The sequence below is a fragment of the Miscanthus floridulus genome, chromosome 4 (genome assembly GCF_019320115.1).
Source record: "Miscanthus floridulus cultivar M001 chromosome 4, ASM1932011v1, whole genome shotgun sequence".
In the NCBI taxonomy this organism is placed as follows: Eukaryota; Viridiplantae; Streptophyta; class Magnoliopsida; order Poales; family Poaceae; genus Miscanthus; species Miscanthus floridulus.
Genome location: NC_089583.1, coordinates 83773371 through 83845026, shown reverse-complemented (window position 1 = coordinate 83845026; position 71656 = coordinate 83773371). Strand labels below are relative to the sequence as shown.

The 71656-nt window shown below is 47.5% G+C and overlaps 2 protein-coding genes, 1 long non-coding RNA gene and 1 pseudogene across 3 annotated transcripts; 2 read left to right on the top strand and 2 right to left on the bottom strand.

The window, feature by feature from the left end:
• The first annotated feature begins 22359 nt into the window (after positions 1-22359).
• LOC136551897 (uncharacterized) lies at positions 22360-24416 on the top strand. The gene is made up of 3 exons (XM_066543429.1): positions 22360-23359; positions 23464-23692; positions 23794-24416. The coding sequence occupies exons 1-3, from the start codon at positions 22530-22532 to the stop codon at positions 23956-23958; spliced, it is 1224 nt and encodes a 407-aa protein (XP_066399526.1). The 5' UTR covers positions 22360-22529; the 3' UTR covers positions 23959-24416.
• Positions 24417-28020: 3604 nt separating this feature from the next.
• Positions 28021-30166, bottom strand: LOC136551896 (protein IQ-domain 26-like; annotated as a pseudogene).
• A 306-nt stretch (positions 30167-30472) lies between these two features.
• LOC136551895 (uncharacterized) lies at positions 30473-31810 on the top strand. The gene is made up of 4 exons (XR_010782688.1): positions 30473-30967; positions 31097-31129; positions 31252-31462; positions 31534-31810. It is a non-coding gene; the product is annotated as an uncharacterized lncRNA (long non-coding RNA).
• Positions 31811-45853: 14043 nt separating this feature from the next.
• On the bottom strand, positions 45854-50502 carry LOC136551894 (uncharacterized). The gene is made up of 2 exons (XM_066543428.1): positions 50187-50502; positions 45854-47233 (listed from the first exon to the last, which is right to left on the bottom strand). The coding sequence occupies exons 1-2, from the start codon at positions 50355-50357 to the stop codon at positions 46082-46084; spliced, it is 1323 nt and encodes a 440-aa protein (XP_066399525.1). The 5' UTR covers positions 50358-50502; the 3' UTR covers positions 45854-46081.
• Between the last annotated feature and the right edge of the window lie 21154 nt (positions 50503-71656).

The window sequence follows — 71656 nt, the reverse complement described above, 5'->3', positions numbered from 1 at the left end:
GATATGGTCAATGATGTGAAAGTAATATTTGGAAAGGGACCTAGCAGCCAACCTATTTCAAAGGACGCCAACGGTCACACACCCATGTGGAAGAAGAAGTCCATATTTTGGGAGCTACCCTATTGGCAAGTCCTAGAGGTTTGCAGCGCGATCGACGTGATGCACCTGACGAAGAATCTTTGTGTGAACCTGCTAGGCTTCATGGGCATGTATGGGAAACCTAAGGACACAATTGAAGCACGACAGGACCTGCGGTGTTTGAAAGAACGAGACAACCTGCATCCTGAGAAGACAGATGATGGACGCCAGTTCTTAAGTCCTGCCAGCTACACTCTTAGCAAAGAAGAGAATGACAGCTTGTTTGAATGCCTAGATAGCATTAAGGTACCGTCTAGATTCTCCTCAAATATAAAGGGTATAATAAATGTGCCAGAGAAGAAATTTGGACACTTAAAGTCCCATGACTGCCACATGCTCATGACTCAATTACTTCCAGTTGCATTAAGAGGAATTCTATCGCCAAATGTACATCTAGCCACCGTGAAGCTATGTGCATTCCTCAATGCAATTTCTCAGAAGGCAATCGATCCAACGGATCTAGCAAAACTACAGAATGATGTGGTTCAATGTCTTGTCAGCTTTGAGTTAGTGTTCCCTCCTTCCTTCTTTGATATTATGACACACCTCCTAGTTCATCTGGTCGAGGAGATTACTATTCTTGGTCCTGTGTTCCTACACAACATGTTCCCCTTTGAGAGGTTTATGGGAATCCTGAAGAAATATGTTCACAACCATGCTTGTCCAGAAGGAGGCATCGCTAAGGGCTATGGAACAGAGGAGGTCATTGAGTTCTATGTTGACTTCATTCCCGATATTAACCTGATTGGTGTTCCTGAATTGCAACACGAGGGGAGACTAAGTGGAAAGGGGACACTAGGGAAGAAAACATATATTGGTAAGGGTGATGATTATTTCAATAAAGCACACTACACAGTTCTACAGAACTCCTCCTTGGTAGATCCGTATATCGAGACACACAAGAACCTCGTCTGATCTGAGTTCTCAGGGAAGTCTGAAGCATGGATTATGCGTCAGCACATGGAAACTTTCAGCAACTGGTTGCGAAAAGAATGTCAGGGTGATGAGAGTATTGATGAGGAGCTATATTTGTTGGCTAGGCAGCCATCGTGGCATATCCTCATATACAAAGGGTACGAGATAAATGGGAATACATTTTACATAATAGCACAAGATAAAAGGAGCACCAACCAGAATAGTGGTGTCCGCATAGATGCCACCGACCCTAGTGGGAACAAGCAAACATACTATGGCCGCATAGAGGAGATATGGGAACTAGACTATGCATCTCATTTTAAGGTACCTTTGTTCAAGTGCCAGTGGGTAAAGATGACTGGAGGCGGCGTAGCAGTCGACAACCAGTATGGAATGACAACAGTGGACCTCAACAATATTGGGTACAAAGGCAAACCGTTTGTCCTTGCGAAGGATGTGACTCAGGTGTTCTATGTCAAGGACATGTCTACAAAACCGAAGAGAGGGAAAAACGACAACCACCCAATCAATGATGAGCCAAAGCGCCACATAGTTATTTTAGGAAAAAGAAACATCGTCAAAATCGAAGACAAGTCAGACATGTCAAAAGATTATGAAAAGGATGACCGAATTTCACCCTTTACAGTGAACAAAGACCCTAGCATCCAGCTAAACAATGAGGACACTCTATGATTACGGCGCGATCATAACCAAGGGACATACGTCAAAAAGAAGTTCATTACTATGCCCGCTTGATATATATATTGATGTTCAATAGTGTGTATTAGAGATATTATGTAATAATTGTGAATTTATGTTTGATGTTGAATTATGTCACGTTGAAAAGATGTGAAAACAAATTTATGTTTGATGTTGGGATTATGTCACATTGAAATGATGTGAAAAAAATTTATGTTTGATGGTGGGATTATGTCACGTTCAAATGATGTGAAAACAAATTTCCAGTCGAAACACAAGAGTTTTTCTAAATTTAATTAAACACTATATTTTTGCATTATCAAAATAGTAATTTAAACACTATATTGTGTTTTAAAACTTGTTAAAAAAATTAAAACTTTAGGTCACATAATTTTCTTGTGTGCAATAAAGCAAAATAGAATCTATATTTTTTAAAAAATATTTTTATGTCTTTTATTTAATTTTCTGTGCAGTTAACTATCCTTTTATCATTTGTGTAAAAAGAAATATATTAAAATCCTAATGAATTAGCGGGCAGCAAAACTGCAGTTTGGCTGCCCGCCAAAAACCTTTAGTCCCGGGCGCCACCACCAGCCGGGACTAAAGGTGTGACCTTTAGTCCCGGGCGATAATAGGGCCCGGGACTAAAGGGCCTTTAGTCTCGGCTGGTGGTGGCGCCCAGGACTAATGGTACTCTCCCTTATATAGCCTCTGTGCCTGCCCCGGCCCCTCTTCTTCCTCCTTCCCACTACCGAGCCAAGCCCTAACAGACCCGCCGCCGCTTGTCTGATCCGTCGCCGACGCCGCACCTTGCGAGCGCCCGCATGCACACCGGCGCCCCACCGCCCCGACGTCGCACGCCCCGATGCGCCGTGCCCCCGACCACCCCGGCCTGATGCCCCAGTGGGTAAAGACGACTAGAGGTGGCAACAGGTGAGACCGGAGATTCGACCTCTTCGTCCCGCCTGTGATGCGTGTCTCCCCACGACAGTTTGCTCCCTCCCGAGGCTTGTCCCGTCACGCGCCCGGTCCATGTGGATTCGACCTCTTCGTCCCACAACCCGCCCGCCGTGCCCCTATCCCGTGCGCTGCCTCTCCCATCTCTCTCTGTCTCGCGTCCGCTGACAGTAGAGCGTCTTCTCAGCCTCTTTCTCAACCCCAACGCCGTTAGGATGCCTCACCGTCGCCGCCACCCCTGCTGATGGCCTCTAGACGCACGTGTTGGGCACCTTGGATCATCCCAGGCTGAGCCTAGAGCACCACGAGCATGGCCAGATGTTGGTGGCAGGGTTTACAATACCGGTAAGAAAAAAATTCAATCCCCGACGATCGTTTCACTTGAAAATTTGAGTCAAATTTTGGAAATTTCAGAAATATTGAGTTAAATTTAGTTTTTAGAAAAATTGGCATCATTTTAGTGTGGTTTGGTATAATTTTGGAGTGAAAGATGAATTTAACCAAAAAATTTGATCGATATAAAAAAATTTCGGTCCTCAGCAAAAAAGGCGATATTTTGCCGAAATTGTAAACACTGCCTGATGGTGGTCGCGCGCCGCCGTTCGCCGCTGGCTCCCAACCCGACGGCTGGAATCGATCGGCCCAGACCTCCCCACCCTTATTTTGAAAATGCATATTTTATGTGTTTTTTCAGGGGTCTTGCGATTGTTTTATATGGATGTTGCAAAAGTAGAATGCACATGTTGCATATGTTGTATGCGGAGCAACGCCGTCGTTGTGTTGTATGCGGAGCAACGTCGCCTCGTTGTGTTGTATGCGGAGCAACGCCGCCTCGTTGTGTTGTATGCGGAGCAACGCCACCTCGTTGTGTTGTATGCGGAGCAACGTCACCCCGTTGTTGTATATGCAGAGCAACACCGCCCCGTTGTTGTATACCCTAGCGAGAACGACGATTCGCCCTAGCGAGAACGACGAATTCGCCCTAGCGAGAACGACAAATTCGCCCTGTCGTTCTTGCTAGGGCGAATTCATCGTTCTCGCTAGGGCGAATTCGTCGTTTATATGACTTGTTTACATATATGACTTGTTTATATATATGACTTATTTATATGACTTGTTTACATATATTACTTGTTTACATATATGACTTGTTTATATATGTGACTTAGATTTATTTTGTATATGACTTATTGTACATATATGACTTGTTTACATATATGAATTGTTTATATATATGACTTGTTTATATGACTTGTTTATATATGTGACTTAGATTTATTTTGTTTATGACTTATTGTACATATATGACTTGTTTACATATATGACTTATTTATATATATGTGACTTATATAAATTTGTATATGACTTATTGTATATATATGACTTGTTTATATATGTGACTTAAATTTTATTAAATTTGTTAGATATGGCTACCCCGGGAGACAACATGGAGGAAGAAATGATGAATATTATTGCTAATGCTGGTGACCAGGATGTCGATGACGGAAGTCAACACCTAGCTCCTGAAAATGAGCAAGAAAATGTTTTACAAGAAAATACAGGTGAGGTATATATACTAAATATATTTTATATGTGAATATTGTATATATTTCTATGTACAAAAGATATTTATTTATTATTGTTTTTATATGTAGCCCTCTAGATCGGCGACCACAACGGCGAAGAGCAAAAATGTTCGAGGACCGAGGAAACCACTGGAGGGCCGGTACATAATATCGGAATTCAACATCAAGACAGGCGAACCACTTAGTCCACATAAAAGGAAATTCATGGAACACTATGGGTACCTGGTAAGGGACAAAATTCCGATCAGTATCCGTAAATAGAAGAAAAAGATCAACGAGCCTAATGTTAGTTTTGTCTCTGATGTTGACAAGAATTTGCTCTGGAATGATATCCTTGCCCATTTCATATTGCAAGCGAATGATTATGATGACATCAACGATGATGAATTGAAGGAGCTAGTTCGATCGTGGGCTATGAAGAAGATGGCCACACAATTTTAGACTTGGAAGAAACACCTATACAACACATACATCAAGAAGAATGAAATGTCGAATTTCAATACTACTACGGGCCTGATCTCGAAACAGAGGCCCTATTGGAATGATTTCGTAGAGTACAAGACATCAGCAGAGGGTGAGGCACGGGTGAGAAGGAACCAAGAGAATGCCTAAAAAAAGGTATACCACCATGACATGAGATCAGGTGGCTACGATACTGCCATTCCAAAGTGGCAAAAAATGAAAGCGGACATTATTGCCAAGGGGATCGAACCAGAATCAGCCAAGTGGCCCCCATGCTCGAATAATTGGTTTTTCAGTCATAGGGGAAGACTCGACCCACAGACCGGTCTAGCAGTGTATGGGCAAAAAATCGAAACAGCAGCACGCCGATTGGCTTTTGCTATAGAAGCTAAAGAGATTGGTGTGTTCAAGCCCAATAGAGAGAAGGATGAGCTGACGTATGCCATCGGGACTGCTGAACACACTGGCTGAACTAGAGGCTTAGGACGCAACACTCCATGGGTTCATGGTTTCCCTAATGATAGGGAAACCTACCGAAGCCGCTAGAGAAGCAAGGAGGAGCAAGCAGCGCAGGTGATAATGTTGGAGGAAATGGTGCTTGAAGCAAAGGAATAAGAAAAAGCAATGGAAGCAAGAATGTAGGAAGAAATCAGAAAGCAAGTACAGATAGCAATGAGTGCCCAGAGGCAGGCATCACAGCTAGGAATGAATGTTAATATTAGCCCCCTGGTCAGTTGAAAAGCAGCTGCGCTTCCACTGAGCTGCCAAAGCAAGATGACGCAGCGCTACGCTTCCCCGTGAATGATGTCACTACTCCAATGACATCAATTGAGCTACATGTTCTAAGGGGGAATGACACAATCAAGGTCGCTGTCGGTGTTTTTACTCCTCTAGACCCTACCAAGACACCAAGAATCCATGGGGCACCAATACAACCTAGATATGCTAGGGTCGCAGTGGATAAAGTGAGCAAAGGTTATGAGGATCTATCTCTTGACATTTCTAGAGGTGATGGAGAGAAGACTCTAGGAGAAGCAGAGAAGGCATATATACTATGGTGCAAGCGCTACATCATTATCCCTAGGGCGTCTGCTGCACCGCCAGTAGACATTAGGTGCGGACAAAAGTTAACAAAACAATTTTTTGATAATTTTCTATGGGCATGACTCATAATAAGCATTTACTTATATCTCATTATTTTTTGTACTCACAAAGCAGGGCCTCCACCAACCAAAGTCCAGTTGTTGCTTCTCCCGACCATCATAGTGCTCAGGGCAATGATGACGCCTTTGAAGGCACTGCTGCATTCCCACCATCTCCAACTCCTTCGCCGCCTCCAAGGAAGTCCACAACTCCTCCGCCGAGGTCTCCAACGCCTCTGCTGCCTCCAAAGTCTGCACTGCCTCCAAGGCGGTCTCCAACACCTCCACCGCCTCCAAGGAAGTCCACAACTCCTCCACCAAGGTCTCCAACGCCTCTACGGCCTCCAAAGTCTGCACTGCCTCCAAGGCGGTCTCCAACGCCTCCCCCGCCTCTAAAGAAGCTAGCCCCTAAGAGGTCCACCCCACAAATGAAGCCGTTGCCCTGCCCACCGGCAAAGAAGCAGAAAGCAAATACTCATCCAGTTATTCCCCAAAAACTATCTTATAAGAAAAGTGAACAGGAATTAAAGGATGCAGTACAAAAAGAAGTGACATATTTCTTTGAAGGTGCAAAACAGGCACGGTGAGCGAGGGAGAACCCGGAGCCATCATACTTCTTCCTACCTCCAGATCAGCTAAGAAAGAAGTTGGAACAAAAAAATGGGATTCTCTTAAGAGCGCCGCGAAACAACCAATATCGGACTATGACCGCTCTCTCACCAAGTCATATGAGGCGGCACAAAAAAAGAAGAGAGTAAGGAAAGGTGTTGCACAACTCGGACAACAATCGCAACAATCAATCCCCCCCCCCTTGTCGTTCCTAATGAATATGGTTCAAACTTAAACTTAGTGGAGGAGGTAGGCGGCTATGAGTCGTTTCTTCGGTTTTATGAGGACACTGGTTTGAACCTTGCCAAAGTGCTCGCTGAAGGACCATCTGCTCCGGAAGTGGATCCTTACAAAAAATTTGTACCAGGCCAGAGTCTATACAACCTAGAGAAATTAGGTGAACTGGGTACGCAAATATACCTGCTAAATGGGTGGTTCATGTCGACGTCTGATGCGGGACAAATCTATTTTTCTGTTAGAATTAGAAACCACCATTACTTCCGTGGCAATGACATTATCTATGTCGAGCTTCCAAAATTACACCAACTATGCCACCTGGACTCTCTCGACAAAAGTCTCATTAGCTGCTATTGTCTGTAAGTGTGATTATTTTCTACTATATTCACAATTTCTTTATTATATATTCACAATATATATTCACAATTTTCATATATGCAGATATGAGATGATAGAACTTAGAAAGAGAAAGGATAATGATGTTGGGTTCGTTGATCCGTATGTCGTATACAAACACCCTAACCCCTCGAAGGATTATAAGCCTTAACCTGAGAGAAATCTCATGAATTTCTTAGTGAACCAACGCGACAAGAAGGAGATACTCTTCCCCTACAACTTCAAGTGAGTGTTATTATAAGTAATTAATATCGATCATATATATGGGACATCAATATTTCCTTACTAGCTAGTTACCTCTCTCTCTCTCTCTCTCTCACACACACACACACACACACACACACATATATATATATATATATATATATATATATATATATATATATATATATATATATATATATATATATATGCAGCAATCACTGGATATTGATGGTCATCGATATGGCCAATAGTAAATTGAAAATCTTAGACTCGTTGAGAAAACCGCAAACGGAGTATCAAGACATGATAGATATTATACAAGGGTAATTAATTTAGTTTCTCTATAACAACATATATATATATAATGGCGCCGATCTCTCAACAATTATTAAAGGTTAAATTCTTTTTTTATTTTATTAGGAGCAGGGTTTGGAAAAGGTTCATTGAGGAACAAAAAATAAAACATTGCAAAGTGTCACTGGGTGTAATCGCACACAAAGTAAGTACTATAACTACACATTTATATTCAATTAACACCATATGATGATTTTAATTCACCCTAATTGATTTTTTTGTCGTAAAAGTGGGTTCTAAGGCAGGAGCAGGGTAACAACTACTGCAGATACTATGTTTGCGAGTTCATCATGGCATACTCAAAGAGAACTCCTAAAGAGCAACTCAAAGTATGTATATAAATACTTTTTCCTTTATATTATTTCGATCGTATATTTACAATTTCTTTATTGCTCTCATTTGTATAAGTAATTACATGAGCAATACACATACATATATATATATATATTAATACTTTTTCCTTTAACTTTTATTGAAGACTGAATGGTTGAGGGAAAGAGTCATACGACTTGACCGACTTAAAGCAATTTGAGAGACTATAGCAGGATTTCTAAATGACCAGGTCACCAACCCCAACGGCGAGTTCTACAATGACCCGAACAAAACGTGGATGCCAAATCTGGAGGAGTGAATTGCTAAGGACATAAACAATTTATATATCAAACCTTTGTAATATATATATATGCACATATTATGTGTACATAAAATAACATGTGTATATATATGATCATCATATATATATATGCATGTACGCGTATATTCGTTTGTTATTTATGTACAAAGTTCGAACGAACACTTACGTGTGTGAAGTACACATATATTACTATTAGCAGCGTATTCGAAAATGTATTTTAATATCAAAACTAATCATTAAATGAAAAAAGAAACCAAAAATAGAAACCAGAAAAAAGAAAAAAAAGAGGGACATTTAGTCCCGGTTGGTAACACCAACCGGGACTAAAGGTTCTGCCCCGTGGCGGTCCCTAGCCAGGCCTAGAGGCCCCCTTTACTCCCGGTTGGTGTTTCCAACCGGATTTAGTCCCAAGCGTCAAGCCAGGACTAAAGGAGGATACCTTTAGTCCCGGATTGGTGCTCCTGGTTGGGAAACCGGGACTAAAGGGGTTTTGTAACAGAACCGATCAATTATACGGAAATTAAGTAAGAAAATCATCCGTCAGAGCAAGACGATTTTTCGCAACTTAAGCCCGTATAATCCGGTCGGGTCCGTGAAATCACGAAGGATTTTTAAACCATCTTCCATTCCAGCCAAGACTGTAATAAGTTTAGCGGTCACCATCACATATTACATAAAAGTTCACAGCCTCAGATACATCAGAGTTTCAACATAGTTATTACAAACCAGTTCGAATAAAAGTAGCGGAAGTCATTTGTTCAAACCACACACACACTCACGCGGAGTTTAAATATAGTGCCAGCGAATGATCATCTCCAACAAAAGCATCAGATGAGATGGAAGGAATGACCATGCCCATGGTCCTAAGCATCACCCATCGTGGGATACAGGCAATTGATACAGTATCCGTAATACATCTGCCCATCCTGCAACAAGTGGGAATAAAACCCTGAGTACGAGAAGGTACTCAGCTAGACTACCCGACATAACCGAAAATAAATGACACCAAGGATTATGAAGGGCTTTATAGTAGGGTAGCTGACTCATTTGCGCAAGAAGCATTTTTAACATTGCAAGAACCTTTCTAAAGCATTATTGCCAGTTAATTATTATTAACCTGTCAACTAGATTTGCACCCTATACTAGAGTAAATATGTGATTAAGCAGATAATGATAACCAATGATCATAAAACAACTTCCATACTGTCATATTCATTATAACTGTCCAAGTGTTCCATAACAATTACTACGATGAAGTAACTCAAGTCAAGTGCCTCACTATCCAGGAGCGATGGCGATTCGAATCGATTCCTAACCAGCTGGTGATTTATTCCTTACACAAACCTCACTCACCCGCCTAAAGTGAGATATTGATCACCGAGTCAACTTTCCAGGAATCTCGAGTTTGCCAGGAACCACATGTACCCGGGGGCCGACCGACTGCACTTTGGTCTTATCATCCCGCCCCCGTGTCCTACCACACCTGCTTCGGCACAGTGCGTTGCGGGCAATCTACTCGGCCCGAAAATCTCCCAGCTTCGCGGTCGGAAGGTACTTTATCCGGCCAGCTAAATGTAAGGCATGCGTTCAACATGACTCGAGGCCCAACAACGGTCGGTCCTTAATCGACACAGACGGAAACACTACAGTCCAAAACTCTGCAAGTCTCCGTCCGGTCTCAACTTCATTTAACACTTAGTTATACCATGACTTCATAGTCATCCAAGCAGATCCAGGTAACCATCTATAGCTCGCAGGTGACAGGAATCAACCCGACTTCTACCGGTCTAAGCCATCTAACCAATGACTCGACTGCGGATACCAGGGTAACAAGGATATAGTATAACAAAGGTAAACAATGTATAATGCAGGCAAACGGTTGCAAACAACTCCTGAATGTAATGCATCAATTAAAGTAAAGCATTTAATTAAATGATTGCAAACTGGGAGAAAATGCTCCGGGGCTTGCCTCTCTCGAAGGAGCTCGAACGGTGATCGGGGCACTCCGAAAGTTCCTCAACGTCCTCCTCGTCGGCTTTCTGGCACTTCCTGCGGTTGCACCTCGAACTGCTCCTCGGGCTCCTCGGGTATGATGACTGGGTTCTCGGTTTGCGATCCTGTATGATGCAATGCGCGTAAGTGATTATGCAAACGGTGCATCGAAGGAGTGATGCAATGGATATGTTTAAATGCAAGGTAGTCAACATCATCCAAGAAACTACTACAGCACATGTCATCTACTGCATTCTCTTCTACTACTAATATGTTAAGCCAACATATCTTATGAAATGCCTCAAAGATACACCAAGCTATTATTATTAACTAACCTTGTATTAAAGAGGATTGTTTTATTTCCTTTTAATTAGGGCTACAACAGCAATCTATATTTCTGGTGCTTATAAAAATCTGAGAAAATTACAGTAGCATGGTACTACTCTAATTAGCCTACCATCAGATTTTCATGGTGTTTGAATGAGTGAATTAGTCTACACAAAAATCACAAACTATGGCATGATTTTGATACATAAAAATACTTGAACTGTGAAAAGTGTCAAACAACAGAATTAATATTTTTCCTAGGTTCTTCATAGCATACAATGACTGTACAAAAATTATCACATGCATGTTTTTATACAAAATTTGTTCTCTAGCAAAAATAACAAAAATCAGCCATTAAAGGTATTTGAACTACAACCTAAACTTTTCCCATAGTACATGCATGAAAACATATTTTTCCTAGGAAGTAAATGACATAAGAAGATTAACAAACTTGAAATCATATTTTTCTGAAGCTATAGATTTTTCTACACATTTTTCAAGTTATCAGCAATATACATGATTAAATAAAATCCTACAGAAAAGTATCCCAAAAATGACATGCAATAATTTTCCCAAGTAGATCTGATGATAAGGAACCTAGCAAAATTTGTTTCAACAAATTTGGATCAAATTTGAGCACCCAAACATTTTTCAAACCATTTCAGATTTCAAATAATAAAGAATGAATGAAAACAATTCTTTTTAAACAATGCTGGGCCGGCCCGTGGGAAACAGCTGGCCCATGGCCCACTTCTGGCCCACGTGGTCCAAGCGAAAGGGGAGCGCGGCGGGCCTGGCAGGGCTTCGGCCCACGGCAGCTTTGCCGGATGGCCTGGCTGGCTGGCGGAGGCAGAGAGCCTCGTCGGTGTGCGCGCTGGCGCGGCGGCTCGGCTCGGCCAGCGGCCGCGGCATTGGTCGGTCGAGCCAGGGCAAGCGAGCGAGCGCAGGAGGTTAACGAGGCGTGGCAAATGCGAGCAGGCAGCTAAGCAGGGCGAGAAGGGGAGGAAGGGGATGTTCCAGGCGGACGAGCATGGTGGCGCCATGGCCGACGGCGGCGAAGGCTGGGAACAAGCGCTCCCTTGGCTCAAACGATGGGCACAACCACGAGCACCAGGTGTCGATGAGCGAGGCGGAGCTGCGGCGGAGAGGAATCAGGAATGGCGCGGTGGTGCGGGAGCTCGACGCTGGCGGAGCTGCGGGCGCGGCGGAGGGCAGAGCTCGGGGATTCTCGGCTCTAGAGGAGAAAGAAGGCAAGCTCGGGCGGGAGTGAGCGAGCGCACGGGCACCAGCAGTTGAAGGCGGGCACGTGGGCGCGGGCACAGGCCAGCTGCGATGTGCGGCGACGTCGACGGCGCATGGCCGCCATGCGGTGGGCGAGTTCTGCCGTGGTCGGGCGTGCGGCGCGGCGCGACAGCGAGCAGGCGCGCGAGTGTGGGCGAGCGGGAGGCGCGGCGTGGGCCTGGGCCGGCGAAGCGGCAGCTGGGCCAGGCGAAGCGCTGCGGGAGCAATGGCGCGGCGCAGAAGGCAGGCCGGGCCACCTGTGTAGCTGGGCCGAAAGCGAGGCGGCGGCCCGCGGAATGAGAAAAACCCCCTTTTCCATTTATATTTTCAAGAAATTTTTAAATGCCAGCTTTCAAATATTATTTTGAGCAAGAAAATGACATCTTTTGAAAATGTACCAAAAATGAAAGTTGTTTAGAATTTAATTCTCTACAACTTTGCTTTTATGACCAAGCCAAATTCTTTCTAGATTTTGAATTGTAACACCAAAGTCCACGTTTAGCTCAAAACCCTAATTTTTTGGAATTTATTTTTGAAGCCAAATTTTGAATTAATTTGAATACAAACATTGCTCCAAAAATTGAACTAAACATTGCTAGATGATTTACAATAGTAGCCAAACATGTTTTACTAACCTAGCAAGAAAAATTCAGGGCAAAACAATTCTTAACAGGTGTATGCAACATTCAGGTTTCACGCATGTCTCAGATGTTTCAAAACAATGTTTCAATTGTTATTCACATGATTAGGCATGTATGATTTGGATGCTTGATGATGCATGATATGCGTGATTTGCAGTGCCTAAATGCAGGCATAACACCGAGGTGTTACAGGTTTCCCAACCGGGAGCAAAAAGCCTTGCTGCACCAGTGTTGGGACCTGTCCTGATGTAGACAAGGCCCGATCTTTCGATAGGTATGATAGCATTGATTGGTGGAGACTTGACGTTCATGATCTAGGCTTCAAACCAAGACTATTTCGGACCCTCGCAACTATTACACCACTACTCCATTGGTTATCAACCACACGAACACGATTGACCTCGCCAAGAAGGCTTTCCTGCAAGCGAATCAAGAACACAAACAAGAACAGGATGAACGCAATCTGAAATTGCAAATAAATATGAGGCTTATGATAACGAGAAGAAGTCCAAGTCTTTATTTGAAAGGACTAATCACCACAGGCGAACAAGATCAAGAACCGGGGCTCTGGTTCACAGCAAGCGGCCTTGGCGGCATAGTTGTAGCAAAACGATGTTTGTTTCACGAGAAAATCAAGAACTAAACAAAACCCAAAACCCTAACGACAGTGACGGCAGTATAATATAGAGTCTTGGGCGTCACCCCCTAGACACGCCCCTAATGGACCCAAACATAATACATGGTCCAACGGACCAAAAGACGGTGTCGTAGCATCGTGATAAATTCTGGACACTGACTTCTTTCAATGATTTTCATTGATTTCGAAGGGCTTTTGACGTGAGACCACTTGCATTGGCTTCCTTATCTAATTAGCTTTCCATTCATATGTGGATTGTCGAAAACAGAGTCTGGACGCGCCCGTGTGACCAGTTTTATGATAGACTGGTCCTAGAACCCGAGATGGGCTCCAACTTCAGTTGGACTAGGCCTTCACCATGAGAATGATGAATTGGATGCCCATGCTAGACCTCCTCCTCTCCTTGGCTTGTATGTGATGGAGTGATATCCTCCTCATCCTCCCTTTCTTGAATTGAAGTCATCATCGACTGAAGTAGATTGTCTCCTCCATTGGATGACAACAACGATGGCTTTAAAAGAAGTCATTCATCTTGGCGCCCAATCCTTTGCAAAGGCGGCTACCAAGGTGGCCTCCCTGCTAGGAATTCATCCTTCTTCTTCTGCAAAAGGTTAGTACCAACAAGAAGCATAGAACTAGAAGCAGGACCAAGTGGACATATAGACGATGTACAAGTTAAAGCATAACATGGTTCATCATGATCAGCAAGAGCAGATTTAAGAGAAAATAAAACTTCTTTCATGTTACTTGATGGTTCATTTACTGGTTTGCTAGAGTCTTTATCATGGCCTTTCTTTTTCTTTTCAGCAAGTTCCTTTTCATATTGCACAATTTCAGCAGGAGTTAAAGAAAGTAAAATAATGGTCTTTCCTTTAAACATTAAAGTATATCTATTTTGCCTATCATGATGTACAACATTATTATCATATTGCCAAGGGTGGCCTAACAAAAGTAAACAAGCTTGCATAGGCACAACATCAAAATCAACATAATCATGGTATGGTCCGATAGAAAAATGCGCACGAGCAGATTGTGTTACCTTTGCCTTACCACTATTGTTGAACCACTGAACATGGTATGAATGTGGAAGAGCACGTGTAGATAAACCAAGGGTCTTAACAAGCTCAAAACTTACCAAGTTATTGCTGCTCCCTCCATCAATTATAGCACGAACACAAAAGTTATTGATAATGAGGAACATTTGAAACAAATTATGGCGCTATAGCTTGTCTACTGGCTCAACTTGTGTACTCAGAACACGTTGAACAAGGATTAATTTTTAGTTTGCTATGCATGCCACACTATCAATTACCTCATTAGGATCTTTAGCACTATCCGTAAATTTATCTGCATAAAGATCAGTTGCAAGTGCAAATTCATTCTCTTCATCACTAGCACTAGCACACCCACCATCATCGGTAGCAATATATGCGTGTTTGCTGGGGCATTCTTTAGCAATATGTCCCATGCCCTTGTAGTGGTGGCAAACAACTTTAGAAGAGCTGCTAGAGGAAGGTGTTGCAGATCCACTAAAAGAAGGTGTGATAGGAGAACTCTTCTTTACAGGCGCTGGTGGTGTCTGCACATTAGAAATTTTACTTACCTCAGTTGGACGTGAAGGAGTGGACGAAGTCGTGGAACGCATAGGTTGTCATCCCTGTACTTCCCTTTCAGATTTCAGAGCATAATGATATAATTAAGAAAATCTAGTCCATTCTTTATAGTCAAGAACATCTAGTATTCCACGACACAAACCTCCAAAAAATCTAGAACACTTATCCATTTCATCCTCTTGTATGTTACTACATGCTAGACCAATTAAAAGCTCCTAATAATATTCCTCAATAGTCTTACTACCTTGATTTCAACATTGTAGTTTTAATCGCAGATCACGCTGATAGTATGGAGGAACAAATCTCAATTTCATTCATCGTTTAAGTACAGTCCAAGTTTGAGGTATTTGAGCATTAGCATTAGCATTAGCATTAACATTATTGCAAATATCATTTCACCAGAAAAGAGCAAAACTAGTAAACTCACTAGTAGCAAGTCTAACTCTATATTCTTCAGGTACTTAATGGGAGCTAAATTTTTGATATGCGGACATCTCCCAATCTAAATATGTTTTAGGATCAACAGAACCAGAAAAAAGAGGTATCTTAAACTTAGTTTTAGAAAAATGATCATTATTACCTTGGTTATTACCTCCCATACCACATCGGTTAAAGTTCAACCAATTACGGTTACGTGCATCCTCAGCACGTCGAGCTTCGGCTTCAGCCTCCACATCGCCATCCTCCTCCTCAGCATCCTCGCCTTTGAGATCATCATCATCAGCATCTTCAGGACATGGTTCAGGATGTCATTGTTCAACATCTTCAATCCTCTTGGCCAAGTTGGTGATTCGTTGAAGGATCTCATTAAGCTTGTCATCAAGAACGACACGAAGCTCATTCTTGGAAGCACAATCATTGAAATCTGTAGGTGTGTCCTCGTTTCCTTTGCCGTTGCCTCTGGCTTTTTCTAACATGGTTAGTAGAAAGGAGAAGACAACACAAATAGTATTATCCCTACCAACTACTTAGGTTATGGACAAGGAAAAATAAGGCACTCAACTCTCAAGCGTCTTACCACGGTCTTACAAGTGTTCTCACCAAAGCAACAGATGGTGCAATCAGTCGGTGACTACGATACCGTTGTAGCTTGAGTGTAATAGTTGCAAGGCAAACCTGTACTTGGTTAGAAGAAAGTAGAGCTTGGATAGGCACAATATAGTAGCAAGGAATAGCAATATTCATAACTAAATAGCAAAGCTGAATAAGTATCCCGAGTACTTGTCTTAGTTGCTGGTCTATTCACGTTTCAAGTACCAGATGTATTAAGTGATGTGAATAGTAGGAATATGATTAGAAACACGGCGGAAATCAGCACACGCAAACATAGCTCAAATGGCGCTCTCTATGTGCTCCTCTAGATATTGTTATACTTTTGCCTCTCTCTTTTTTCTCTATTTTTGGGTTGTTGTTTTTTTTTGGATTCTTTGACTTTTTATTTTTATTTTTTTATATTTTTTCTTCACTTAGGAGCACAAAAGAAGTAACCACAAAAAATATGAGCTTAAACAAGTGAAAGGCGTGGTCTATGGAAAATTCAGAAGATGTGCTCAAAATTGATAAAAAGCTGGTGACCACGAAAAGAGGATCTTGTGACCAGGTTTTGGCTAAAATATTTTTTCTAAACCCGATGAAATCCGAGTTCATATGCGAAAACTAGACCAATTTTGAGAACTGACTCCGAATTAGAGGACAAAACGGGAACAATGCGCGTAAAAGTTGTTGCAGCGGCTATGGATAGATGCAGACAGTAAAGATAAGTGTAACAAATTAGATGGCGTGGACTAGGGTTTGATGGATACAAAGGAAACACAACAAGACTTGAAGGTGTTCACGGATTATGATAAAAAACAAAGGAAAAGACACAAACTGGACTAAAAACGATCTAAAACCAGCAACCAGAACTTGCCCAAGAACACAAACTCAACAATGCAAAACAGAAACGAAATTGCACGGTACAACGAGGCTATAGGACAGGGAATATGAGGCGGTGTATATTTTTTTGGCTTTTTATGGACTATAGGTAATACAAAAACAGTAACAATCTAAAAGGGAGAATAAAAGAATACCCAATGGGCGACAAGGTCTCTGATACCACTTGATGTAAACAAGGCCTGATCTTTCGATAGGTATGATAGCGTCGATTGATGTAGACTTGATGTTCATGATCTAGGCTTCGAACCAAGACTTTCGGATCCTCATAACCGTTACACCACTGCTCTATTGGTTATCAACCACGCAAACGCGATTGATCTCGCCAAGAAGGCTTTCCTACAAATGAATCGAGAACACAAGTAAGAACGGGATGAACGCAATTTGAAATTGCAAATAAATATGAGGCTTATGATAACGAGAAGAAGTTTAAGTCTTTATTCGAAAGGACTAATCGCCACAGGTGAACAAGATAAAGAACCGAGGCCCTGGTTCACAGCAAGCGGCCTTGGCGGCACAGTTGTAGCAAAACGACGTCTGTTTCATGAGGAAATCAAGAACTAAACAAAATCCAAAACCCTAACGAGAGTGACGGAGGTATAATATAGAGTCTTGGGCGTCACCCCCCTGGACACGCCCCTAATGGGCCTAAACATGATACACGGTCCAATGGACCAAAAGATGGTGTCGCAGCACCCAGGTAGATTCTGGACGCTGACTTGTTTTGACGATTCCTATTGATTCTGAAGGGATTTTGACGTGAGACCACTTGCATTGGTTTCCTTAACTAATTAGCTTTCCATCCATATGTGGATCGTCGAAAACGGAGCCCGAACGCGCTCGTGTGACCAGTTTTATGACAGACTGGTCCTATAACTCGAGATGGGCTCCAACTTCAGTTGGACTGAGCCTCCACCATGAGAAAGATGAATTGGATGCCCATGCTCGACCTCCTCCTATCCTTGGCTTGTATGTGACAGAGTGATGTCCTCATCATGTCCCTCTCTCGCCCATTTGTAACCCGTACTATAAACTTTTGGTGCTAGTAACACGAGCAGCAGCAATGAACTGGACTTAGGGACATTCTACCTGAACCAGTATAAACCTCGTGTCCTCTTAGCATACCATCCGAGCTAGACATGCATTACTAGGAATTTACTCGTTGGTAGTAACTCGCAACACCAACTCCTTTAGTTAGCGATTATGCGCGAAGGCCCCCGAAAAGACTCATCTTCGCATCGGGGAGGTCCCCGAAGCCCTCACGCTCGCCAGCTCGGCGGTGGGCGGCACGAAGCCACTACGCCGGCCAACTAGGACCCACGTAGACCTAGCTAGGGGGCTGATGCTCACCTACGGACCGACACTGAAAGGTCCTTGTTTGGTTTTGGTAATTGAGTGACAACTTAGGTGGACTAATTGTGTTTATGTGAGATACACAGGTGATTAGTCCACAGGTACATGTGTGTGAGCAACATATGCCATGAAGGTGAAAATGGCTTGGAGATGTTGCAAAGCTCACACATGTGATGATGAAGGAGCTTATTGCACATGAGACATGACATTGAGTCATGTGATCAAGGTGGAGAAGATCAAGACAAGACTTGGCTTGATGGACCGGTTGCAAGCGTGAAGGGCAAGTCGAAGGCTTTGGAGTGATGGACCGCGTGGCGGTGAAGCTTGAGCAAGACTTGGCGCCGATGGACGATGGCAACGGTGAAGAGCAAGTAGAGTCAAGATCGATGAACCAATATGATCATGTGATGATATGAAGTGGATCATATTATTGTTGATCGTGTTGGTGCATGTGTTGCATCGACATTGAAGGAGATGGAATGGAATGCGCAAGGCAAAGGTATAACCTAGGGCATTTCATTTCACCGGTCATAGGTGTGTAGAGAAGTTTATGACCGGGTTTAGGATAGATGGCCGTACTATCAAGAGGGGCAAACTTGTTTGCATATCGGTCATCTAGTGCCACTCGAGTGATCTAACTTTGCATTGTCGCTAGGATCGAGTGGCGTGGCAAGTTGAGTGGCTAACATCCTTTGGGAAATGATTGTGAAATGCTAACACACTTACACATGGTGGTGTACACTTGGTGGTGTTGGCACATTTACAAAGGAGGTGGTGTTTGCAGGGTTGAGATGGGTTTGGGTCCCTCTCTCCCTCCCGCCGAGCTTGTGAGGCGGGATTCGGCGCTTTCGGGAAAATGGAATGTCTATTTTCTATTGCGCCGGATGCAAATTCTTGTGGTTAGCACACTTGAGCAAGGGTGAAGAGAATGGAGAAGATGCTGGCGTCGGTCAACTGACCGGACGCTGGATCTGAATGCACCGGACGCTGGCAGGCTGCGTCCGGTCGCGCTGACATACGGTGACACAGTAGCTGGAGAGTGACCGGACGCTGGCTGCGTCCGATCGCGTTCGACCGGACGCGTCCGGTCATGCTCGGGAGCTTACTAGAAACGACCGGACGCTGGGGGTTCAGCGTCTGGTCAGTTGAAGCTGCTGCGTCCGGTCAGGTCAAGTGACCGTTGGAACCAGGACACGTGGTCGTCTGTGGGCGACCGGACGCTGAGGTCCAGCGTCCGGTCAACACGACCGGAGCGTCCGGTCGGCCCGACCGTTGCCCAGTGAAGGGGTAACGGCTAGTTTTGCCCTTGGGGCTATAAATAGAAGTGGCCTTCGGCCATGGCTGGTGTGGAGCACCTCAAGGGACTTAGTGTCCATGCTTGTGAGTGCTTGGGAGCCCTCCATCACACATATACTTGATAGTGATCATTCGATTGTGTGAGTAAGCGATTCTAGTGCGATTGCATCGTCAGGTTGCATCGAGTGGCACTAGGTGATCGAGTTGCAAGCCGGTGGTGCTTGTTACTCTTGGAGGTTGCCACCTCCTAGACGGCTTGGTGGTGGTCTCCGTCGAAGCGCGCAAGAAGCTTGTGTGGTGCTCCGGAGAAGTGCTTGTGAGGGGCATTGTGCTCGCCCCGCAGGAGCCGCAAAGAGCAACTCTAGTAAAGCGTGTCATTGAGCTACCCTCACTCAAGGGGTAGGTTCTTGCGGCGCCCGACGTGCGGGCTTAGCGGGTGATGCTAATTAGCCGCCGAACCACCAAGTGAGCGGTCGACACAACGGGGACTAGCGTGTTGGCAAACACGTGAACCTCGGGAGAAAAATCATCGTGTCAACCTTGTTCTTCCCGTTTGTTTGCATCCCCGTTACACAAGCTTGCGTTTACATTCATATACATTAAGCTTGTGTTGTTGCTCTTGTAATTAGATAGCTTGTGTAGCTTGCTAATTACCTTCTTGCTTGTGTAGCATAGAAGTAGCTCCCTTGCGTGGCTAATTTGGTTTTAGTAACCTTATTAGTCACATTGCTTAGTTTGTGTAGCTAAGTATTTGCGCTCTCTAATTAGACATTGGTTGCCTTGTTATTGAGCATAGCTAGTGAGCTTAGTTGGCTTTGTGCTTTTGCTTACTAGCATGTGTAGGAGCTCCCTTGTTGCTTAAAGTACTAGTGGCATAGGTTTGTGTAACCTTGCTCCTAGAATTGTTTAGGAGAGCTCTAACTAGCCCGGCACCTTTGTTGCATAATTGTTATCTTTGCAAGGTGCTAGTGAACATATATAGTGGGGTATAGTCTTGGCTAGACCGATAGTTTTAATTCCGCATTTGTATCGATTAGCCGACGCAATTAAGTTTTAGAAAAGACTATTCACCCCCCCTCTAGTCGCCATCTCGACCCTTCAGACACGCAACGCTGGGCAGCGGCTAGAAGACCAGAGACGAAGTAGGACGACTTCTGCACATTAGCGCACAACCATCGATGGTGATGACAACATTCCGGTGAGCCACGGTGCTAAGGAAGTAGTAGAGGTAGCGGGTGAGTATCAGCGACTCACCAAGGACCTGGCCGAGGCGATGGTTCGGCTGGAGACGCCCCGAGCAAGGCTGACCACGTACGCACGGTGAGCTCAGGACGAGTCGTGACGGGCACGACCGCATTAGCAATGTGGGGAGAGCGGTAGGGGTACGACTTAGGTGCACATGGTGAGGAGGGGTTCGAGGCAAGTCTAGCGGTGCAGCCAATCTGGCTCGAGGTGGTCAGATGGGAGCTGCCCTCGGTGATGGGCGGAGTCGTCCTTATCGGCACGGTGGCGGGAAAAAGCTCTAAAATTGAAGCTTGGCCCTGCCCGCTTCAAGGCTGGGTGGGGTCAGACAGCTAGAGGACTTAATGACAAGGCCGTAAATGCATTAAATCTGATTGAGGTGAACTCTCCCTAGCTGATTGCGAGGGCGCGGCTCTGACGGCAGAGGCGGCAGGGAGAGGGGATGGGTCCAGGCTCTGGCCGTCCTCACCTTGGTGGCAAGCGATCGGTCGGACCCGAGGCAGCGTCTGCGCTCTCGCTACATGACAACGCAACCAGACCACGTGCGCGCGCGGAGGCGCGCGGAGGCATGTGGGGGGCGCGGCTTGTGCGGCCGCAGCGCCATTAAGGCGAGGCGACGGTGCAAGACAACCGGGACAATCCACGTGTGTGCGTTGACAAGGCGAGCAGCAGCAGCGCAACACGGCGTCACGGCGACAGCAGCTCCGCACGGCAACGGCCAAGGGCAGCAGTGGCTGCGCCCCGACAGCTCGGCAAGGCAGCAGCGGTGGTGACAGCGACATGATGGCGAGGGGAGCAGCAACACAGCGGCTTGCAGCTCGAGGCCACAGCCAAGCCACGGCCAGGCCGGAAGCAGCCTCGCTGGCCACATGGGGCAGCGCGAGTTTAAGAAAGTCAGCGCGAGTTTAAGAAAGTCAGTTTGTGACGATGGCTAACAGATCTTTCATCTTATTTGTTGTTGTCTCTCTAACCAAGCAAAAAAAAAAATCATTCTCTCTCTTCAACGAAATATAAGACATGAAACCGTTCTCTTCTTAAAACTTGAGATGGAATAATCTTTCCCCCCCATCTTCGTAATCAAACGCACCCTTGGCGAAACACTCCAAATGTAAGCGGAAGCAGGGGAGACCAAACCGAGTTGGCCTCGAGTCCCTCTCGCGGTCTCGCCGCCTCTCTCCCACCGGCGCCACGCCGCGCGTACGTCTTCGGTCGTCTCCCAGCCCAACGCGGCGACCACCAATCCGTGGCCCGCGCCGGTCTGGTCCCGGGCAGCAAAAAAGCGCCCCGCGGCACGTGCCCAAAGCTTGGACGCACTCACGTCACCGCACCACACGACGCCTCCGGCCTCCCTCGCATGCCCAGATCCGAATTCGGTGGGCGCCACCTACACCCACTGACAGCCTCCCCTCCCCTCGTCTTCCCTTCCCGGCCAAGCGCCACCAAAGCCTTCCTCGACCCCGAGAGAAGCCCCCAGGACCCGACCCCTCCGCGCGGCGCGCGCGTCTCCCGCCCAGGCCAACCAAACGAAGAAGTCCGTTAGCCGCGACCGCGAGGCCGCGCCAACATCCCCCTGCCGATAGGGCCCACGCGGCAGCGAGACGAGTCGGGACGGAACGAGACGGGCAGGTCGGCGCTGGTCACCTCACCTCCCTCCCAGGCCCCCCCTTCCCCTTCCCTCCCGCGGTGGTTATAAGAGACCCCTCCGCCCCGTCCTCTCCTCTCTTCTCTCCGCTCCACCCACTCCCGCTCTGCTCCCGTCGATCTGCCTGCCTGCCCCGCTTGCGCGGCGCGTCTGCTCTAGGGATTTGATTGAGACGGAGATCCGCCAGAGATTGAGGAGAGGGACGGAGGCGTCGGGGCCGGGGAGCGGCGGCGGCGAGGGATGGACGGCCACGGCGGCGGGCCGGGGGCCGGCAAGCTGACGCGGACGCCGTCCTCGCTGCTGCGCTCGCCCACGGTGCGCAACTGCTCCTCGTTCCAGGCCGTGGTTGTCGAGGACCCGGAGCCCGACGACAAGAAGGCCCAGGCGCACCCCAAGGCCCGGCCGCACCACTTCCACCCCGGCGGGCCCGCCCACCCGCTGCTCGTCCTCGCGCTCCCGCTCGCCTTCCTGCTCCTGCTCCTCCTCCTCCGCGGCGGCGGCGACGGCCACCACCTCGCCCTCCTCGCGGCGTCCGCGGCCGCCGCGCTCGCCGCCGCCGCGGGGGCTGCGCGCCTGCTCCGGGGACGCCTGCGCCTGCGCCGCTCGCCGGGCTCCGGCTCCGTCCAGTGGTTCATCGGGGACGACGACGACAAGCCGCAGAAGCGGGCGGACAAGGCCGCCGCGCCGCACGGACGCGTCGTGCGGGAGGGCGTCGAGTTCTACAGCAATGGGGACTGCTACGAGGGCGAGTTCCACAAGGGCCGCTGCAACGGCAGCGGCGTCTACAGCTTCTTCGGCAAGGGCAAGTACGAGGGCGACTGGGTCGACGGCAAGTACGATGGCTACGGCATCGAGAGCTGGGCGCGGGGCAGCCGGTACCGCGGCCAGTACCGCCAGGGCCTCCGCCACGGCCACGGCGTCTACCGCTTCTACAGCGGCGACTGCTACGCGGGCGAGTGGGCCGGCGGCCAGAGCCACGGCATCGGCGCGCAGACCTGCTCCGACGGGAGCTCCTACGTCGGCGAATTCAAGTGCGGCGTCAAGCACGGCCTCGGGAGCTACCATTTCAGGTGGGCGCTTAAGCGAAATTCCACGGCAAATCGATTCCTTGGCGATTGCTTGAACTCTGAACACGGGTTGCTAATTTCGACCGTACCGCTCAAATTTGTTTCAGAAATGGCGATCGTTATGCGGGCGAGTACTTTGGGGACAAGATCCACGGGTTTGGTGTCTACAGCTTCGCCAATGGCCATTGCTACGAAGGCTCCTGGCACGAAGGCAAGAAGCAGGGATTTGGGATGTACACATTCCGGAATGGCGACAAGCGATCGGGGGACTGGGATTCTGGGACTCTCAGGATCCCCTTGCCCCCGGCTGATCCTTCTGTTCAGCGCGCCGTACAGGTAAACAACAATTTTCCTGTGCACATCTGTCTGACTAAAAATTTACCTTCTGCAATTGCCAATTCTTATGGTGGTGGTTGCATTCTTGTCCATTCATTCAGGCCGCTCAGCGAGCTGCGGAGAACGCATTTCGCTTGCCTAGAGTCGATGAGCAGGTCCACAAGGCGGTCATGGCCGCCAACAGGGCGGCCACGGCCGCTCGAGTAGCTGCGATCAAGGCAGTCCAGAACAGGATGGATGGGAAATTTTGTGACACCTATGTGTGAATTGTTGTGTGCGAGACCATGTTTTCTTTCTCTCCTCTCCTTCTAACTGTACATTAGGGTAGTGAAGGACAATAACTAATCAGTGAGGTCAGACGACCGGGGCAGCACAACCGCATGCTCCGAGTTAGGGTTCAGCAACGAACGGGAGCTGACGAAGAGCGGAGCTGGCAAAAAACCATTTGCGAGAAACGGCTCTGATTCTGCCATATGGCTATCGGAGGTTCCCTTCCTCCTTCCTTGCAACAAGCTGTAACTGTACATAGATCCAAGTGTATCAATGGAAGAGCGAGTTTTTCCAATGCCCTTTTCAGTCTTCATTCACTGCTTATTATTGCTCCTAAATTATCTGCGTGGATGTGTGCAGGGCACTACACACAGTCACAGGAGTATAGTACATACTCCTATAGTTGCTTTGCATCTGCGTTTCCATTGCTCCAACCACAGGAGTTAATTTTTCTCTCACAACAAAACAACTTTAGCCGGCTTTAATACCAGCAGAACGAACCTTGTTGGACTCCCATGTGCAGTGATTCTCCATTTGCAAATGTACTTGGTGGTGCACATGGGGGACTGTAAATTTCCCTCTTGCTCTTTGTCCAACAACTTGTATCTCTGATGGTGTAGGGCGCACAAGACATAAATAATTTCCAGTGGCCTCTGTTGTCGATCCACTCCACTCCCTGCACCTGAGCCCACTGTGTTTTTGATTTGAAATCTAGGGAGAGCAATTCATTCATTCATAGCTTTGGGGTGCCCTGGGCTCTGGCTGCTCCAGATTTTTGCACCACAGGGGGCATGAATGCTGGAGAAAGGATTCCGGAAATGTGAAGCTGGCACAACGCATTGTTGGTTGCCGGGATCCCCTGTTGCTTCAATTTCTTGCATTAGGACAGCTATGCTATGCCCATCTCTCAATTATCCTTGCACTGCATCATGTGAGATATGTCACTCATTCCATAGTGTCAGAAATGGTGATAATTCTGAACCTTTTGTCCCCCTATACATGTTCTTGTCGATCATTGTTCTTTGTAGCAATATACTACGCTTCGGGAGCAGTGTGGTGATGAAATGGGTTGACCTGTAAAATGTCGAGTTCAGGAGCATGAACATCGGAACATGCAGACATGGCCCGGCTGCTCTAACCTAGAAACTGTATGTATCCTAGACGGCTAGACACATCCAACAGGCTCAACACTCTGATTTGTGACCTCGAGTACAGACCGAACAGGAGATAATCTGGGAGCTTGTGATGATACTTAAATTGCCTCTGTTTTGCTCTGGAGTTTTGACAGAGCGTGCTAATGAACTGGGACTATGTTTTCGATGCGCTGGAGAGTTTTGCAGAACCTATGCTCCGCTGAATCGTTTCATGAAGCTGACTCTGAACAGCAAGTCTGTGAAAACAATACAAGTCTGCGGCTTGTTGCGCAGGCATTGATGACGGACGATCACATGTATATTCATGTGCTCTTGGAGAGATTAATCCTTGTGCTATCTGTTCTCAGCCTGATGTTATCTCACGCCATCATGCAGTCCTAAAGCAAGTGCATCATAATTTTTTCCCCCTTATTAATAAGTTGCACAAGCTGTTCTCCACGCCGCCGGCCACTGTGCTTGGCAAGAGCTTTGAGCCAAAAAAAAAAAAAAAAAAAAAGACGGGCGGCCTGAAGAAACGGCGGATGGTTTTATGTCAGGTCAGGTCAGGAGCAGCTTCTTCTATATGGCTGTATCCCTGTGATTGGAGTGGAAAGCAGCATATGATACAATCCAACTCGTGCTTCTCTTTGCTTGCTACCCTGCTTTTCTTTTCCTTCTTCTGTCTACGGGAGCAACGGGCTCGAGACATCATAATTGGTCACACTCATCACATAGACTAATTGTAATTAAGCTCGGTTGCGGGTCGAACAAAGCATTATAACCTGCTTATTAATTCTAGGTTCAGGTCCCTCAATCATCGCGACATGTTGATTGGATGACAAGATGGGCATCTCGGATTGAATATTTGCCCTGTTTGCTTAAACTTATTCAGAACTATTTTTCCGTAATAGAATAGTGTTTTTCTCTCATAATCGGCCTGTTCGCTGGTTGGTTTCTGGGCTGGTTTGGGCTGGCTGAAACCAACAAACGAACAGGGTGAATATTTCAACATAAGCATCAGCATAAGCCAAATTTCAACATCAGCGAACAGGGTGATTATCATCTCATTTACTCATTTTAATATTCCAATTATTCATTCATATAACTTTCTTCTTTCTGTGTGTGAGTTTCCTGCGTGAAAGAAACGATATAAGACCACCATGTTTCATGATGCTTGCTTGCGTGAGAAGCGAGGTCGCACGCAGACGCAGACACAGTAACCCCCTTCTCCCTTTTCGCGTTTTCTTTTACCCGGCTCTCAAAATCTCTGTGCCGTCCCCGTTCACGGCTCCAAATTCTGCGACGGCGGCGCCGCAAATAAAACGCCCCTTTCATTCAGTCGCCATCAGATGAGGTAGCCATCCTCGCAAAATCTATAGCTTTTCTCGCCATTTTGTATGCGCGTGGTGCGACCGTGCGAGTATGATACATCACTCATGAGTCGTGAGGTAATACGACGACATCGTCGTCGACCAGAAAAACGGGAGCGCCGTAACACCCCCCCCCCCCTCTCTCTAAATATGTGTTGTTTTTATTTTACGAGAAACACTTTTAACTAAATATATATTAAAAAATATTAACATTTATGATATGATAGAAAAGAACTTTTAATGTAGTTTTTAATAAATTTATTTAGAAATACAAATATTTATATGTATTTTTTATAAATTAAATCAAACTTGCGTGAGCTCCCACGTGGGCGCGGGACTCAGGGCAGCCGGCCATGGAAAGCATCGCCTGGCTTGTAGTTTTCGCCTGTGGCAAGCGTCTCTGGATGCAACCACTTCGTAGGACGGTAGCCAGAGCACTTTTGCCGGCTTTCCTCCCAGGAAGGAAGAAAAAACACAGCTTGCGTACAATATATTTTTTTGACATGGAGTTGTTTTATTTCCTCCTCGTGTATGTATCACAGTCACTTTCATACACCGAGAGAAAGAAAGAGAAAACATGAATGAAGGTATGCATGCAGCTACGCCAAGGCATCCAATTTACAAGTACGCGGCCTTGTCTGACGCATCACTCAGACGGGAATTAGTGTCCGGTAGGCTTTCTATCATCAGGCACCGTCGTCTGTTGAGTGCTGAGCCAGCCGGACGCTGCATGCCAAGGCGACGCCGGTGGGGTTGACGAGGGCCCAACATGGCCAACGAACATGCTTATCGGCTTATGGCGCGAGAGATAATGTATTTATTCGCTGTACCGGTCGCTATATGTGTGCGTGTGTGAGAGAAAAACAGGCAAACAGCTTGTGATTGTGAGGTGTGGTGACTGACTGACTGATTGTGATTGTGAGGTGTGAACCTGGAAGGGATAGGCATCGTGAGAGGATATGACCGTATCGTATGGGCGCATACGTTTGGAGTGATTGAATGATTTTTCCATGCCATTGTTTTCTTTCATCAACGGTTTTGGTTGGGCAGGATGGTCACTGCAGGGTGCTGGATAGAGATGTAACAAGTGCAGATGTAGTCGTGCGGAATCATGCGGCGGGGATGCAATGCAACAAGTGACGTTAATTTAACCGAAACTCGTGCCCTTAAAAGGTCTCTCTCACGGCTACGAGTTTCTCCAGGATAGCGCGTGTAGCCTAGAGGAAAAGGTGAAATAAAATGTTTGGTTGCACTAGTTCTTTGCTAGCGCTTGGCTAACTTCTCGATCGATGACAAGTACTCGAAGGAAAGTAGAAGAACAATGTCACTGTTGCAAGGATTTGGTTTGATAAGTTTATTGGCCGCTGTGACTGATGATAGGATTGGTGGTGAAAAAAAGGGTGAAAATATAGCGGCCACATATTGCTCAGTACTGCCTCTGTCCCCATTTCAGAGTCGTCCTAGCTGTGCTTCTAGCTGTCCCCGTTCAAAGCATTATACATACATCTAGGAGAAAATTCCTTCAATGCCATCAAAAGCTATACTAATCCCTTCATTGCCATTCAAATCTATAAGTTCTCTTCATTGCCATTAATTTATAATTTTTGTTCCCTTGTATGCCATTGCCGTTACTTTTTTGTTGATCCATCGTGCATACCGTTAAAACTTTGCCATGGTGGTGTACAGGTGGTGTCTAGCTCAACCAACGGTCGGCCAGTGCCAGCGATGGCAAGACGTGCCAGCTCACCTGGACAAAGGACTCCGTCGTTGCATACGCCAGGTTGGAGTCGGACACCGACGACGCCTCTCGGGAGCCGACGAACTCGCCGTTCCTCGCCCGGCGAAGCACTACACGCTGAAGCTGAACAGCAGCACCACGAACCCTGAGTCAGTGCAGAACTTGTACGGGCAATCCTCCCCGCCGTCGGCCCCGTCCAGCGCCTACGCGGCGCCGAGCGCGCCGAAGTGGAGCCTCGGTGACGATCTCAGCAGGCGGAGCGAGACCCGGGCGTCGGGCCCCGCCGACGCGTTGTACGCGAGGTGGCCGGCCACGGGCGCGGCCAGCGCGTACCGACGCAGCGCGGCGAACGCGGCCGTGGAGTTTCCTACGAAGCGCTCGAAGACGGTGGTGAGGCGGCGCGCGAACGGGGCCGGCACAACGCGCGGCAGGATGGTGAATCCCGTGGCATTGACGCCGTCAGCCCAGAGCGTGTTGCTGCGCACGCGCAGCGCCCAGACCCGGACGCCGCCCACGCCGGAGAGGTTGGCCGGGAGGGGCAGGTCGACGAGCTGGCTCGTGTTGGTGGTGGTGTCGCGGAGCAGCTCGGATGCGCGGGCGCAGACCGCGGCCTCGACGCTCTTGGCAGGCGAGGAGGAGTCGTGGGAGGCGAACCGGGGCGTGCTCTGTGCAGTATTGGAGCCCCGGCCGATGTCGCGCTCGCGGGTGCTCCGCCGTAGTGAGAGCCGCGCGGGCTGCTGCTGCTTGCCGCCGGGAAGCGGCGAGCACGACGGCGTCGGCGCCGCGTGGCGGTGATACTCCGGCAAGTGGTCCGGGTTGTACCTGCTGGTGATCCGCGAGGACCGGGAGCGGAGGTGGCAAGTGTCCGTCTCCACGATCCGCGGGCTGCGCTCGTAGTTGGAGTCCGTGCTGTCAGACAGCATCCGGCGGTGCACCGGCGTCGCCAGCGGCTTCAGCTGCACGTCCCGAGCAAAGATCCTCTCCTGCACGACGAGGGACCATATAAGATCAAAAGCCAGGCTCCGAGGTGCAACTTCATCTACACGTACATCGTTAATCATGCAGCAAGAGTAAAAAAAAAAACATGTAGATTACTTCTTGTTCCATGGATTCCGGTACGAAGCATTTTTTACGGCGATGGAGTCGGCTTGCAGCCGCATGAGCGTCTGCAATCTGTGCAGCGTCATGGCTGCCTGCTTCCTCACCAGGTAGCCCCGTACCAACGCCTGGATCTTGACGAGTGCTCGGGACGATCGATCGTACAAGGTAACCTCTGAATGTTTTCTGGATCACGACCACGGCACGGTGCTCTCGAGCTCTCGCGTCCTCCCTTGGCCTCATGACCTGTCGCGACCATTCCACCGCGGCAGGAGGAGCGACGGCGTCGACACCCGACGACCGCGCGCCGCCGTCAGCTCCGCTCTTCCTCTGCTTTGCGAAGCTCCACCTCTTCTTCTCGTTCTCCGGCCCGTCGCCCCAGTCGGTACCGACATGGTTCGCCTGGAGTCCTCTATGCTCCTCCTTTCTGCCCGTCAGTAGCTGCTTGAGCCATCTCACGATGCGCCTCATGGTGCGGCAATTCTCTGCGCACGAGAATGCAAGGAATGAAGAAATCGGTCAACGAAAGGAATGGGGGGCAAGCTTTACAGCAAAGGAAGATCAACAGGCGAAATTCATCAACAGAACTACAAAGAGTATAGAGCAATAAAAGAAGAACGGAGCGCTGCAGATGGGAATTTTGGTGGGGAAAAAATAAACTGCACTACACTCAGATGAGAAATCTCAGCAAGCGAAGAAAGCGGCAACCTGAAAAGAGAGCGTTTGCGTTTGGTTTGACAACGGCCGACGGACGCGCCTGGAGCAAGAAGCACCGGATACAACCTTTTCGTTCGTGGCGCTGCTGTTCAGCTTAAGTGCGCAGCGCTTCGCCGGGCAAGGAACGGCGAGTTTGTCGGCTCTCGAGAGGCGTCGTCAGTGTCCGACTCCAACCTTGCGTCTGCGACGAAGGAGTCCTTTGTCCAGGTGAGCTGGCACCTCTCGCCATCGCTGGCAACACCACCTGTACACCACCATGGCAAAGTTTTAACGGTGTGCACGATGGATCAACAAAAAAGTAACGGCAATGGCATACAAGGGAACAAAAATTATAAATCAATGGCAATGGAGGAAACTTATAGATTTGAATGGCAATGAAGAGATTAGTATAGCTTTTGATGGCATTGAAGGAATTTTCTCTACATCTAGGGAGCTTCCAACCAAATTCAAGAAATCTTGCATGTACCTGAGTGAAGGCTAAAACGACTCTAAAATAGGGACAGATGGAGTAGGTTACAAAAGTGTACCGACAGCTATCCCGATCCATCACAATCTGCCCCATTTTTTTTATAATTTGGCCATTTTTTAAAGAAAATTTACGTTTGGCCCCCCCTGGAAGACGTAAACACATCTTTGGACCCTGGGGGTCGGCGTCAGGACTCGTAGCGCCGAGGTAACACGTCTCGGCGCCACAGATCTTGGCTCCGAGGTACCTGGCCGAGCACAGCAGGGCAGCCTAGGTGGCGTTGACGTGGCCGGTACCTCGGCGCCACAGATCTTGACGCCGAGCATAAATTCAAAACCCACGGCCAAGTTTCCCTTGCCGAGGCTGCTTTCATTTCTTCCTCCTACCTCTTGGGTTCTTCCTCTCCCTAACCCGCCCAATCTCTTGAATCGACGAATTTGACCTTGGATACTTGGATTTGATCCATACATCTTCGCGAGCAAGGTATCCTCTCTCCCCTTATCATTTTTACGCATTGATTTGGTATTTATTACGTCTATTTGCAACCCTAGATACGTTATTACCTAATATTTGAAGTAATTTTTTTTTATTTTTTGTATTATGTAACGGTAGGATGCCAAGACGTGGTAAAGCTAGCAAGCCAAGGTAATCTTTTATCATCGTGTTATATTATGTTTTCATTTATGTGCAATAAATAGAAAAACCCTAGGTATAGGCTTTAATGTTCATTGCTTTCGATTCTTAGAACAAATTTGGTTCAATTGTAGTTATGGCTGGATGATCGGAAATACCTTCGACCCATTGCCTCTGCCTAGTGGTGTTCCAGTGCCCATGTGCTGGTGCGGTGATCCTTGCAAGGTAGCCAAGTATGATGAAGAGGACACGTATAGGCAGAGGTATTGGATGTGTGCCAATTTTACATTTGAGCCTACACTTCGTCAGCGCCGCATTAACAAGATGGTGAAAAATTGATGTTGGGTAATAATTATTTTGTGTCAAATAAAGTCTTGCATGATTTATTTGTTTTGTAACAATTGCATTTGTTGCAGACCCCTCCACCACTCTGTGATTTTGAGCAGTGGATCGACACTGAGATCAAGCCGGAAGACAAGGAGTGGATGCAGAACTGTTACGGTAGGAGGCAGAGGACAAGGAGATGATGGAGAAGAGACGCAGAGAGGAGGCTCTAGAAAAGGAGCACAAGGAAGAGGAGGAAATGAGGCATGTTGCTTCGTATAGGGAGGAGAGGGAGAGGAAGCTTGAGCGTGCGCTCCAAGCGAAGGCAGCAATGGAGGAGAATCCCGATGCCCAGAGGAAAGAAAAGTGGCCTCGTTGCACTCAGTAGTCTTCATGACTTGCTAGTTCTATGGTTTATTCATAAACAATGTTGTCTAATCTTAGACTTTGCATTGTGTTGTCATGTAATGCACTTTAAGTATGGACGTACCTAGGGCATGTTTTGCGTTATTTAGTTTGTCGTCATGTACTTCAAATGTTGTTAGTTTTGACATATTTGTCCCATTGAGCCTCTGATGAAATTGTGACCAACCGCCTCAAAATTGTCCCTGACCTGTCATGGTGAAGTACCCCCTCAACTACGATGGCATCTTCATTTAAATTGCATTTAAGCTCATCACGAGCCCTACCAAACAACTCAGAAAACAATGGCCGATCATCGAATATCACTGGCACCCTTTGCATTCCAACAAAACTAACATTCCCAAACTCATCTTTCTCCACACTTCCTCCATGATACAGGGTGACTACGTTGTCCATCTAGTTGGTATGCACAACACCAAAGTTATTACGGGTTTAACTAATATGGGTATAACTAAATTACATACATATAAAAGTTTCTGACTCTCTACCTAAATAAATAAGTATCTAATCTAAACCACCTATCTATCTAACTACATCTACTATAAGTACTACCTATATAACTAAAGTACTTAACTATCTAACTATCTATCTAAATTAGCTAAATAAATATCTACCTAAATTACATTACTAAATCACTAAATAACTATAATAGCACAACATCAGTAGAATAGAACTAACAATCTAGGATAGTTCAAATAAGACAACAATACTATTCTCGATGTTGGGCTTATGCTTCCTAACAACCACAAAAGTCTCCATTATATCATCTTCATTCACACTGAAGAAAACATCTTTACAAATTACTAATTGCTTGCGAATTTTACAAATTTACATTCCTACCACATAGCTACCAATGTGCGTTCCTAGTTTGTCACAGCAATGTGTAATGTGCTACCAATGTGCTAGTACAATCCTACGTTCCTAGTTTCCTACCATATGGCTACAAGTGTGCAAGGCTACTGCAAGTGAGATTAGTGAACTACCTCGCTGCTTGCCTACCAGCTTGCTCCTGGGGTTGTCTGCTTTGCCGCCGCTCCTTAGCTCCTGCTCCACTCTAGTGCGGCGGTACGCCAGGTGGCCGCCGCAAGCCGCACCGGCGAGCCAGCCAACTATCGGGTCGCTCCTCCTCCCGTCCGCCCTCCCTGGCTTCCCCTCTGTGGAGGCATCGCGCCCTCCCTGGATGCGTGGCGAGCACCTAGGCGGGAGCCCAAAGTAATTCGTGCAACACACAAAGACCCGTGGATCAACGCAATACACTGGTAGGACCGCCTTGAAAGCCGCCCATGCGCGTAGAAGCTCCTTGTTATCAAGAACTCGGAGGTCGTTCCTAAACCACACGACGGCCACCCCGACACCGCCTCTCCTCAAGCTCGACGATGTGTACCTCTAGAAGGCCTCGTCTGCCACTGCGTTGGTCTCGTCGACGCTGAGGGAAGGCACCGACAACGCCACACCGTGGGGGCAGGGGCAGGGGCGGTGCCGTTGCACTGGCAGGGGAGGCGGGGACGGTGCGTCGGAGGCAGACGTGGCATGCTGGAGGGCTCCTAGGCAACGGGGGCTAGGGCAGGGGCGGTGGCTAGTGCCTTCGGTGCTGGTGGCGGTGCCGCTGCGCTAGAGGGGACGGCGCGTCGAAGGCGGATGCGGCCTGCCGCTGCGTGGCGGGCACCGTTGGTGGTGGAGGAGGAGGAGGAGGAGGAGAGGAGAGGGACGGGGAGGCGACTGGCGTGCGGGGGACGTGAAAGTGCATTTGCCCCCTATGTGGGTTTTGGTGTATTGATGACATCCAAATTAGGGACTAATATGATCTTAATGAGATATGTCGTAGCTATTAGTCCCTTGAAAGATTCAAAGAGTTGATAAAGATGAAATCGTATCGCTCAATTCTTGAAGTTGAAAAGGTAGACGAACTCAAATGCTCTCCAAAGGTTTTATTTCTGTTTTTTAGTTTAGGATCCACCGCACTATAAAGAGGGATGCAAACTTAGTTGGTCTGAGGAAGATAGAGTGCTCAAGCATATAAATAAAAGCAAAAGAGAGACACTCTAGCACTCCACGAGCATGTAGAATATTTTTCTATGACTGTCGGTGTCGGAAGTCCCGATGTAAGCCGGAACTTCCGACCGTCGGAAGTCCCGACGTAAGCCGGAACTTCCGACCATCGGAAGTCATGACTCATGCTGAAAGTTCTGACTCCCAGTCACTTAGCCTGCGTGGAGACTGTGGACGTTGGAAGTCCCGACGTGAGTCAGAACTCCCGACAGTCGGAAGTCCTAACCCAAGCTGGGAGTCCCGACAGCTGTGGTTCTGCTAGCTGGCCATCTACGCTCATCGGAAGTCCCGACGTATGTCGGAACTCCCGACAGTCATAAGTCCCGACCCATGTCGGGAGTCTCGACTCCTGGGGCTATGCTGGTTGTCTAACTGCGCACGTCGGAAGTCCCGACCGTCGGGAGTCCCGAAGTTTGTCGGGAGTTCCAACATTGACTTGCACGCGTGGACTTCTAACCCTATGTGAACAGTGCTTTCTGTTAACGTCGGAAGTTCTGAGATCTACGTCGGAACTTTCAATGTAGATCTGAACGGTTAGATTTTTACTAAGAGAATAAATAGCCCTCTCTTCACTTCTAACCGTTACGGACTCATTCACAGCTAACCCAACTTAGTCCCAACAGCTCCTAAGCAAGAAAGGCACCCCTCTCCTCCCTCCTTTGCTCTAATCTTCGATTCCCTTAGGGTTTTGAGTGAAAGGAGAGTGGATTAAGTGAGAGAATCACTTTGGCAAGCTTGAGCACTTGATTTCTTCGTCAAGCCGGTTGGTTTTGCGTCTATTACTCTTGGGGCTTTGCCCCTAGCCGGCTAGGCATTGCCCAAGAGCTTCCATCTTGTGGAAGAGCCTTGGGAAATTTATATTACCCTTTGATTTCTTAGTGAAAAGCTCAAGTGACCTTTGTGGTTACTTTGAGAGAGGCAAGGAGGTAGAATAGACTCCGACCTTTGTGGTCACCTCAACAACGAGGACGTAGGAGCTCCTTTGTGGGGTTGTCGAACCTCAGAATAAATCCTTGTGTCCCATGTGCTTGTTGTTGTGATTGCTAGAGATTACTTGTATTTGTTTCTCTCTCTCTCTCTCTTGAACTTCATTTTAGGGTTTGGACTCGATCTATGGTTTGGAGACATTACAGCGTCAATGGAGTGACCCAACCTCTTCACCAAACTACAAGGAAGTGGGGTTGTAAGATTATTTATCCATAAAGTTAAATTTGGCACTGCTTTTGTAGTTCACGTAGGTGTCGGAACTGCTAACATTTGTGCCAGAACTTCTGACGACGTCAGGAGTTCCGACCCAAACGTCAGGACTTCCGACATTGACTGACAAATTGGAACTTAGCATTTGTAGATAATTTTTAGATACGCCTATTCACCCTCCCCCTCTAGGCATTGTTAGATCCTTTCAATTGGTATCAGAGCAAGGTCTTCTTTTAGCGCTTCTCCGTGTAAGAAGAAACAATGCCGGAGTCTGACAAGATGCAAGCCATTGCCGCCAAGATGGCCAAGAAAATAGCTGAAGAGTTGATGGCTGCTCAAGTCAAGTTCTTTCAAGATGAAATGAAGAAGATGCAAGATGAGATGAGCAAGATGAAGGAAGAATTAAGCAAGAAGGTTGATGATGCAATAAGTGGCAAGAATAATACAACAAGTGACAAGAATGAAGCAAACAAAGATATCGCTAGAGATATTAGAGCCGGTGAGCATGCTCATGGAAAGGGAATATATTCAAACATGAGCTTTGACTATGGACAACTCATAAAAGGTTCAACACTACATACTCCATCCGTCAACATTGGCAAGCCACCTCACTTTGATGGAACAAGATACACTGGTTGGTCTTACAAGATGAATATGCATCTTATTGCCGCAAGACTTTGGGAAGTTGTGGATGTTGGTGTGATGATTCCTACCGATGAAGATAGAGAGATAACTCTAGAAGAAGTGCACAACCTCCATAAAAATGCACAAGCCATAGCATTGCTTGTGTCAAGCCTAGCTCCGGATGAGTTTAGAAAAGTGAATGGAATGGAAAGTGCAAAACAAATTTGGGATACTTTAAAAGTGTCATTTGAAGGAGATAGAAGTGTGAGAAAAGGCAATATTGAGTTACTTCATGGTGAATTGGAAAGATTTGTGTTCTTGCAAAATAAAACAACTCAATCCATGTTGGATAGGCTCATGGCATTGGTCAACTGCATAAGAGCTCTTGGAAGCACCGAATGGGATGACAACAAGGTTGCTAGAAAGATGTTGAGAACCTATAGAGCCAAGAACAACATGCTAGCATCTATGATCATGGAAAGGCCCGGTTATGATGAGATGACACCCCAAGAAGTTCTTTCAAAACTCAAGCATCTATCGCTGAGGAAAAGATGAAGGTTGAGAAGTTAATCGTAGAATTGTCTTTAGCCAATGACTCAATTGGAAAATTGACTAACGAACATTCATCGGTTGATGATCAAGTAGCTACCCTCAAGAATGAGAAAAGTATAGCTCAAGAAAGCCTCACATGCTTGGAAGAAAAATACCGAAATATTGAGCTAAACTATAGTACTTTTCGAGCTAGCACTTCAACTTCTCTTAAGGCAACCGAAGACTCTAATGTCTCCACTAGCAATGGTTGTGAAAGATGCTATAAAATTGATGTGAATGTATATACAACTAACCTTGTTGAGTTAGGGAAGAAAGACAAGGAGATTCATAGGTTGAAGATGATCTTGAAGAATGGGTGTAAGTGTCAAGAGCAATCCAACAAGACAATATACAAGTCATCAAGGCACCCATCAATCAAGGAAGGCATTGGCTACAATAGGTATAATGAAAAGGCCAATGAAAGGAACATAATCAATGGTGTACCTTGTGTGAAGTTCAACAATGGCGTTGCTCTTGATGAGCTTATATGCAAAGCCAATAACAAGGTCTACATTCCAAAGATCCAACCAACAAGTGACAAGACAATCAAGACGAAGCAATCCGAGGCCCCCAAGCCACAAGCACCACTTCCACGGTGCTATGCTAGTGACTATATGTGTTGTTGGGGCAAGGATGACAAGATTGTGGATTTGTGGTTAAGTATGTTGGTGCCCAAAAGAGAAAGGAAATTATGAGGAGTGTTTGGGTGCCCAAGTTTTATATGACTAACCCTCTAGGACCCAAATCTTTTTGGGTACCTAAAACAAAAGCTTAATTTGTCTTTGTAGGAATATTCCCCGGTGGAACAAGTTGAGTGTTGGATAGTGGATGCACCAATCATATGACTGGAGAGAAGGACATGTTCACGTCATTCTAACCAAGTCATGATCAAAGTGGAAATATTGTGTTGGTGACAATGGAAAAGGAGAAGTCCTCGGTTTGGGTAAAATTGCTATATCAAATGATAATTCTATTTCAAATGCATTACTTGTGAATTCGTGGAGATACAATTTATTGTCTGTCTCACAACTTTGTGAGATGTGTTACAATTGTCTCTTTACGGATAAGGGTGTGGAAGTCTATAGAAGAGAGGATTCCTCTATTACATTTACGGGCCATTTAAAAGGGGAACTCTATCTAGTTGATTTCACATCAAATAGAGTAAATCCCAAGACTTATTGAATGGCAAAATCTAGCATGGGTTGGTTATGGTATCGCCGACTTGCCCATATTAGGATGAGGAACTTGGCCAAACTTTAAAAAGGTGAACACATCCTTGGACTAACAAATGTTTCTTTTGAGAAAGATAGGATTTGTAGCGCATGCCAAGCGGGAAAACAAGTTGGAGCTAAACATCCCATCAAGAATGTTGTGACAACCGAAAGGCCATTGGAGTTGCTTCACATGGACATATTTAGACCCGTCACTTATATAAGCATTGGTGGTAACAAATATGGTTTCGTAATTGTTGATGATTATTCTCGTTTCACTTGGGTGTTCTTTTTGCGTGAAAAGAGTGAAGTCCAAGGTATCTTCAAGAAGTTTGCAAAAAGAGCCCAAAATGAGTTTGATGTCAAAATCAACAGAGTTAGAAGTGACAATGAGACAGAGTTCAAGAACACCAACATTGAAGAGTTTCTTGATAAAGAAGGAATCAAGCATGAGTTTTCGGTTCCATACACTCCACAATAAAATGGTGTTGTGGAAAGGAAGAACCAAACGCTCATAGAAGCCGCAAGAGCAATGTTGGATGAATACAAGACTCCAACCAACTATTGGGCAAAAGCGGTCAACATGGCATGCCATGCCATCAACTGCTTATATCTTCACAAGAAAAGAGAAAAGACCGCCTACGAACTTCTAACCGGTAAAAAGCCTAAGGTGCACTACTTTAGAGTTTTTGGATCCAAGTGTTTCATACTTAATAAGAAATCTAAAAGCTCTAAGTTTGCACCAAAGGTTGATGAAGGTTTCATGCTTGGTTATGGTACTAACAAACATGGATATCGTGTTTTCAATAAAACCACCGGTTTGATTGAAATAGCGGTAGACATGACTTTTGATGAAACCGACGGCTCTCAAAAGGAGCAAGTCAATGTTGAGATTGTACGTAATGAAGAAGCTACACACAAAGCAATCAAGAAGCTTGCCATTGGTGAAGTAAAGCCTGTCAAAGACAAAGATGAAGACCATGTTGTGCATGATGATCTTGATCCAACCATTCATCATGTTTCATCCAATGAACATGATGAAGCTTCCACAACAAGAAATAATTAAGATGGGAGATCAAATGAAGCACAATGCCATTCTCATGAAGATGGTGTCAACAATGAGCAAGCTCAACCTCAACTCAATAATGAAGAAAGAAGTGAAGTCAATCCTCCACAAGCTCATGATTGTGATCCTCTAATCGATCATGACCATGACGATGATGATGATGGCCCCATCCAAAGATCAACTCAAGTGCCACATCCTAGAGTGCATCAATCCATTCAACGGGATCATCCCATTGATAACATATTGGGGAGCATTCGATGAGGGGTAACTACATGTTCCCGTTTAGCAAGTTTTTGTGAACATTACTCATTTGTTTTTCCTTTGGAACCTCGTAGGGTGGAAGAGGCACTTGATGATCCAGATTGGATGATAGCCATGCAAGAGGAGTTGAACAACTTCAGTCAGAATGAAGTCTGGTCCTTGGTGGAAAGGCCCAAGAAAAATGTGATTGGAACCAAGTGGGTCTTCGTAACAAGCAAGATGAGCATGGTGTGGTAACAAGGAACAAGGCAAGGTTGGTAGCTCAAGGATTCACTCAAATTGAAGGCTTGGATTTTAGAGAGACCTATGCACTGGTGGCTAGGCTAGAATCAATTCACATTCTACTTGCCTATGGCGCTCATCATGATTTCAAGCTATATCAAATGGACGTGAAGAGTGCATTGCTCAACGCCCCCCTATCCGAGTTGGTGTATGTAGAGCAACCACCAGGCTTTGAAGACCTCAAGTATCCAAACCACGTCTACAAGCTCGACAAGGCGCTCTATGGGCTCAAACAAGCCCCTAGAGCTTGGTATGATTGTTTGAAGGATTTCCTACTTAAACAAGGTTTTGAGATAGGAAAGGTCGATGCTACTTTGTTTACTCACAAAGTCAATAATGATATCTTTGTTTGCCAAATATATATTGATGACATAATATTTGGTAGTACTAATGTGGCTTTTTGTGAGGAATTTAGTAGGATTATGACAAATAGGTTCGAGATGTCTATGATGGGAGAGTTGAAGTTCTTCCTTGGATTTCAAATCAAGCAACTCAAGGATGGCACGTTCATAAGTCAAACCAAGTACACCAATGACATGTTGAACAAGTTTAACATGGACAAGGCCAAGCCCATCAAGACACCCATGCCAACCAATGGACATCTTGATCTTGATCAAGGAGGAAAGGATGTCGATCAAAAGGTATATCGCTCCATGATTGGATCCCTTCTTTACATTTGTGCATCTAGGCCCGATATTATGCTTAGCGTGTGCATGTGTGCAAGATTTCAAGCTAATCCAAAAGAATGTTATTTGATGGCCATTAAGAGATTTTTTGGTATTTAGTGCACACTCCTAATCTTGGCTTGTGGTATCCTAAGGGCTCCACTTTTGAGTTACTTGGCTATTCCAATTTGGATTATGCCGGTTGTAAAGTAACCCGAAAGAGTACTACCGAGACTTACCAATTTATTGGTCGATCCTTGGTGTCTTAGACCTCTAAGAAGCAAAATTCCGTTGCTTTGTCCACCGCCAAAGCCGAGTATGTGGCGGCCGGTGCATGCTGTGCCCAACTACTTTGGATGAAGCAAACCCTAAAGGATTTTGGATGTGAGTTAACCAAGATTCCACTTTTGTATGACAATGAGAGTGCCATTAAGTTGGCAAACAATCCTGTAAACCACTCTCGAACAAAGCACATAGACATCTGGCTTCATTTTTTGAGAGACCACAAAGCCAAAGGAGATATCGCTATTCATCATGTGAGCACCGAAAAGCAACTAGCCGATATCTTCACAAAGCCCCTAGATGAGTCAAGATTTTGTGCTTTGAGGAGTGAACTAAATATTATTGATTCTCGTAATGTGGTTTGATGTCTCACACACACTTTGTTTGATCTAGTTAGGAGAAAAGAATTAAGAAAATATTGTGTGACACTTTCAAAATCTATTTTATGATTTTCATGAGTGACTATTGCTTTGTGTTGATTGAATGAAAGCTAGTCACTTGTGAAAATGTTAGTGTCCATCATATTTTTGCCCCACATGGTATAGTGAGTTCAAGTTGAGGTGTTTTTTAGTTTCCCTACGTTGGAAGTCCCGACGTAGGTCGAAACTCCCGACGACTGGAAGCCACGGCTCGCACTGGGACTCCTGACTGCCGGAAGTTCCGACCCCAGCACCGAGAGTCCCGACGTAGATCTGGGTTTTTGACCACGCTGTGTCGTTTGACCGCATCATTTATACCTGGCCTGGTCCATTTACTACAGTTATTTTCTTCCCCCCCGAACTCCCATCGCCCTCACCTTTCCTCGCGCCGCCCGCACCCTTCCTCGCGCCGCCCTCGCTCCTCCTCGCGCCGCCGCGTCGTGCCCTGCCCGCCCACCCGCGGCCCCGGCCTGCTCTAGGCAGCCGAGAGTTCCGACCCCATCCCTTCTAGTTGCGCTGCCGGGAGTCTTGTCGGCACTACCACCCTCTTCGCCCCCTTCCACCGCCCGTGCTTCGATCTTCTTCCTCAGATCGGTGGTAGGGATTTCGTTCGTGGTGGTGCTAGTGCTCGTCGATTCGTTCATGGACTGCGGATTTCGTCTTCCTCCATCTCCTCTTTCCTCGATTCAAGGTACTACCATGGCGCCCTAACCCTAATGCAATGTACCTTGCGATTTGCCTATATTCTTTCTCCCTCTCTACTCCTCTATCCTCCTTGTATGAATGTGTGTCGCGATTTGAAGCCCCATGAATGGGATGATCACCATGTGCATCGAAAGTCCCGACGACTGTTGGAGGTTCCGACCGTCGGAACTTCTGACGTCGGCCAGAACTCCCGGCTATTGAAACTCCCAGCAACGGTCAGGACTCCCGACCCAATAGTGAACACTCCATTCATGTTTCTTCACTTCTCGTTGTTCGTTCGCTTCTCGTTGTCTTGTTTCTTAGTTCCCCTTCATGTTTTCCATAATCATGGACGATGGCAGTCCATCGCGTCACAAGGAGAAGGGGTCTAAGAAGAATTAGGACCGTGTCGCTATCCCCAAGGCGTCTGGCCGCACCAAAGCGGCATATCCCCATGCTGCTGGTGGTGGTTCCCATGCTGCCCATCGCCATGACGATCAAGGATCATCTGCTGCCACTCCTCCTGCTCTGGCCTTTGTTGGGGATGTTCCGATTGTTGATGCTGAAGAAGAAGCTCTTGAGCGTGCCGGCCGCACCATTGCTGCTCCACCGGTTCATGGCCCGGGCTTCGTCACTAAGCTTGTTCCCTTCCCGGGCGTTTCACCAGTCATGCGGGAGCCCGCCATGGCTCCTAATCCTACTGGTGGCTGGATTCCTCCTCTACCAGTTGACTACCGTCACCGGGTTAGGGACATCAGGTCCATGAGGGGAAGAAACCTTTATGCTGAGGACGAGAAGGATCTCTGGCTTGAGTATCGCTTCTGGCACCTGTTCCATTATGACTTTTATGATTCCATCATCTATCTAAAGTTTTTGAAGAAGAGGGAGCCACCGGTCCTTTAGATGAAGTGCATTAATGCATACTCTCTTAGTAAGTTCAAGGAGCCTGAGCTAGAGCAGATGGTTCATGATATACTCTCAATGGGGCTGTCCTACTTGCTAGAGTTTAGGAAGCATTGGAACAATGAGCTTATTTGTCAGTTTTATGCTTCCTATCATCATGAACGAGACCCTACCGGTGCTATTGACATTGTTCATTGGACCACTGAAGGCAAGAACAATAAGGTGGACTTCATTACTTTCTCTCGCCTTCTTGGTTTAAGTCAAGCCGACCACACTGCACCTGAATTGACTGAGTATGAGGATGTGGCTTTGGAGGAGTACCAACATATGTATCTTGATGGACATACAACTAATGGACAAACAGTATATCTAAAGCCCTATTACTATGTCCTCAATAACATTCTGAGACAGATCTTGTATCCGAAGCAAGGTGACACCACCTTCCTTCGTGATGATTTTCAGAAGGTGCTTCAGCGATTTGGAGATGATTTTAAGAAATTTTCCATCAATAGATACATTTGGAACAAGATACATGATGCTACTGAGGATCCGGTGAAGCATCTTCCCTATGCCCCATACATTATGCATGTGATTGAGCAAGTGTCCAACATCTGGTTCCCCACAGACACTCACCACAACCTCCTCAAGATCTCCAACAAGACGTTGATCGCTGCTGCAAAAGAACTAAGGGAGAAAGGTGCTGTAGCCAAAGCCAAAGGAAATGGTGTTTTGGGTTCTCGCTCTTGTCGTGGTGCTTCACCACCTGCTGCTGCTGCTCGCTCTTCTAGTGTCGAGCCCCTCTCTTCTTCCTCCTCTGGTAAGAAGCCCAACAAGTTCAAGTTCCTCATGACATACATGTTTCGACAGTGTTGTGCTAGTGCTCAACGTGAGCACGATATGCAAGAGAGGCTCTATCGGTTGGAACAGCATGCAGGCATTGTGTCTTCTCCTCCGCCGCCATTTGTGCCTCCCCGTGATCCGTTGGCTCTATATGATGAGGCTTGTGCGGCATATGAAGCTGATGCGACTTCTCGCCCTCATGGCAAGGGCAAGGCGACTGAAGAGGATGAGGAATACATAGAGGATGATGACGATGAAGACAATGATGGAGGTGATGATGATGGTGACCAAGATGAGGATGATGACTACGAGGATGAGTAGTTGGTTTTTCATGCGGCCTACCCCTTTTGGCACTTGTTGACAAAGGGGGAGTGTTAGGCTTTGATATCTTGTAATAAGTTAGTTGGTTATTTACTTTTGAGACTTTAAAACTTTTAGCTTGTAGGCACTAAGTCATGTGGTGGCTAGCTTGTGATGGACATCTATTTATATGTGTTTGTGATGAATGATTGTAGGATAAGGAAGGGTTTTGTATCTATCTTATTAGCTTGTGCTTATCTCTACTTGTGATGGTGGATGTATTTTGGATGGCTATGTGATGCTTTGAGATTTTACCTTAAAATCTTGGCCATCATATTCTCTTTTACTTGTTGCGTGAAATAACATGTCATATTGCATTCTTTTTTATGGATATATATTTGTTCACACATACTTGTTGCACCCCACGGATTGCAAAATTTAGGGGGAGCTTTTATCTTGATGTATGCAAATCATGTATAGATGATTATAATTGAAATTCAAATTCATGCATACATCAAGGGGGAGCTCTTTATAAATTTTGGGTTTCAAAAGCTTTAAATTCTTTCATTCTTATAAAAGCCTAAGTTGGTTGTCATCAATTACCAAAAAGGGGAAGATTGAAAGTGCATTTGCCCCCTATGTGGGTTTTGGTGTATTGATGACATCCAAATTAAGGACTAATATGATCTTAATGAGATATGTCGTAGCTATTAGTCCCTTGAAAGATTCAAAGAGTTGATAAAGATGAAATGATATCCCTCAATTCTTGAAGTTGAAAAGGTGGACAAACTCAAACGCTCTCCAAAGGTTTTATTTTTGTTTTTGAGTTTAGGATCTGCCGCACTATAAAGAGAGATGCAAACTTAGTTGGTCTAAGGAAGATAGAGTGCTCAAGCATATAAATAAAATCAAAAGAGAGACATTCTAGCACTCCACGAGCACGTAGAATATTTTTCTGTGACTGTCGGTGTCGAAAGTCCCGACGTAAGCCGAAAGTTTTGACTCCCAGTCACTTAGCCTGTGCGGTGACTGTGGACGTCGAAAGTCCCGACGTGAGTCAGAACTACCAACAGTCGGAAGTCCTGACCCAAGCCGGGAGCCCCGACACCTGTGGTTCTGCTGGCTGGCCGTCTGCGCCCGTCGAAAGTCCCGACGTACGTCGGAACTCCCGACAGTCAGAAGTCCCGACCCATGTCGGGAGTCCCGACTCCTGGGGCTATACTGGTTGTCTAACTGCGCACGTCGGAAGTCCCAACATTTGTCGGGAGTTCCGACATTGACTTGCACGCGCGGACTTCTGACCCTGTGTGAACAGTGCTTTCTGTTAATGTTGGAAGTCCCGAGATCTGCGTCGGAACTTCCGACGTAGATCTAAACAGTTAGATTTTTACTAAGAGTATAAATAGCCCTCTCTTCACTTGTAACCGTTACGGACTCATTCACAACTGACCCAACTTCGTCCCAACAACTCCCAAGCAAGAAAGGCACCCCTCTCCTCCATCCTTTGCTCCAATCTTCGATTCCCTTAGGGTTTTGAGTGAAAGGAGAGTGGATTAAGTGAGAGAATCACTTTGGTAAGCTTGAGCACTTGATTTCTTCGTCAAGCCGGTTGGTTTTGTGTCTATTACTCTTAGGGCTTTGCCCTTAGCCGGCTATGCATTGCCCAAGAGCTTCCATCTTGTGGAAGAGCCTTGGGAAGTTTGTATTACCCTTTGATTTCTTAGTGGAAAGCTCAAGTGACCTTTGTGGTCGCTTTGAGAGAGGTAAGGAGGTGGAATAGACTCCGACCTTTGTGGTCACCTCAACAACGAGGACATAGGAGCTTCTTTGTGGGGTTACCGAACCTCGGGATAAATCCTTGTGTCCCGTGTCCTTGTTGTTGCGATTGCTAGAGATTACTTGTATTTGTTTGTCTCTCTCTTGAACTTCATTTTAGGGTTTGGACTCGATCTACGGTTTGGAGGCATTACAGCGTCAAGGGAGTGACACAACCTCTTCACCAAACCACAAGGAAGTGGGTTGTAAGATTATTTATCCGCAAAGTCAAATTTGGCACTGCTTTTGTAGTTCACATAGGCGTCGGGACTGCTGACGTTTGTGTCGAAACTTCTGACGACGTCGGGAGTTCCGACCTAAACGCCGGGATTTCCGACATTGACTGATAAATTTGAACTTAGCATTTGCAGTTATTTTTTAGATACGCCTATTCAATCCCCCTCTAGGCATTGTTAGATCCTTTCAGGACAGCGAGCGGTGAAGCGGGCGACAGCCGGTAGAGGAGGCGTGGGCGACGGCGGGGCTAGCTGGCGGCGACGGTGAGAGGGAGAGACAGAGAGCGTGAGAGGGAGAGATAGAGCGCGAGAGAGAGCTGCGGCAGCCACACGTGGTTATCCGGTACCTCGGCGCCAGAATACATGGTACTGAGGTCGGCGCCAAGATTTGTGGCGCCGACCTCGGCGCCATGTATTCTAGCGCCAAGGTACCGACCACGTCAACGCCACCTAGGCTGCCCTTCTGTGCTCGGCCAGGCACCTCGGAGCCAAGATCTGTGACGCCGAGACGTGTTACCTCGGCGCCATGAGTCCTGGCGCCGACCCCTAGGGTACAAAGATGTGTTTACGTCTCCCAAGAGGCAAAACGTAAATTTTCTTCAAAAAAAAAGAGCCGAATTGTAAAAAATTGGGACAATCTGCTTACGCACAGACAAATAGTAAAGACACTAGGCATGAAGTCACTGACAGGATAACTATTGCTAGAAAAAAGGTAGTACACGCATCCGGGAGCAGTTGAAACCTAGCAGATTATTCAGCAATCACCAAGCCACATGGAATTTTCCCCGCCCTTCATTTCTTCCTGAGCCTCGTCTTCAGCCTCTCAACCGCGCCCCGCAGAGTATCTTCATCCTTGCAGAAGGTAAACCTCACCAGCTTCTTCCCCTCCTCAGGGTTGAGATAAAATACGCTCGGTGGTATAGCGGCCACGCCGACTTCACGAATCAAGTACTCGCAGAACTCTATGTCATTGTTGAAACCGAAGGGGGTGTGGTCGACCATGATGAAGTATGTTCCACTTGATGGGTAAACAATAAACCCTGCGGCTTCTAGTCCTTCTAACAGTATAGCCTTTTTTGCGCTGTAGTCCCTCTTCAGTTCCTCGTAGTAGCTATCTGGTGCTCTCAGAGCTGCTGCTGCTGCTGCTTGCATTGGTGTGCAGGTTGCAAATGTCAGGAATGAGTGTGCTTGCCTAAGACCCCATGTCAGGTGTGGCGGTGCGATTGCCCACCCAATCTTCCATCCTGTAAGAGAGAATGTCTTCCCCAGAGAGTTCATGGTCACAGTCCTCTCATACATGCCAGGGATAGAAGCCATCGATATATGATCAGCCTCAAATGCCAGCTTGTCATAGACCTCATCAGAAAACAGCAAAACATCATTTTCCTTGCAGAGGGTGGCGATAAATTCAAGCTCCTCCCTAGTGAACATTTTCCCAGTTGGATTATGTGGTGTGTTTATCATTATCGCTTTGGTGTTCTTGGAGACTGCCACCTTCAGCTCTTCAAGCGGGACTGCGAAATCTGGAGCACGGAGGGTAATGGCCTTTACATTGGCACCAGCCATCGACAGTGTAGCCTCATATGAATCGTAGAATGGGGCAAACAATATCACCTCATCGCCAGGATTAATCAGACCTAATATTGTTGAAGCTATTGCTTCAGTGCATCCAGATGTAACAGTCACTTCTTTGTCAGGGTCAACTTGCAATCCACTGTCCTTCAGGAACCTTTCAGCAATAGCCAAGTTCAGTTCAGGCACACCAAACCCTCTTGCATACTGATTCTTCCCAGCATTGATAGCTTGAATAGCGGCCTCTTTCACAAAGTCTGGGCCATCAAAATTCGGAAAGCCCTGACCAAGGTTTATTGCTCCATGCTTGATGGCAAGCATGCTCATCTGAGTGAAAATTGTTGTCTTGAACTTTTCCAACCGCTTTGCAACCTGGAATTGGGAAATCGAACATGGGTCAAATTCCAAGCTCAAGGTAGTCTTGCAACCTGGATGGGAGAGAATGGCCAAATTGCAAACTCAAGGTAGTCTACTTTGACAGCAAGTAAACCCACTGCTATAAGGACAGACATAATAAAACAATGTCTAAAACAAGAATTTCGTTTGATCACCCTATTACTAAAACTTTCATAAAATATTCTTTCATGATGTCAGCTGGACTTCAACACAATGTACAATGGGCATGGGAATTGGAAAAGCAAATCGATAATGGACTCTACATGAGACCTCAGGCTGACAAGTCAAACCACTTATCAGTTATCATCTGCCATATCCATATTGAACAAGCGATGGTCAACCAGAATCTGAAACTAAAGTCAACTTATTACTCATGATGTATGAATTGTAAACGAATCCAAATACTATATAGAGCACTTTCATGTCAAGCTGAAATGTTAAATAGATCATTTTTCAAGGTCTGAGACAACAAAAAGAAATCAAAGTAGGCAAACCATGACCTCAGGATGGACCACTGGGTTTTATGTCAAGAAATCTTATACCTATGTAGTATCAAACTATGGATCTGTCGATCTGAAATAGTGCATTAGTATAGGCTTTACCTCAGAGCCCTATGCTAGAGGTATGGACAGAGGATCAGTTCCCGATGAAGTTACTTTGCTTACATGGTGTCTCGCAAAATTGCAAATGTAGCTTTTCATATAGACACCTATACTGACCACACGCTCAAATACAAGTGAGACTGCCCGAGGAACCTCGGAACATGTCTACCGAGCACACACTACTCGTGTGCGCACACTCAGGGGAAAACCCCCGGTGCAACACCCGGTTCATCCCAGACTGGGATTGGAACACGGGTGGGTGCCCTCCATGACAGGAGGAGCAACCACCGTGCTGTGAGCGCGTTTGCGCAAATGTAGCTTTGATCTGAGTATTCTTATGTCAATATGTCTTCCTTCTTTATGCAGGGAGTTATTTCAATCTTTTAAATTCACAAACTTCAGGCATGTCAAAACAAAGGGAAAATTCAGGCTGCATGGTGATACAACAATGTGCCAAACAGCTAAAAGGTTGCAGAAATATAGCATGATTTTATCTAATCACTGCATTCTTGCCGAATAGGGTGGTAATTAGCAGCATATACAGGAGAATCCCATAAGCATCAGACAGTTGGTTTTCAGCCAAGGGCCTGAGAAGAAGAAAAACATCCAGGGTAAAAACTATATGTCTATGGCATGCTGTATTCTGCCAGATTTACACTTCCATACATGCTGATTGTTGGCCACGATGACATAGGAACCTCATATAAATGACATGGCTGCTCGTCATCATGTGTACGCTCTTTTTATTGCTGGGCACTATCCTACTGGAGCAAACAGGCAAAGCAACTCTATAGCAAAGAAATTCTGCCACGAAAGCTCTTAAGAGCAGTGTACCTATTGAATAGATATATAATTCCTCCTACAACATTATTGGATAAATATTCCTTGCAATGAACAATATTGCATGCATAGGGAATCTGTAGCCTGCTTGATAGGGTTACAGATTCAGATGGTTGACTGGTATCAACAATCAGGTCTATTTCAAAATATGAAAATTAATGATTAGCAAGAAGCAAACATCTTTCAGGTGTATAATAAAGTAATAAACACATAAAGGAGTAGCAGATGGAGGAATGGCAATACATTGCACAAAAGGAACATACAAAAAGTATCAACAGCATGAACTATAAAAGTAGTAGCAATGCTCTGTAATATGGGTGCAGCAAGCAAGACAAGAATTCGATACTCTTGTTGAGGGCAATGCCACCACTTTTCATCTAGTAATCAATAACCAGTAATGAAGTATAAATGGGTACAAGGGTATTAAGAGTTTTAGCAGGACGAAAACCTTCTCAGTTTTACTATAAACTATCTAACTATCTAAGAAACATGCTAGCTAGCTAGCTGCCTTTTTCATTAGCAATATCATTCAAATAAATGAAACATATAAACTTTGTTTTCTCAAGTACAATGAAACATATATAATAAATAAATTCATCGACATTAACTGATTGTTTGAATAATGGCATGACTGATAAAATAGTTTGAGAAAATGCTGCTCAAATTTATTCACGACAAATAGCTTCCCTCTTTCCTGGCATATACTGTGTGCTATTTGAGCTATCATGACGCAGATGGTTTTGGATGGATTCAATTTTCCGAACATACGTGGCGCACCCGATGTGGGTCCACATCCGTGGTGCCAATTCACCAAAAGGCCCTCAAATTGACTCGGTAAGCTCTTACAGAGCTATTCCAAAATAACCTCACATCAACCATGTGATAGACTATATTACATGCAGTTACATGCATAGCAGTAGCAAGGGCTACTTTGGTAGAGGTCCTCATGCCTTTTTATTTAACAAAAACCGGCAGGAGAGCTGGTTGTTTATATATTTAAAAAGAAAGAGGCCCAGACTAGCAAGTGTAACAATAGAACAACAAAAAGAACCTGTACAGTTACTTTTCCGGCCACCACCGAAGGTAGAAAAAAAAGACAGATTCAACGACCAATCAAGTCCTGGTTCACTGGGAGAAGTGATTATGTGACCAAGACCTCTTGCTTCTGATTCTCGCCTTATCGGAGACAAATGATTATGTGACCAAAAGTGATTATCTCATAAACTCTTAAGTTCAGTCGGACTAGAATCGCTTCTCTATATATCGTTTGTCTCAAGTAATCGATGAGTGCACTAAACCGAAAATAGTCAAAATACGTTTCAGTTATCAGCAGCTCCCCGTCCCTCCCTCCCCCCACCCTCCATGGCTCCATCCCCAAGTCCTAGCATCCTGAACACCCATACACAGGGCCCGATGTGGAAGCGCCTACCAAATCTCAGCCGCAGGAACTCGGATAGTCAGTGAAGGAAGAGAGCTGGCGCACGGACCTGCACGGGCCGCTGCTCCGTCGTCTTCGCGGCGCCGCTTTCGTTGGCGGCGGCGGCGGGCGCTGAGGTGGGGGCGGCGGCGGAGGCCATGTGCGAGATCCTCCGGAGCGACGCGCAGAGCGAGCGGCGGAGCAGCGAGGACGAGATAGTGGCGAAGGAATTTAATGGCATCTCATGCCAGGGGAGCGTCGCAGGCGTGGCAAGGGTGGTGGAGCTGGAGGGAAAGGCGGCCAGATTCACGAGGGCGGCCCAGGCGAGTCGAGTCGCGTCCGCGCCGCCCGGACTGCGGTGTGCAGGGCCGGGTGCGAGCGTGACAACTGACAACGACAAGGGTTGCGGCTGCTGTAGACTGCGAGGACCGAGGTGCGGATGTGTGAGTGGGGATGACGAGTGGGTCTGCAAGTTTGTTGGGCCCATTTGGCATCGTGCGAGTTCGCTGAGTTAGGAGTGTGTGGTGTATCAGCTTTTTGTTTGGGGCTCGTGGGCTTGTGCCAGATGCCGCCGCTTTCGTGTGACCGTGTGCAAGGACGGGTTATGAATGGGCTTCGCGTCAGCATTGTCGTGTGCGTGTTCCGCTAAATCTGGGCTCTGGCTGGTTTTTGCTGACCGGGAGAAATCTTTCACGAGAAAAAAAATGTAACATGCGTGGAGAAAAGAATAGAATCATTTAAGTCAAGGTTTATAAATAAATTTCTTTATGTTCGATTGAATCTTTTCTCACCACATTTCATATATAGCTCATAATTTTATGATTTTGGTCTATGGTAATAGCTGTTGATGCAAAATAAAAAGGGGTTGACTCATCAATCTGAAATTATCTATGCATTTGACATTCTTAGCATCATCATCCTTCCTTAGTTTGATTTGTCAATAGATTTATGCTACATTCTTAAATCATATAGTTGTCTATGATTTTAGATCTGTCATTAGCCACCTTCTTGCAGATCATACTACTTCAAAGCATGTTTTTGCTTCTATTACATTTTTGGATGTGTTTACTTAAATCGTGATATGAGCTTCAGCATTGGTCCTGTTCGCTTTGCTGAAAAGCCAAGGCTGAAAATACTGTTCGCTGATTTGTTGTGAGAGAAAAATACTGTTCATTTGCTGAAATAGTATGGCTCATAAGACAAGCGAACATGACCATTAACTAGTTAACGGAAAGGCGGGAGAATTCATTTAGTTACTGATTAAAGCTTCTCCATTTAGTTATTGATCAAAGCCACCCTTAATTAGTATCCTGAGAATGCAATTAACCCCCTCCTAATCAACTAGGGGCCAGAGGCTACATTCTGTCTTGTGCGCCTGCCCGCACACTCTGGACTATGATTCTTAGGCCCAAGACGACCCATTTCGAGGAAAGGTGTCACCCTCCGCGAAGTAGGCATGGGAGATGGGGCCACGACCAAATTCCCCGTGCCCTAGGGGCTTGGTGAGGCCCAGGAGATTCCTGACCTTTGAAGGTGGCAACCGACCAAGGGAAGCCGCCGGCATTTTTGCACCGCCAGATTCAACTTCCCACCCCGACCGACGTGAGGAATCTTCTTTCGTAATTTAACAGATGTCCTGAACCTGACACGTGGGCAGAGCAGCAAGGCTCTAGGCCCTACCGACGCTTTGTCTCCTCGCTCACGCGCGAGGTTGTGTTGGCCACTCCTGGCTCAAGGTCACGTCTGAGGCGTGACGCAACACGACAAGGATGAGCGCACCTGGGCCCATGCGCCAGCTTCTTTCTGCATGCGGCCACGTCCTTAGCGTGCAACGGACGCCACGAGGATGATGAGCCCAGGTAAGACACAACGTCAACTCCAACTTCTAACAATTAGCTTCAGTCTCTAACAGAGCCCAATAATCCACTACTCCATCTGTTCCATAAAAGAGTTTCTTTCTCATTTCTTGAGATGTCGGTTTAAATTTTGACTATATATATATTATTAATATTTATTGTGTATAATAAATATTATTAAATTAATCACTGAATATATTTTGTATACTAAACTTATTTGGATATATAAATCAAACGATACTTATTTTCTATGGAGAAAATACGTTTCGTCAATGATTAATTATCATGGCCCAACAGGAGAGCCCAACCAGTCTAGCAGTCCACATCGCATTTGATTCCCAATCCCCTGACCCCCTCCAGCCTACCCTCCGGTAAAAATTAGTGGGCTAGCAGCGTTGTTGATGGTAGTTAACATATATCATAAACCGTCGATATAACTTGTATAAATGGCTAAAATGGATCACCAATGTACACTTAGGGGTTTAAACTGACAAATTCTACGAATTTTGGTGAATCTGTGTTTTCAGCAGGATTAAATCAGAAAACCGCCACGGAGGACCTATTCGTAAAAAGAAATCACGAAATTCCGCCGCGTAATCGACGTGGGAAGACCCTAAAAGACTCTAGAAGACGAATCATCGAAGCGGGACATGTGTCTTTGACATGTGGGGCTGCCCGGCCCCTGTGGGTCTCACCTATCAACCTCATTATTATGTTGGTTCTCCACCACCTTAAGGATTGCATCTCCGCCGTTTATTCAAGCCGGTTTGATCCGAGCGCTTAGAATTGATGCTCCGGCCTATATATACCAACTTGTATCCCCTCTCTAGGGCATGTCTCATTTGACCCTGAGAGCTGAGAAGCCAGAAATCCTAATTCGTATGTCCATCAGGATCAGAGCTAGCAATCAAGAGAAGATTAGTCCTCAATAGGATCTAGTCTTGTATTAGAGATAGTGAGATAGAGTGAGAAGGAAGAGTTTGGACGAGTCCCGACCTGTCGGTGCTCTCTCTATGGCTTGTACCCTGACAGAATCAAGTTCTTCTTGAGCTTGCTTCTGAGATTTCTCTAGTAATCGACTTCTAATTCAAGTAAGCATCTTGTTCATATTGTTCTTCAGGTTTGTGACTCTCTTTTGAGTACTTTAATCTTTGTAGCTCCTGGGTTAAAGTAGTATTCATAGTGTAAGTATGGTGCTTAGACTCGGTTACTCGTGGATGTACCCTATTTTTTGGATTAGTGTTAGCTCGCGAGGGTGACTCTTATAGACTCATTAAATCCTTTGTAGTCCATCCTCCCGTTAGTAGGCCTAGCAGGACTTTGTTGCTATAGAAAACATACTATGTCTGTGTTTTCTCTAGTAATATCTCTAGAATTGAACAATAGAAGATAAAGCTTACCGAAGTTAGAACTAGAAGACCTCTGTGATCTCCTCTACGCTCCTATTATCTAGCCTTGATTGTGAAGTTGGGATAAGTTAGATTTAGTTATATTCACACACGTTTCCTCGAGTTCGATATAAAACTGGGATACTCCCGGTGAAATGCTATATCGGTATAATATATGTGTGCTTGCAGATTATTCTATGTGCATTAATTTATACCTACAAGTATTTCTAGTGCCATTGCTGGAGAAACGATTGCTGAGTTAACTTTGAACCTAGCTTATTGAAAGGATCTAACAATGCTTAGAGGGGGGTGAATAGGCGTATCTAAAAATTAACTACAAATGCTAAGTTCAAATTTGTCAGTCAATGTCAGAAGTCCCGACAGTTTGGGTCGGAACTTCCGACGTCGTCAGAAGCTCCGGCACAAACTGTCAGAAGTCTCGACGCCTACGTGAACTACAAAAGCAGTGCCAAATTTAACTTCGCGGATAAATAGTCTTACACCCCCACTTCCTAGTGGTTTGGTGAAGATGTTGGGTCACTCCCATGACGCCAAAATGCCTCCAAATCAGTAGATCAAGTCCAAACCCTAAAATGAAGTTTAGAAGAGTGTAACACCCTCGGTGTTACCGCTTAACAACTTGCTAAACTATATCATGAGCATCATGTTTTTGTCATAATGCATATGATAAAGTATGTAGATCAATTTTCCGTAACTCAAAATGATCAATAAAATGCTAAACGAAAGTTGATTCGATAGTTCATGCATATCAAGTAGGGTTTGAAACTAATTTTTATCGAACAAAAATACTATAGAACATGTATGTGACACTTAAATAAAGTTTGAAGTGCAAACTTTATAGATGACAATGAAATACTTGCTGTAGAAAAATAATATTACTAGTTAGTATTTCTAATAATCTAGAAACAGAACTTGGAAAGCAAATCCAGCACAAAAACTTAGAAATTTCCAAGTCTATCAACAGCTAGACATTGCTATGTTTAGCAATTTATTGTGAGCGATTGGGTTAAAGGGTGGTGTAGTGTTATAGCTTAATTTGGTAGTCTCATATGCCATCTTGAGCATGGTGAAGATGGTTTAGGTCCAGAAGCAACCAGTTAAGTTTTTATGGTCGCTTTAAAATTTGTGCACAACATGGGTTCGGGCTGGTTGGCCGCGTGGCCACGATCACCATGCTCGGGCGCTCGGCATCGCCTGCGTTGGTCACGCGTGTGTGCAATGAAACTTCGAAAGCAAATCCAGCTCTAAAACTTAGAAATTTCCAAGTCTATCAACAGCTAGACATTGCTATGTCTAGCAATTTATTGTGAGCGATTGGGTTAAAGGGTGGTGTAGTAGTTATAGCTTGATTTGGTAGTCTCATGTGCCATCTTGAGCATGGTGAAGATGGTTTAGGTCCAGAAGCAACCGTTAAGTTTTTATGGTCGCTTTAAAATTCGTGCACAACATGGGTTCGGGCTGGTTGGCCGCGTGGCCACGATCACCACGCTCAGGCGCTCGACGTCACCGCGTTGGTCATGCGTGCGCATGCTGCCACGTGTGGCCGGCCTGTGGCCATGTTTGGCCTAGCTATGGCTCGGCTGCCGCTGGCCCCCCACGCGCGGAGCAGCTACTGCTGCCACCTGCCCTGCCTCATGCCACCGGAGCCGCTGCTGGCGCCATCACCTTGCCATTGCCTCCATCCATTGCTACCTCACGTCGCGACACTGTCGCTGTCGTCGCATCATCGTCATGTCCGTGCCTATCCGCTGCATCTCTGCGCTGTTGCCGGTCCTATGCATGTCGCCTCTGCCGCGCACACGTGGTCGAGCCACCATCGCCATGTCAATTAAGACACTGCAGCCGCATGGGCCACGCTAATCGGGCGTGCGCGCCTGTTGGCTAGCACTGGCGCGTGGGTCTTCTGATCTCGTCGCTCGTGTCTCGCCAAGGTAAGGACGAGCCGAGCCCACCTGTCGTGCCATTTCTCTCTTTCTCCCTTTGCTTTCCGCCACCGTTATGTCGTGGTCATGGTGAGTCAGAGAGCGAGCACCTTTCATCAATTCCTAGTGCCCGCATCTCCGCCTTCACATCCTCTTGCCGACCTCCCCCACCCCGCCTTGATTACGGCCAGGTCATGCTCCATTTTTTGGAGCTCTACTCCCGCTGCCGTGCCATTAAGGCCTAGCCCGCCTCGTCATGGCCTGCTCCAACCTTGCCATCTCATGTCGAATTGATCGCACCACTAGCCTCGCTTAGAACCCTTCTTCATCATGCGCACCCTAGTCGCAGCCCTAGTGCCGCCTCCACGTTGCTGACATGGTCGTGTCACTGTGGTTCGCCGTCGAGCTCGCCCCGTGCACGCGTCTAGACTTGCTCGGGGTGTCTCCAGCCAGGGCACCGCCACAGGTAGGATTGTGGTGTGTCACTGATGCTTACCCATTACCTCTATTATCTGTTGTACACTGTGGCTCACCAGAACACGGTTGCCACCGCTGCAGGTCGCCGCCACTAGGGAGAGCCCGCTCTGCTTCACCCCCGTTCGTGTAACCACCACCCATCGTCGCGCGTCAGCCCATAGGTGAGCATCGATCTCCTAGCTAGGTCTACAAGGGTCCAGTGTGGCTAGCGTACCACTTAGTGCTACCGCTTGTCGCGTCGATGAGCGCGGGGCGTCTTGGGGACCTCTCTGGTGCGAAGGTGAAAAGATACGAGGGCTCCATTGCAAAGTCACTGTCCATAGAAATAGTACGTGTAGTATTCGCACTATTGTCTGATAACGCGAGAGCATTTTTACAAGAATGCCTAACGCGTGCGGGCTCCCCGTCGCGGGCCGCCTCTGCGCGTGGGCCACGTTGGGCCGAAATGGGTTTATCTTTTTCATGGAATATAGAGATAGCTTTTTATTTTAATGCTGAGCTGAACTTTGGTAATTAATATGAAATAATGTAGATCTCCAAAAAATTATGAAATAAATTTTGTTAGGTTCCTAAAATTGTGCTATATCTGTTAGTGTATTTAGTCGATATATGTGCTTATTGATACCAGGAGCTATTAAATCATTTGAGAGTGCTCAATATTATTAAGTTAATTATTGTAGGAATTTTTGTGGTAGTTTGGTAATAGCAAAAACCCTAAAATTTTTATAGTAGCTTCACTGTATTATTATGTGCTCACTGTAATTTTTGTAGCCCTAAAATAGACTATTTAATATGGTAGCTAAATACTTATTAAGGCTAAATGAATAATGGCATGATATTGGTTTATAAAAATTAAGCACATGTAGGGTGAGCTTGGAATCTATTTGGTAGAGATAATGATTAGCTTAGTGCCGGTGTTTTGAGTTACCACTGATTAGTAAATTTCTAGTATTGCGCATCTGGCTCGGATGGTGTGCTTAGAGGATACGAGGTTTATACTGGTTCAGGTAGAAAGTCCCTACGTCTAGTTCATCGCTGCTGCTCATGTTACCAGTACTGAAAGTTTGTAGTAGGGGTTACAAACGAGCGAGAGAGGGATAGGTCCCAAGTCTCTGATGTGCGTGTGCTCCTAAGGCGTGTTAGGGCATGTGTTTTGATGTCTACAGCCATAGTAGAGTGGTGAACCGCTCCCCTCCTAGGATGTCCTGCTTCCTCTTTTATAGACTAAGGGGAAAAGCAGGTTACATAGAGAGAAAGAGGGAGAAGAGGCAAGGAGAGGAAGGCTTCTAGGACCGTCGAGCCTTCCTTTTCCTTTGTGTAGGTCCCACCGACACTACAGATGGTGATAGGGATGGCTCCATGCCAGGTGCCTATTCACCACTAATGCCATGCCCTGGTGTTGTCAGCGGGTCGTAACATCCCATTCTACCCTGGTGGGCGACATGGCTGAACCGGCGTGCTGGTCAAGCGGTCGTACAGATAGTAGGCAGCATAGTGACCACGCGTCCATCACTATTGGTGATGTGAGTTCCATGGAGTGACATGTCGTAGGCATGGGTCATGTTGAGATGTGCCTGCTCCCTACACGATGCTAGAAGTTTGACCTTGGGTTGTGCTTTCTGGCCCATAGTGGTTGGCGGAGGTATGGGCTTCCATCAGGAGCCATGCCTGAGGGTTGGGTGAGACAGAGCCCTTGACCTAGAGGCTAGGTGAGGTCAGAGCCCCTGACCTAGAGGTCAGGCAAGGCGAAACCTACCCCTAGCGGTCGGGCGAGGTGGAGCCCATGGCCTCGGGGTCAAGCGAGGCAGAGCCCGTAGCCTCGAGGTTGGGTGAGATGAAGCTCGCCCCTAAGGGTCAGGCAAGGCAGAGCCTATGGCCTCGTGGTTGGGCGAGGTGGAGCCCACCCCCAAGGGTCGGGCAAGGCAGGAGCCTGCGCTCCTAGGGGTCGGTTGGAGCTATAGTCACACTCTTGACTGCTCGGATAAATCAATGTTGAGGACCTTTAGCTCCTCCTCTTCGGGTACCCTAGTATTGGTCACCGACAATAGCCCCTGAGCCTATGGAGGAGTAGAATACTCCTTCGAAGGCTTTTCTAAATGGGAGGACTCTGAGGGCCTTAGCCTTCTTTTGTCGCCCATGGCATGTCCTGGGGACGGTGATTTCCTTTTGTCATAATCGGACCCCTTGGGGGTATAGCCATGAGATTTGGTGGGTCAAAAAAGGTCTTTCCTGATTTCAACCCCTACGGGGGTCTATCGTTCTATGACCGCATGTTCGATCTCGTTGCGAGTCCAACTTTCCTCGAGCCCCCGCCCATAGCAGGGGTCCGGTCGAGGGTCAGCCCATAGTTGTGATCGTCTTCCCTCATGATTTTCCTCTATGGACGAATCATGGTGCTCGGTGGGTTGTTAACGAGCTAGTCCGAGTGGGGCCCTGGCATCCCATTCATAGGGGTTTGGCTTGGGTTAGCTGGTGACCAACTCTAGATTCTCAGCGATCAATCCATATAGTTCTTGAGTCTGTTCGATTGATCCTAAGGGATCTCTACCTTTCTTCAAGGAAAAGTGATGGATCATATCCGTCCGAGGCTCGAACATGGGCGTGGACGCCCGTGGCACTCGTGCGCCAAGGTACTAGCCTGCTAGCGGGCCCATCCCTTTCCACCCCTCACTCTAAAAGTGCTTGGAGCGGTTGTCGAACCCGTCGGTGGGTGAACCTTTGAACTCCTAGGCTTAGACAGGCCAGTAGGAGCATTTTTAGCTCCGTATCCCTCTTACCTATGATGGGTCATGGCACGTTCAGGGAGGCAAAATGTTCGGTGCATTTTTTGAGGGGACAGGCCATAGGTTGCGGTGCACACCCCATGACAAGACATGGTGATAGGTCATGGCAGGCGTAGAGATCTAGGTAGGCGGTTGGTTTCATCACACCTATTGCCCCTATAAAACCAAAGGGTTGGCCCTTTGGGTTTCATTCGCTTGCCTGCATCCTTGTCTTCATAGCCACGCTGCCGCCGCCAATGCTTAGGTTTCCTACCTCCGCATCTCCACCACCATTGAGCTCGCTTCCATCTGCTCCCACCTCTAATGGATCTATGGTGCCGTTCTGACATCACCTTCTAGTGCATCGAGGGCCTCATCCGTCATGGTCTTCTCCATGCACGGACCTCGGCCGAGGAGTGGTTGCTACCCAGCGACGAGGGTTTGCCATCACTGCTCGATGACTATGTGGTGTCGTTCACCCACTTCCATGAGCGTGGGCTTATAACCCCCACCCACAAATTCCTCCAAGGGCTGCTGCACTTCTACAAGATTGAGCTACAGCATCTCAATCCCAACGGGATCAAGCACATGGCGACGTTCATCGCGCTATTCGAAGGATTCCTGGGGATCAGCCCCCACTTTGACTTGTGGAGGTATTTCTTCAGCGTCAACCTCCATAAGAAGAGGGAGAAGGGCAGTAGGTAGGAGCTGCACATGCCGATGGGGTGCACCAGCATCCAACTTTGGAACAATCGGGTCAGCGAGTATCCGTCCATGTAGATCTCGACATCCAACAAGGGGTGGCACTCGTAGTGGTTCTACCTCAAGAATGCCACCAGTCGTCCCTTTGCTAGAGTTCGCTAGGTGCCTAATCGAAGAGGCTCCAGAGGAGTGGAGGGAGTAGGGCCTCTAGAGAAGGACAAGAAGATCTGAGACCACATTGCCGCCATCCACATCCTAAAGGAGAATGGCCTGAAAGGGTCAAGTGTCATCAGGGCTTACCATGCAAGGAGGGTGGCGCCATTAATGACGTGCATGCTCCTACTATATGCGATGGCGCCCAAGGCGTCATTCGACGGAACGGTGCTCACCGAGGGAATGCTCGCCAACTTTGAGATCGCGCAATGCATCAAGGAGGTGATGGAGCCTTTGTGGGATAACGTGGGTGCCACCCTTAACTTCATCTACCTAGGTGTTGGGGCATCCTCCGATGTGGCCAGAGCCTAGGCTATGTTGTCCTCATAAGTTTCTCTTTCTCTTGCCTCCTCTTCAATTGATTTCCTGACCCCATGAGACTAACTTTGAGAGGGGTGAGACGAGCCGAGGGACCTCATCCTCATGGATCACCTGGCGCCGCTGCTGAGGGATTTGGCTATGAGGGTGGTGAATTGTGCCGATGGCGAGCGGCTGAGGAAGGCAAAGGAGGACAAGAAGAGGAAGAAGCAGTGAAGCTGTAGGCACGGGAATGAGGGGAGGACACTGACGATGATGACGACGATGATGGTGAGGTGATGGAGGAAGAAGAAATGGTAGCTGGTGATATCGAGTGGGACAACCTGGAGAATAAGGATGCGCTGATAGGAGTCGGTTTGTCCTTATAGGCGTCAGGGACCCTTCCTGTTCCATAGGAAGGGAGGGCACATCTAGGGAGCCAATGGAGGTGGGCCATTCTGAGGATGCCCCCTAGGAACCGATGGAGGCGGGTGGCTCTGTTGTCACGCCCGAGGTGCCAGTGGAGGCGGGCAGCTCTGCCGTCATGCTCCAAGAACTAAGGGGAGTGGGGGCGTTCCGCCAATGTGCCCTAGGAGCTACCAGGGGTGAGCCCCTCTATGTTGGAGCATGGGGCGAGCTCGAAATGGCCTCGTTCTGATGAGGTGGAGCAAAGGTCAGGGGGTTCATCCCCCCAAACATATCTGCCGCCCGACGGTGCAAAGGTGAGTTATCAATTCCTCTGTTTTTCCTATTTTAGTCTGATTTTATCTTGACTTATGTTTTCCATCCCTTGCAGCAATGACAGGCAGCAGAATCCTTTGGCACTGGCACCGAAGAAGAGCATCGCCCTCCAATCGAGGCGGCAGTCATCGGCTAGTGTTGCGCCTGTTTCGGGTGGGAGCGGTGCTAGTTTGATCGCGTCGCCGGCTGGTCAGGCATCACCCATGGTGGTGCCAATGCCCTCATCGGGATGGGCAGACACAGGCATTCAAGGGGCACCTTTGGATGTCATGGAGCAGCCAGTGACTAGAGGATCACATAGGGATAACAGTCCATGCTTGAGGCCCTAGACCCTGCCATGGGCGCATTGCACAACATTGTCGTTCCCTCTATTCGACTATTACTTGATCCTGCTTCTTGCCCTTTTCTTCCTTTATATACTTTTTGTATCCTAACCATCATCTTTCTATAGTCCCTTATTGCTCGCAGTCGGGGAAATCTTGGTTCCTTCGTCAATAGAAGGAAGCCCGAGTCCGCCTCATCAAGGAGATGCGGCTACGTGGGGAGGTGATAGCTCAGCTTGTTGCCACCCAGTAGAGGGTGGTTGAGCTAACTCCCCTCATCGAGGAGGCAGTGAATCTTCAGTCATGGGTGGACGAGGCTCACCGAGACACTGACGAGGCCAACAAGGCGTTTGAGGCCCTATTAGTGAGGTCATAGAAGGATGATGAAGAGGCCACTAGGGTTAGGAAGGAGCAGGACAAGATGCTCCAGAAGGACACCAAAACCCACCAGAGAATCCTTGACCTTCTAGGAGAGGTTGAGAAAGAAAGGGATTCGAAGCTAGGAGCCAAGGAGAAGCTCGTGGCCCTAGAGAAAAGGGTGAGCCTGGATGCCATGGCGGTTGCTCAGCCGCACAAAGAGTGGGATGAGCTGATCCAAACCATAGAGAGGCTCTACTCGGAACATGGCTCGGCTTGCGAGGAGCATGACCAAGTTTTCCAAGAGCATGACCAGGCCTACCAAGAGCGCAACAACATGCAGCAGAAGGTCGGCTCCCTCTAGGCCGAGCTTGAAAGGGAGATGACCCAGAAGCTGGAGGCCGAGAGCATTGTTGCTGGGCTGGCTGTGGATCTCATCGAGGAAAGGAGAAATCTTCAGGCAGAGAGTGATAAGCTCGGTATCCTAAGCGCCACCCTCAGAGTGGTCTACGATGACCTTGAGGTGGTGCGATCGGAGGGGACCAGCTCGCTCACGGCTTGTGCCATTGAGATCATGGCTTGGGTGCGCCAGCTCGAGAGGAATGCCCTTCGCACTAGGGTCAATCAGTCCTTCATGATTGCTCGTTGTCATTATGGGGACAACATCGATCTAGAGGCAATGAGCCATGGCTACGCATCTGGTTTTGAAGTCCATGAGCTAGAGGAGATGGAAATGGTGGTGGCTCCCCTTTTGCAGGACCTGGCAAACATGATAGAAGGCATAGTTCTCCCTCGGAGGGGCTAGTTAGATAGGTCGGCCGCTCATTTTTGTAATAAGCAGACATGTTTCGACCCTTCTATCTTGTTCAAACAAGCTTGTTATTTTGTTTCATTTGAATAAATCTGTTCTTTCTCCTTTTTTGTGTAAAAAAGTTTTAATGAGTTTTGACCCTTCCTATTGTTAAGACCGTAGGGTTCGAGGTGTGGGCGACAAACTCTAATCAAGCTGGTGAGCAAAAATGCCATAGCCGCTGGGGCGTAGGTTTCTTGCGGTTTGACCAGTTTTGCTCGGCGTTCGTTTCCACAAACTCTAGGTTTTAATCATGAGAAAGGGTCGGGCATGGCACTATTTAAGAAAGGGTATATATATACCTTATCAGCCCCCCCCCGAGTGAGGCCCGACCCCCTACCATTGCTTGGGGTCGAGTGTCACTAAAGATCGAGGAGAGGATAGCAAAACTAGTCGAAGAAAGTGTCTCTTGTTTTAGAAACGTTATTCTTAGTTTTCACATGAACCCCCTCCCTAGGATCTGAGCCATTGTTCTACGACTATGCATTTGGTCTCCTTGTGAGTCCAACTTTTCTCGAGCCCCCACGCATAGTGGGGGTCCGGTCGAGGGTCAACTCATCTTTGTGATCATCACCTCGTCCACGGTTTCTGCAACTGGAGGGGTTCAGCTAACGTCACTTGCCTCTATGGCTCGAGTGATGCTCTCAGTGAGCTCACTAACGGGAATGTCCAAGTGGAATTTGGGTCCATCATTCATGATGGGGTTAGCATAACCCTCATGTGGCATTCCACTGCTCCTTAACCTGCCTCTTGGTAGATGCCTAAGTCATTCCGGAGTCGACTCAGGTGGCCCGATGGCCTCCCCTCGATGGAGATTCTATGGGCTTGGCTCGAGGTTAGGATCGAACGAGAAGGTTGAGATGACCCTATCTGCTTCTGAGTAGGTTGGGCAAAGGCCGCTGGGGCTCATCTGCGCTTTCTCTCCTGGCTCTATTCGACATGAGGTGGCCTCGAGCCCTTCGTGGGCTAGCCTTCGAACCTTAGTCGGTCAGATTCCCAAGTTAGGGTTGGGCGGCTCAAGCCCCCGAGCCCCATTGGGCTTGATAGGGGTCGACTGAGTTTTATGTGTCACCCATCTATCGTTTCTGTAACCAGAGGGGTTGAGGTAACGACACTTGCCTCGATGGCTCGAGTGTCTTGCTCGATGAGCTCGCTAACGGGCATGTCTGAGTGGAATCCGGGTCCATCGTTCATGATGGGGTTGGCATAGCCCTCATGTGGCATTCCACTGCTCCTTAACCTACCTCCTGGTAGATGCTAAGTCATTTCGAAGACTAACTCAGGTGGCCCATTGGCCTCCCCTCGATGGAGATTCTATGGGCATGGCTCGAGGTGAGGAAAGAACGAGAAGGTCAAGATGACCCTATCCACTTCTAAGTGGGTCAAGCAAAGGCCACTGGGGCTCATCTATGTTTTCTCCCCTGGCTCTATTTGATGTGAGGTGGCCTCAAGCCCTTCGTAGGTTGGCCTTCGAACCTCGGTCGGTCACCGCTCATATCGAATGAGACAACTAGCATTTCATGATGCAACGCGAAGCGTTGTGATACAATAATTGCATATGCAATGCTTGGATGTATGGGATGAATGAATGGATGAATGTATGAATGAATGTATGAAAGCATGCTTGGAAATGGATGAATGAATGCTCATGCACTAGAAAAGTAGAACGGGGGTTGGTAAAGTTACCTCGATGGCTTGAGTGATGGGTTTAGGGAGCTCTTATTGGATATGTCCGAGTGGAATCCGAGTCCATCGTTCGTTGTTGGGGTCAGGTGTCACTAAAGATCAAGGAGTTGGTAGCGAAACTGATAAGAGAAAGTGTGAGTATATTAAGGGTAAAAATGACATAGCTGTTTGATGTTCCAGGCATTGATGAAGACTTCGTCATTGATGGTCTTGATCTTGTAGGTGCCTGGTCGAAGCACCTCCACGATGACATATGGTCACTCCCAAGGCGGAGAGAGCTTGTGGTAGTTCTTGTTGCTCTGGACGTGGTGGAGCACCAGGTCCTTGACGTTAAATGCCCGACCCCGCACTCGATGGTTGTGGTACCGGCGTAACGCTTACTGGTACTTGGCTGAGCAGAGGAGGGCAACATTGCACACTTCATCTAGCTGGTCCATGGCATCCTCGAGGGACACCTTAACTCTATGTTCATCATATGCCCTAACCCTCGATGCTCCATAATTGAGGTCAGTCGGGAGGATAGCCTCGAAACCATAGACCATGAAGAATGGTGTGTAGCTGGTGGCCCGGCTCAGGGTCGTCCTTGGGCTCTAGAGCACTACGACCCATCGTCCACCAAACTTGTTCAACCGATGGAGGATCCTAGGCTTGAGGCCTTGTAGGACCATGCCGTTTGCGCGCTCAACCTACCCATTCATGCGGGGGTGCGCCACAGTGGGCCAATCGACGCGGATGTGGTATTCATCGTAGAATCGGAGGAACTTCTTTCTAGTGAACTGCTTGTCGTTGTCCATGATGATGGAGCTCGGAACCCCAAAGCGATGGACGATGTCGAGAAAGAACAGCACGGCTTGCTTGGACTTGATCGTAGAGATTGTTCGAGCCTCTATCCACTTTATAAACTTGTCTATGGTGACAAGCAAGTGCGTATAGCCCTCGGGCGCCCTCTTGAGAGGTCCAACCAGATCAAGCCCCTAGGCCACGAACGGCCACGTGATGGGGATCATTTGGAGTGCTTGTGTCGGTAGGTGGGTCTGTCGAGCATAGTATTGACACCCTTCGTAGGTGAACATGATATGTTCAGCGTCAGCTACCGCGGTCCACCAGTAGAAGCCTTGCCGAAACGCGTTTCCAACCAAGGTTCTAGGTGCAGCATGGTGACCGTAGACCCCATCGTGGATGTCGCTTAGCAACTGCTTCGCTTGTTCGATGGGGATGTAGTGCTGTAGGATGCTGGTGTGGCTTCGCCTGTAGAGCTCACCCTCAATAAGAACAAAGGACTTGGTGTGATGCGCTAGCTGCTGAGCCCCCATTTTGTTCATCGATAGTGCCTCACAGAGGAGGTAGTTGAGGTAAGGCGTCCTCTAGTTGGCCAGAGGGTTGGTGTTGGTGTTTCGTACGAGCACCGACTAGTAAATTTATAGTAATGCGTGTTAGGCTCGGATGGTGCGCTAAAGGACACAAGATTTATACTGGTTCGGGTCAAATGTCCCTACGTCTAGTTTGCTGCTGCTCGTGTTATCAGCACCGTGAATGGTCTGTAGTAAGGGGTACAAACAATCGAGAGAGGGACTGGTCCCAAGTCTCTGATGGAAGGGTTGAAGGTAGGTCAAGAGGTTCGAAGCAACTTGACTGTGTGTATCTGTGTGTCGTATTGTTCGGTCTCAAGAGTCCATCCCCCAGATGGAGGAAGCACATCCCCTTTTATAGATGAAGGGGCCGGCTTTACAAGGATGAGGGCTCTACCTTATTCTTGTGGCTCACATCTACCCAATCCTCCTTCTTCATTCTGATGAGTGCGAAGGAAGATAAGTGCCTACAATACTATCGATGTCTCTATAGAATGTCTGGTTGATCACAGAACGTTGCCCTGCGCAAGGTATGGGCTGTAGCATAGTGGTTTTGACTTATTAGCCTCCCCTAGCCTTGCTCCGCATGCTTTTTGGTTCTTGTGAGTCTTCATCGGAGGGATGAGGGGTCGGGATCCGACGTAATGCCATGGTCAAGGCCTTCTGACTTGGCGGACCTGAGGGGTCGGGAAGCGGGCGCCACTCCCTTAGGTCCATAGCGTGGTGATAAAAAATTCATCGTTCGTGGAGATAGTAAATTCTTTTCTAGAGCGTAGCGGTTGTCGTATATCTTCGTCGAGTTCTATGTCCCAGGGCTAAAGGCGGTGCCTACAACTCTATAGGGCGAGGAGCACGCACCTGTACAACCTTTCGGGCTCTGCGGCACCCGAAAGGGTCTAAAGCACCTGTCCTGTCATCCCCTGGCAGTACTTTTCCTACTGGGGCGTAGGGTATGGTTGACCCAAACGTCTTGTCTTGCCCCGTACTTATCATCTTGAGGGAATGGGGAGAAGTTATTAGGTAAGATGAATCCAATCTTTAGATATGGAGCAGGGTGAGACTCGTTCCTTGCCGTCGGGCAAAACAAAGACCAATTCCTATCTCTCGAGCGAGACCGACCTCGCCCCTCCGGGGTCGGGCAAGGCGGAATCTATCCCTCAGCCCTCGGGCAAGACCGAGCCTACCCTAATGGCGTCGGGCAAGATGGAGTTTATCGCTCGGCCCTCGGGCGAGACCAAGCCTGTCCCAAAGGCGTCGGGCGAGATGGAGATTAACCCTGAGCCCTCGAGCGAGGTAGAGTTTATCTCACAAAGGCGTCGGGCGAGGCGGAACCAAACTCCTATCACTCGAGCAAGGGATGAAACGGCGCCCTTATGTGTCCAGAATTTTTCACGTTCAGTGGTTATTGGTTCCACCTTCTGGGGTACCCCGGTATTAGGTCCCCGACAGTTGGGCTCTATCGCTGGATCCTCGTCAAGCTCGATGACTTTAGGGTCAAATGGAGCCAATGGCTAGTTAGCCCCCCTACCTAGGAAAGGCAGCCCATCACCAGCTTGTTTCGGCTCCTCGTAGCAGACCAAGGGCATGTACTGATCGCTGGCAAAGATGCTCATCGGCACCAGCTCTTGGCCGGATGCCATTTTCACCAGCGCGTCAGCTGCCTCATTGAGATACCTCAGGATGTGATTGAGCTTGAGACCATTGAACTTGTCCTCTAGCTGGTGGACCTCTTGGCAATATGCAGCCATCTTGGCATTGTGGTAGCTTGATTCCTTCATGACTTAGTCGATGACCAGCTGGGAGTCACCCCAGACATTGAGCCATTGGATATCTAGCTCAACGGCGATGCGTAGGCCGCTCGGCCACATTGTTGGAGGAGGGGAAATGGATGTGAACCATGTACCTCATGCATACCCTAAGGGGCAAACCAAAGATCAACCCCATGTCAGCGCCTTTCTTCATCAGCGATCCATTGAAGTCCATCGTCCAATACTCTTGGTCGACGACCTCGGTCCACTCTACAACAAAATCAACCAGCACTTGGGACTTGATGGCCATTCGAGGGGCATACAAAATGCCTTGACCCATTAGCTCGAGTGCCCACTTCGTGATTCTTCCTGTGGCATCTTAGTTTTGGATGACCTCACAAAGAGGGAAGGATGTCACAACCGTCATCGAATGCGACTCAAAGTGGTGATGTAACTTACTCTTGGCGATGAGGATGACATACATGAGTTTTTGGATTTGGGGGTAGGAAGTCTTAGAATCAAACAAGACCTTGCTAATGAAGTACATGGGACGCTACACTTTGAGGGCATGTCCCTCTTCTCCTTGCTCCACCACCAGGGCGATGCTGACCACTTGTGTGGTGGCCGCAATGTAGAGCAAAAGCGGTTCCCCATCGGTCGGAGGGACCAGGATCAGGGCCTTCATCCAAAGCTGCTTGACCATGTTAAGTGCCTGCTAGGCCTTGGGCGTCCATTTGAAATGGTTGGCCTTCTTCAGAAGCTAGTAGAGGGGGAGACCTCATTCACCGAGGCACGAGGTAAAGCGACTGAGTGCGGTGAGGCACCCTGTAACTCATTGTCCCCCTTTATGTTTATAATCAGGCCCATCGTCATGATTGCCAAGATCTTCTCTGGGTTGGCTTCGATGCCACGCTCAATGATTATAAAACCTAGCAGCATACCCCTTGGGACCCCAAAAACACACTTCTTGGGGTTGAGCTTAATGTTGTTTGCTCAGAGTTTTGTGAAGGTCTGCTCTAGGTTAGCTATGACCTAGTCAGCCCATTTGAACTTGACCACGGTGTCATCCACATAGGCCTCAACGGTTCACCCGATGAGGGCCCTAAAACATTTGAGCATACAACGCTAGTATGTAGCTCCCATGTTTTTTAGACCGAACAACATCGTGACATAGCAAAATGATCCAAATGGGGTGATGAATGATGTCGTGAGCTGGTCATACTCTTTCATCACGATTTGATGGTACTCGGAGTATGCATCCAGGAAGCAAAGGGTTTCGCACCCTGAGGTTGAGTCGACTACTTGGTCTATGCATGGCAAAGGAAATGGATCCTTTGGACACACTTTGTTGAGACCCATGTAGTCGACACACATTCTCTATTTCTCACTCTTTTTTCATACTAGAGCAGGATTGGATAACCACTCTGGGTGGTATACTTCCTTGATGAACCCGACAGCCAAAAGCTTTGCAATCTCCACGTCGATGGCCCTGTGCTTCTCCTCATTGAAGCGACATAGGTGCTGCTTCACTGGCGTGGAGCTTGGCCTAATCTTCAAGGCATGCTCGGCTACTTCTCTTAGAATGCCTAGCATATCTAAGGGTTTCCACGCAAAGATGTCTCTATTGGCGTGGAGGAAGTCAACGAGCGCGCTTTCCTATTCGGAGGAAAGCTTGGTGCCAATGTGCACCACTTTGCCCTTGGAGCTGCTAGGGTCTATGAGGACCTCCTTGGTGCCCTCTATAGGCTCAAAAGATCTGGCCGACCGCTTGGGGTTGGGTGCTTCTTCAGTGACCTCCTTTCTGATGGTCGCAGGCTCCTTGGAGGCGATGATTGTCGTGGTGTGTTCGTAGCACTTGACCTCGCACTCGTAGGCATGCTAGAAGGAGGTGCCAATGGTGATGACCCCACATGGTCCTAGCATCTTTAGCTTTAGATAGGTGTAGTTGGGGATGACCATGAACTTCGCGTAGCATGGACGTCCTAGGATGGCGTGGTAGGTTCCATAGAACCTAACCACCTTGAACGTAATGGTCTCCATCCTATAATTGGTTGGATCCCCAAAGGTGATGGGCAGATGGATCTACCCAAGTGGCATGGCCTACTTTCTAGGCATAAGGCCATGGAAAGGCGCTCCGGTTAGTCAGATGCACGATCGGTTGATGCCCATGGCATCCAGCGTTTCGGCGTACATGATGTTGAGGCCGCTACCTCCATCCATCAGTACCTTGGTGAGCCGCTTCATGATGATGATTGGGTTGACCACGAGTGAATATCTCCTTGGTTCTGGGACGCTCTCTAGGTAGTTGATCCAATCAAAGGTTATGGCGGACTCCAACCATCAAAGGAAGGTTGGCACGGCCAGCTCGACCTTATAGACCTCACGACATGTGAGCTTATGGTGGCGCTTGGAGTCCTAGGCCACCGACCCTCCAAAGATCATGAGGCTACCATCTAGCATCAGAAAGTCACTATCCTTCCCTTGGCATCATCCACAAATGGCTTGGGGTCCTTCCTATGCTCCCCCTTGTTGGCGCCTTCGGACAAGAACCGCTTCATGACACCATAGTCCTTGTATAGATGCTTGATGGAGAAAGCATGGTTTGGACATGGTCCTTCGAGCAGCTTCTCAAAGTGGTCTAGGGTGCCCTCAGTGGGTTCCGACCCCCTTACAGTCGGCGGTGGCCACGAGTGAGCCCTTGCGCCACTGCTTGTTCTTTTTCTTGCTAGGATGGTTGGAGGCACCTTCATCGGCGTCCTCGTCCCACTTTGCCTTGCCCTTGAGGTGGTTGAAGATCACTCCGACTGCCTCCTCACCCGAGGCATGGCTAGTGGTGATATTGAGGAGCTCCTTGGTGGTTTGCGGGCCCTTACATCCTAGCTTGTGAACCAAGGACTCGTTGGTGGTCCTAGACTGGAAGACTCCTATGACATCGGCATCGACAATGTTAGGTAGCTCGTTGCACTACCGGGAGAAGCACCGGATGTACCCATGAAGAGTTTCCCTAGCCTTTTATCGATAGTTTTTGAGATCCCATGGGTTCCCAGGATGCGCATATGTGCCCTAGAAGTTTTCTACGAAGATCTCTTTCAGATCCGCCCAACTTTGGATTCTGTTGGGCGAAAGGTGTTCCAACCACATTCGTGCCAAATTGGCCAGCAACAATGGAAGGTTGTGGATAATGAAATCATCATTATCCGCTCCACCGGCTTGGCAAGCAAGCCGATAATCCTTAAGCTACAGTGCGGGGTTCGTTTCCCCGGAGTATTTTGAGATGTTGGTCGGCGGTCGGTACCATGGTGGAAAGGCGATGTTGAGGATGCGTCGGCCAAAGTTCTGAGGTCTCGGCAAGTTAGGGCTCGAGCTTTGGTCCTCGCCACTATTGTGGCATCTACCACAACAAGGGTGGTAGCCATGGCTAGCCTCCTCCCTCGCGTCACCGTGGGCATGCCTACGAGCATCGAGGGTGTTGCGCGCGTCACGGTTGTGGCCGAGACGCTCGTGCACCAGGACCATGGTGCGTGGCCTACCGCCTCACCACGCCTGATGGACTGACACGTCCTTGTTGGGTTGCTCTAAGGGCACACATTGGCTGGCGTCGAGCTCACGTCATCAGGATAGTGAGCTCTCAGCCTGTTGCACCGCCACATGCTCGAGTAGCGTGCAAATCTCATGATGGGCCCAACAACAATTGGACGTCACAGGCCCTGAAAGCCCCCAGAGCAAGGCCGCCGTAGCAGCAATGTTTTGGCTTGCCCGAGTGAAGTGTGGGAGGGCTTCATCATCCTTGATGACCCTTCGATTCACATCATAGGCCACGGCGCGAGCACGCCCGCCATCTCCATGGCACTCGATCTCTTGCTCGAGGTCCGCATGTTCCTGCTCGAGCTGGAGTCATGCTTCCTCAAGCTCTTGGTGTCGGGCCTTCAGCTGCTCCACCCCAAGGCAAGGCGGGGCCCCTGCATCCCCCTCGACCTTGTCATCAAGGTCGTTCGTTGGGGGAGCCTCTCCCTTATGGATGCTTTTGACATGTCCATAGGGGGGACCTACCATGAAACATTCACAAGAAGGGTAATGGGTCCCTCCGCTGGAGTTAGAGTCGGAGGGCGTCCCTAATTCTCCTATGAGGAGGTCACTGAAAGATTCTATGACATATTCAGTCATCCCACAAACTCATCGTTCATGGGGGATGGAGGCATGCATTGTGCCACAAGGTGGCCATCGGTCTCTGTGGTGTTGCAGAGATTAGACGGGAGCGCTGTTGGGGCGCTCCGGATGAGGTATTCTAGGAGAGCAGCTCTCCTTCGGCAAGCTACGTCATGACATTGGTGAATGAGAATGTGAGGTGACGCAAGCCTCCGATAATCGAAGTCGAGGAGCTGGTCGCTCCCGGGAGTGCAGGCCTCCGGTGCGTGCAGTTGTAGCTCCTTAAGCGCCTCGGCGATTGCATCGAGGCCAGTGAAGTGGAGAGGTTGGATGGTGGCGGGAGCCTACACCAACCCTCCCTCCATCATGACGATGAAGTCTAGGTTCCTGAAGCGCACGTGCTCACCTGGGACCTAGCTGATGCCATGAATAGCCATCCAAGGCCTGGTGTGGTTGTTGAGACACGCAAAAGGCCCCTACTTGGCGCGCCAACTGTCGGTGTTTTGAGTTACCACCAACAAGTAAATTTCTAGTATTGCACATCTGGCTCGGATGGTGTGCATATAGGACACGAGGTTTATACTGGTTTGGGCAGAAAGTCCCTATGTCTAGGTCATCGCTGCTGCTCGTATTACCGGCACTAAAAGTTTGTAGTAGGGGTTACAAACGAGCGAGAGAGGGACATGTTCCAAGTATCTGATG

What these genes read in the sequence shown, in the direction of transcription:
- LOC136551897 (XM_066543429.1), top strand. Translation starts at nt 22,530, where the DNA reads ATGGACGGCCACGGCGGCGGGCCGGGGGCCGGCAAGCTGACGCGGACG. An exon ending in CTCGGGAGCTACCATTTCAG is followed by an intron (nt 23,360 to 23,463) that starts GTGGGCGCTTAA and finishes AATTTGTTTCAG; the next exon opens with AAATGGCGATCGTTATGCGG. An exon ending in CTGTTCAGCGCGCCGTACAG is followed by an intron (nt 23,693 to 23,793) that starts GTAAACAACAAT and finishes CCATTCATTCAG; the next exon opens with GCCGCTCAGCGAGCTGCGGA.
- LOC136551894 (XM_066543428.1), bottom strand. Translation starts at nt 50,357, where the DNA reads ATGCCATTAAATTCCTTCGCCACTATCTCGTCCTCGCTGCTCCGCCGC. An exon ending in CGGAGCAGCGGCCCGTGCAG is followed by an intron (nt 47,234 to 50,186) that starts GTCCGTGCGCCA and finishes TCCCAATTCCAG; the next exon opens with GTTGCAAAGCGGTTGGAAAA.